The 72089-nt window shown below is 43.4% G+C and overlaps 2 protein-coding genes and 1 long non-coding RNA gene across 3 annotated transcripts; 2 read left to right on the forward strand and 1 right to left on the reverse strand.

Annotated features, from left to right (window-relative positions):
* The first annotated feature begins 10458 nt into the window (after nucleotides 1-10458).
* On the forward strand, nucleotides 10459-27038 carry LOC109483629. Its single transcript, XR_002141025.1, has 4 exons — nucleotides 10459-10850; nucleotides 11065-11146; nucleotides 18187-18294; nucleotides 26901-27038. It is a non-coding gene; the product is annotated as an uncharacterized LOC109483629 (long non-coding RNA).
* A 10-nt stretch (nucleotides 27039-27048) lies between these two features.
* Nucleotides 27049-38114, forward strand: LOC109483630 (hemicentin-2-like). Its single transcript, XM_019786669.1, has 4 exons — nucleotides 27049-27439; nucleotides 32792-33163; nucleotides 36124-36504; nucleotides 36940-38114. Exons 1-4 carry the CDS (start codon nucleotides 27049-27051, stop codon nucleotides 37290-37292), a joined length of 1497 nt encoding a protein of 498 aa, XP_019642228.1. The 3' UTR covers nucleotides 37293-38114.
* A 6573-nt stretch (nucleotides 38115-44687) lies between these two features.
* Nucleotides 44688-58211, reverse strand: LOC109483550 (hemicentin-2-like). The gene is made up of 4 exons (XM_019786585.1): nucleotides 57511-58211; nucleotides 49106-49441; nucleotides 45294-45653; nucleotides 44688-45022 (listed from the first exon to the last, which is right to left on the reverse strand). The coding sequence occupies exons 1-4, from the start codon at nucleotides 58082-58084 to the stop codon at nucleotides 44766-44768; spliced, it is 1527 nt and encodes a 508-aa protein (XP_019642144.1). The 5' UTR covers nucleotides 58085-58211; the 3' UTR covers nucleotides 44688-44765.
* Nucleotides 58212-72089: the final 13878 nt, after the last annotated feature.

Below are 72089 nucleotides of genomic sequence, written 5' to 3' on the forward strand. Positions count from 1 at the left end.
AACTCTATGCCTGGCGAAGGCCAAACATGAACCCCTGGAGGCATATGTTTTCCGCTGATACGTACTGAAATGGCACTTGAAAGAGTAAAAAAAACCTAACCTATCGGAAGATTTGGAAAAATAAATTGCCCATAGATACAGAGGGTCGATCTGTGCTTCATTACAGGCCTTTGTAATGAAGCATCAGGTCAAATCAATTGAAACTCAGGGTGTGGTTTCATTTTGTCCATTTAGGTATTTGGTACATGTAAATGTTTCGCTACCCATGGCCAGCGGACTATTGACAACATTTTTTCTTACTCATGACTCCCCAATAGCATTGCTTTATGTCAAAAGGGTGTTACTTCGAATGACTCAACGTAGGTAGTGTGGTGTAATATCGTAGAAATCTAGTCAGTAGTTTGCAACTCCAGAACTGCAGTCCTGTGACTCTTTCATTATGTGTGTCACGCCTTAACTTGCAACCATATGAAGCGTTCTTTGCAAACGACCTTGGCACCTCTCCCACTATTGCCCTTATATCATGACTCAGCCGGATGCTTGTGGCCGAACCCATCATCAGATCCAGGGTCTCCTCGTGCCTTTGATGGGGTCAAATCACCTCTAGAAAACCATGTGGGAGGGCGGCTCGCAAAATTATCTTTTCTCCTTGTCTGCCTAGAAACCCTTAAGCCCACCGAAGCACGGTAGACGCCGTGGGAGACAACTCCCTGTCCATTTCAGACGACCTAACATGCACTTAGCCGACTTAATCACATTCTCTTGGCGAAGCAGAGAACAGAGTAATCGAATCAGCCGGCGAAGGTAGCGTCCAAGTAGCTCAGCTCGGGTGTAGTCGCCTGAAACGACCCTCACTGTCTAGTTTGAACTGCCGATTGATAGGCTGTCTCTGTGCTGATCTTATTCTTGCCCATAATGCATCAGCGACACGGAGTCTTAAAACGTAGACTACTTTCTTAATGAGGCCTTCAAGGCATCTTAAATTGCAGAATTACTGTAACGCTTCATCGATTCAGCTTGTGGAAGATGACTTGAATTTTCTTAGCTGGATTAGTTTTTCTTTTAATGACGCTTAGCCTTGTTGATTAAATAAGTATTCCACCACACGTTGCAATGAGAAAGCTGAATCAGGCAATCATGATTGTTCATTTCTCCGTTAAGTCTAGTAGCATGAAGACTCATGAAATGCACGGATGGGTATGATCCCCCAGCTTTTATTGTATACCGTTCGTTTCAGGCGACTGGATTACCCAATCATTAAGCCCTGATACATCGCTCTGGGGAGGTACAGCAGTTTTAACCATCTGCACGCCTCTTTACGACGCCTAATCAAATGGCATATGGCTTACTAGCACTTTCCTTGACGTAACTTTTTCGAACGACCAGCGTTTAAAGTAAGTTATAAAGGTTCATATTATTTGTCTATTGTCTGCCTTCTTAAGACCGGACTGTAAGGTTTGGTCCACTCAAACCGGGAAGGACCCCTACTCTTATCCTGTAGGTGTGGTGGGCCCTTTAACATGCTCAAGGTGTGTCTCTCCTCAGACACATGGCCTCCGGATTTACGTCCCATCCGAGAGGACGTCCCTAACCGAAACTGTGAAAAACTTGCGATTGCACATTGCAGGTGCTAAGTTGTTTTATGTGCAGTTTGACGCCTCATCCCACTCCATCCCACGCACTAGCCCATCTACTTAACATACGTCCCCATCCGAAAGGACGAATGCAACCCCTTAGATACAACCGTGCCCGAGCGAGGCTCGAAGCACATGTGGTAATGTGGTATGTGTTCTTTATACTCACGTAGCATGTCTTTTGCCTGCAGGTTTGCTTTAAGCGGCAAGTAGGATGGTTTGCCCGGGTTATCTAAAACATATTCCCAGCTCATTCCGAACATCGTGCTATCTAAGACACTAGGATGCGTTATTTATCATCCGGAACACTCTCCAAGACACGACCTCCTTATCAGTACTCCTGCAACTGATAGTCTGCCTGCAGATGTATGGCTTTCAAAATCAATCATAACAAGGAAACCACAGAAGTCAAGGAGAAAACCTTGCTCTCTGCACCCCACCAGACTAATATTTGGTTTTCATATTATAGTTTTTTTCTACATGTGTGGAATAGATTGTACTAGTTTTGTACGAGTCTTCTATCCGAAAAAGTTCACTCGTGTAACCATAATCGTGTTTAGAATAAGAGAAAAGTTTGAGATAAGTTGAAGCATAGAAATGAGAACATTTACTTAGGATGCATCTTAACTATAAGGATACTCTGGTTCAGTTTTATGCTTTTTTGTGTTAAGGAACAATAAACAGACTTCGCTGCCATAGGAAATACATGTACATGCGATGCTTTCAGACTCGTTGCTACGTTATGTACATGTATGAACTAGAAAGGGCCACTAACCTCCTCAAAACTGTAACACCGCAACCAGAGTATATGTCAGGATTTAGAACTCTATTAAGCAGATTTAAGTAGGATTAAGAACGCCCTTTTATTCCACAGGCACTGGTAACAAAACTTTATACTTGGCAGGTTCACATGAGGAATATATTCTGTACACGATTCAGTCAGCCCGTTCGTAAATCCACAGGCGAGGTGCAGAATAAGACAAACTCCAGTAAGTGGTTTGTTTGAGTTGATGTAACCGTAGGGAAGATGACTCACCCAGAACGTGGTGTAAAATAAAATGAAATCTTCAGATGATGCAATCCAAGAGTACGATTCTGGCATAATACGTGCGGTGGAATAACAAGAACTGTTGCGCCGTGCAATCTAAGAGGAAATATGCCCTATAGGCTTACTGTGGATTTACAATTCATAAGAGTACGTTGTGACCCTTCGGTGATACGGCAATAATTGGATTGCATTGGTGTCTTTGTTTCAAAGCTTCTACAGTACATACCACGCCAGAGGCACATTAAATCTGAATATATCAGTCTAGCGATATTTCAATGAGATAATATCAAAGACTCCATCTTGAATTGAGGGTTTATTACCGATAGCAGGTGCGCAGAGACTATTTATTGCACCTGTCATATAAGATTAAGTACAGAAGCGTTCTATCCGTAATTAGTTTGACTGTCTATCGGGTAAGACATGGCAATACATTAGCTTTAGTCTGTAACGATAATAATTGCTTTCCTCCTATAGTCGGAATAAGATTATTTTTCAAAAATAGCATCTCTCCCCCTCTGTCTCTCTCTCTCTCTCTCTGTAAATAAGTGTGTGTGTGTAAATATGTATGTATATGTGTGTGCGTATGTGTGTGTATTTAGTACATTTAACGTATACTTTACGTATCTTTGTTTTCATTCCCTTATTTATGATGACACGTAACAGAACCTGCATAATGCTTAGGTCACATTTCCAAACCTGGGCCCGGCCGGGCTGTTTGTACGAAAGAAAAATTGACTATTCATATCAAAAATATACAGAAATAGAGCTCATGATTGTTATTAAGAACTTTTCTGTGTTTTGTTGTCTTTTGTATCGTAGTTTTCGTTCCCAAAAGCTGCCCGGCCGGGCCCCGTGTGGGAATTGTGACCTCAGCATAAGACAAGCGAAAGACCGTGAAGACTGTTACCGATGTCGTCAGACTACATAACAAGTAAGACGCATCAGTAAACCGCCCACGTTTTACACAAGGCAAATACGTCCATTTACAAACGCAACCGCATGCCGCGCGCGATCCTCCTGAGACGAATCAAACACAAAGTTTGCCTTAGCGGGAAAAAGTACCGCACTTCCACATCTGCGCTGCTGCCCTCTGAGTGCAATTACCATTCAAGGCGCGAGTCATCATCGATATAAAGCCTTTAAGTCACTGCCGCCTGGGACCAGCGCTGTTCTTTAGTAACTCTTTTATTGCTGACAGTCCTGCACATTGTGGCCATCGACCGCGAATAGCACCTGATCCCATCTTAAACGTTTGACATCAATTTTACGTGTTTACAATCTCTCTCCGAAGTTTCTCCGTCGGTGCAGCAAGTGTCAAAAGTTGTCTGGCAACTTTCATTCATTCGCGTTCGGCGAAGGGATGGTTGATAGGCCTCATGCTCAGGGCCTGCGGTCAAAGTCTGTGGAACATTTTTGGAGCGTTGCCAGGATCTAAGACCTCTAAGATAGATACACCGTAGCTATTTCTAAGATAATCCTTGTCGACATTCACGGAGTGCTTCGTGGATTATCACGTGCAAGTCCCATTTAAATGACAAGCAGCCAGCTAATATCTCTCCAACAACTCCTTAGGTGCTCAGACATCGCATCTGATCCGCCAGGCGCCCCGCATTTCCCGGTATCAGTATCTGCTGGTCTCGTCTGAGTTGTGAATTGATAGCGTACTTGATTTTGACCAAGATAAAGGCAGCAAACTTTGTCATTAAGAAGCAATTTTCTGCACGCCTCCAAGCTGTTGAGCAGATATCAACGAACCGTTCGCTCCCCCATAATTCAGTGTCAGATAACAAATAACTGATTCTCCTGACCTTCCTTATCTGCCACTGAAGTATTGGTGCCAGCTGCTGTGTAGCAAAGGTTTTAATTCCCACTAGATGAAGTCATGTTCCGAGCCATGTAGGGTTTGGGCACATGACAAGTACATAGTACTTCATTTCAAGATTTCAATACACGACTTCGAGACGGCATCCCCTTCCGCGGATTTTCGTCGGATTATCGGTTATTTCCCAAGCCAATTAAAGTGCTTGGAAAACGTGGAACAACCTTCTGACATTTCCGGTGAAAATACATATTACATCTAGACCCGAGAGATCCATACATAATTCCTTGGCCCTTCAAAAAAGTCAGAGCCTGACTTTTTGTTACATCACACTATGTCATGCAGATTACATTCATCAAAAGCGTTCTTTGGGTAGGCTTACGGATCCTTTTTCGGATGAAAGATAGCAGGCATCGTTGGTGACCTGATTACAAGGAAACTAAAATTGGAAGATTAAAGCTGCACAAACGCAGCCAGTCGTTGATTAATCCTCATAATCAGATTATAAAACAGCAGAGAGAGATACCTTCACAGCGGAAGCAATATTTTCACGGAGTCACATCCACAATTCCATCAAAAGTTGCCTGAGGCTGAATGACACCGACTGGTGAAAGATGAATGGCAAAGTGTCATTGCCGCCAGGCATGGAGGCCATCTGTGTAGCGTCAAGGAAATAAAGACAGCGTGCAGCCTGACAAGGACAGGAATGGGATGCCACCGAAGCTACATCCATTCTCACCACATACTAAGTAGTGAATAATATATTTGATCCAGCTATGGCAAAATTTACAGTATTGCCCGACGCTTGCGTTCAATCTCTGATAGGTTTGGAACATCTTTAATATTGGGAACCGGGCTTGATGTGCAGAATCTACTAGTGGTAGGTAGGGAAATTACCTTAAAAACATGACATGCTTGCCTCAACTCTCCTACTACCTAGCATTTGGACTCGCACTGAAGTTTTAGCATCTACTGGTCACATGCTTTCTTTTTGACAAAACATTTGCGATTGCTTTATGAGACTCGCGATCATATATCCATTGGCTCCATGTGGAATCTTCTATCTTTTATCAACATGACAAGGGTAAATCTTCATATGGGCAGCGCCTTATCTATTTAATTAAGATGACTCACGTTGCATATGTAGAGACCCGACGCCAGGCACAGTGTCTTCCTCAAGTTGCAGCATCTTTGCCATGAGGCGATAGTTTATCACGTTTCAGGACACAGAGGTCATCCACCATAATCAGATTTTGAAAAAGGCGAATGTAGAGGTACATCATTTATGCTGATAGCAGCGTGCAGATATTGGTTCTATTGATTTCTTTTATATAAGCGTATTTTCAAGACGATCCCCCTGAGGACATCTTAGGAAGGATAAAGATCGATGATGAACTTAGGGCCTGATAATTTCTCTGCATTAATGGCTATGTTTATGACATTGTACCTACCCATCCAGTCGATACGACCAGGGCGTTAAGTTCGTTGATGTGGAGGTAATAGTCCGTATAATGACCCAACTGGATGTCCATTCGATTGCAACGACAATCAACCTTAACTGTTTGCCATTGATAAAAAAAGCACTGCGGTCAAATCGCATCCAGTTATCGATCAGTCACCATACGTCTTTAGCAGAGTCCAATACGAGACGATTTCATTACGCAAGAGATTCAAACGGCAAGATCATAAGAAATTGTAGATTTCAGGATTTCGAGAAGTATTCAATGCTTAGCTTCCTGAATTCCCCCATGTCGACCACTGAATCCTGCTGGCTTCAGGCCAGATTCTGAGGCCTCCACGCCCCCCCCCCCATTTACTGAATCTGACCTTTTGGCCTCCTGCTGTGCATGCGATGCTGCCTGTCAAGCTTCCATCACCCTCGTGTTGTCAACGCATTGGACAGAAAGATGCACAACCCTCACAGCTCAGCCAAAACAATACTTCCGGTTGTAACAGTCAAGAATTTAGCACCATGGACGTCAACATAGTACTGATACGAAGATACAGACTTTTACATAATGATGTTTACGTGCTAAACGTGGAACATGAAATTTCGCTTTTAATGCACTGTCAATCCTGCAACCCCCTCACGGTGACTGTTACTCAGATAATGTTAGTAATTTCCAACCTGCTTCCTGTCGTTAGCGCAGAGAACTGGTTATGAATGCGTTGACGCACTCCCACGTAAGAGGTAGTTATAAACATTAAGTGCTACTTAGTACCCTGCATCTAAAATAGTTCTCTTCCACTAAGCTATAAACATAAAATAGTTCTTCCTGGTGAAAATAGTTAACTTTAAAACGTTTGCGTACGTGAAGGTGCATATGCAGAAGCAATAACAAACGTTCTATCTTTTTCCTTGGCAAAAGCACAAATCGCCTTTGGTTAACGATCTTAGAAGTGCATCCCTATGTGTGGGTTTTATTGGCAGAGTGTCTCACAATCCACCCCTGGCGTTAGACTATAATCTGTAAGATCATTTACCCTAGGCCTCGGTGAGAAAATAAAGCCAGAGTTCAAGCCTTCTGGCAACAGGTGACGCAACAAGGGAGATTATTTCCCCGCACTTCTGACGACTGGAAACTTCCCGGAGGCAAGGATTCTCCATTTAGTACCTGAAAACTACATAACTGCGCAGTAAAAATAACATTATACCTCCGCACTGCGTATTTTATACTTTGTTTACGATGTTTTCCAGGCAGATGATAGCGACGCAAATCCATATAGCTCCCTGATTCATGAATCGTAATCAAAATCAAAACAAGTCGCTCATTAGTCCCCGCGACATTTTCCCACTAATACGGTTATCTTCAGATTCATTAGACAATATGCATATTCATGAGTGTTTGTGTTATTTTGCACGGATTCGTGATTGCTGCTCCCTATTCATCGATTCCACAGGGGTTCAATGACTCATTAACCGGCTGTGAGATAACATTAGCGTCCTCCTCGGGAAGGCTGTCAGCATGCAGAGGAGCTCGCAAACTACCGTGTTATGCAAAGAAGGGTATTTACGTGGTTGTCTGGGGGTTAGACTTGCGTTACTTCAGCTTCTTTTGAATAATGTGATTGGCATCCCGCTGTGTGCCCTGAATGTCAAGCAGCTGCCGCGATCTCTCTCAGGACCTGCAGATCGAGAGATGAGCGTATTGTTAAGATAGATGTCAGAGTTCTGGTAATGAGAATCGGGACCCGCGACAGATGTGTCAGAGCCGGCACAAAAGGTGATGCCTTCGGAAAAATATAGATCGCGTCGCTCTTTGACAATTAGAAGTCAGACTGCATTCAATCTTTAGCTGCTGGAAGACAAAAGAACAGACAGGTCGATCCATCTCCTACTAGGAGAAATAAAGGACAACAAGGAGGGTACATGCATACCCCGGAGGGATGCTGCTGTGTAGTGTTATTGATAAAGATTGAGGAGAATCTGCTCATATATCACAGTGATACGATAAATATAACTCTTACATATATATTTATAAGGGTTACATTTAGTCATACTTGAACATCTTATCTTGTCATACCTGAACATCTTAATGACTACTAAATGCCCGTAGATGATTCGCAAGTAATGATATGCCACGTTATCCATGTATTACCCAAAAAAAAATTATGAAATCAAAGCTGCCATGTTGATATCTCACCATATGGAGCTTAACTCTTCCCTTTGTCAATTCGGCATTGGTTTTTCAAAGACATACCATTGTCTACTATTGGTTTGACAGGTGATACTTATTTCTTTACATTCCAGACCGTCTTCTTATCGTAAAGAGCACATATAGCGGTAGAGGACAACGGATATTATTGAAGTATCAGAACAGAGATATTGCACTGGCCCGACAAGTCATTACACATTCGTGACCACACGTAGGAGTCAGGAAAGATCAGCACATTCATGCCGCGCAGGTGGATGATTCATGGGGCCGACTAAGAGTCGTGACACGATGTAAATAACGGACGCGTCTTGGAAGACGTTTGCCGAATATTTGCCGTCGTTTCAAGACAATCTTAATCAAATATCCCGAGATCTTGTAGTTGTATCTTTAACGTTAAGGACCTACGGATGTCATGTTGACTAAGACACATGGCACGATGTAAATAACGGACGCGTCTTGGAAGACGTTTCCATAACGTTTGCTGAATATTTGCCGTCGCTTAAAGACAATCTTAATCAAATAATATCTTGACATCTTGTAGTTGTCATCATGATATTCTTTAAGTACTTTTAAGAATATCATGATGACGACCAAGTGTCATGGCACGAGGTAAATAGCGGACGCGTCTTGGAAGACGTTTCAACAACGTTTGCTGAATATTTGCCGTCGTTTAAAGACCATCTCAAGATATATCATGACATCGTGTAGTTGTATCTTAATCACTTGAGAATGTCATGATGACGACCAAGTGTCATGATGGTACGATGTGAATAACGGACGCCTCTTGGCAGACATGTCCAAAACGTTTGTAGAATATTTGCCCGCGTTTTAAGCATAAAATGTGTGTTAATGTTAATTTGATAAGTCGTTAAGCATGTTTCACATAACTAAAGGTGTACCACAGGGAACCCTTCTTGGCCCATTTTACCCTTCATATCTGAAGTAACAGTGACAGTAAATTGGTAGAGTAAAAATTAAACATTCTGTTGCTTCTTTTGGGGTCATTTTGTATCATAAATTATTTTATCACCACCATATTGCATTGACTAACCAGACATAGCTTGCGGGCATGTCTGAAAGAATAAAACATTAGAGTGAACCACGACAGTTTGATTGAAACCCATTGGTAAATTGAGAGGGACTACAAGCACATATCTGCTCTTACTTGAATGGCATGCATATAAACTCATTATTCGACAAAGTTCTATCCCCAAAGTAGCATAACGGTAATCAATGTGCGCTGGCGGCGTACCGCAAAAATAATTGACAGTTCCCAATTAAAAGTCTGACATTGGCCGGCAGCAATTGATATAAACGGTTGTCGGTTTCAGTATTATGGACAGTAATTAGAATTGGCCAAAGGATCAGATGAATCGTATCGAAAAAAAGTCTAACGTTAAGACAGGCGGTTGGCATTAATCCAAATATCTGGTCATCAGATTAACAAAGTTGGACTTATTATACCAACAATAAACATAATGTCCAGTAGCCTGATACGTATACTGTGCTGGTCTAACTAATACTACTGTGGTATTAGAGACCGTTTTTCTTGGTGCATGATTCTGTTTTTGTAAATCTGTAAAATACAATGATTTGTACAAGACATCGCTCAAGTGACAGCCTCTAGTAGCCTTAGGAAAATAGATTTTTTTATTCGTCCCACCTTTTCTGTGTTTCCTACCTGGCCACCCTCAGGGGTTTCATTGATTGTGCTAATACTAGTGATGAATCCATGGCAGGCCAGGCTGCCGTCATATGGAGGACATTGACCCTCCTGACAGCTCATATGAAAGTCACTTAGGCGTGAGTAGTGCCACATGACGTCAGAACTAGGTTAACGGATGCAATTCCCTAATATGGATTAGGTTCGCTGTGAAAGGTCATCTAGCTAAGGGTAATGTTGTTCCTGCTGACGCATTCCGTAGATTGCAATAAACACATAGCTCTGCGTATACATGTAGGTTACGGGATTGTGTTTATATATAAATATTGAGTGTCAATATTCAGGTATTTTTTTTTACCTTGCCGGAGAACTAATACGAAAGTACGGCCGTTTTATAACGCCTGTGGTATGTCACAAGCCAGTTTTTTTAAAGTCATGAACAGATGATGGCATTCTTTCGTTCGTTGAGACAAAGGAAGGAGACAAAAGGCAACAAGTAACAGGCCAATGCACAATAACAGAAAATATATCTGTTTTTAAAATCTCTATCGTAGAAGATTCTTCTACGATAGAGATTTTAAAGATGATATGATTTTACATATGAGCGTCGCGTTAACAATCCCTGGACATTACTGCACTTCCCGCGCGTCCCACAGAAGGCGTGCTTCACTTCCAGGAATGTAACATTCCCGGAACCTTCCCGCTTTGACAAACCGCAGGAGAGAGCAGCTCGATTTAAGTAGCTCCTGGGAGCCGATCCATCTGTGTCTGCTGTACATAGCGCTAGTCATTGTGCCGAGCACAGTATACTAGCTGCAGTGTTGGCTGAGATACAAACAACAGGCGGAGATAATGCATCGCCCCGCGCGCCCGTCTTCACAACCAACCATCTCGCCGTACGTGACTGAAATGACAGCAACCAGCCGGTGGCCTCAGCGGTGGTAATCTGGAGATATCGACGGGAGGAGGGCTCGGCGTTTACCGAGGCTTATTGCTTCATCTCCGCCGGGGGAATTCCCGTGTCTTGAGGGTCAGTTTTCCGCCGCTAGATGTTAATCATACAGGCGTATCGTTGATTGCAAAATTCATCATTCGTAGAGAGATAAGGTGCGCTGGTGAAGATGTAGAAATAGGTCGGGGTGGCGGAGATCCTTTGTCCATATGTCAGACGTTGTGTGTATCAGAGTCGCCACCAGAAATCCTGGTGACGATCGCGTAATGCATAGATATAATTACTGTTTCAGGTGTCGCGAATCGGTCTGTGTTGGGAGCAATTTGGGAAGAGTTCGGCGGCTTCGACTTGCGGATGCACTACACAAAGGTGAGGTACGTATCTTCTTCTTGTTGCTCTCTTGCCGACCATTCGATCGGTTCAGGCTACATAGCGGTTTCAAATATCAACGGTCCCCGTCGTAAATAGTACGTACAGTAAGAATGATGGGCCCTGGTTTGGAGAAGCTTTGTATTTGATGTTCCCTTTGTACTGGAGTGATTGGAGCTTGAGTCGCCGACATGGCAAGCTCATTTACCACTCTGTCGGAGAAAAGACACTCTCCGATTTGTGTTTCGTCCAGCAAATTGGTAAAGCTCGCTTCAGCTGGCATTGCCATTTATTTGGGGATACACTGAATACACGCTTGGCAACTGCTACAGTTGTTTTCAAGTGCCCCCCACCCTCCCATCCTCTACTCCCTCCCCCTACAAGTATGAGTGATTGGGTACCACCACAGGTAACACTGCTGCATAAAACACAGTGCGTGGCAAAGTGGGTGTTGTATGATTGAGGGATATTTCACAGTGATATCGCCATCCACCATTCGCGCGCTCTCGCAAAATAACGTATTGTAAGTGTGGACTCTGGTTGACACCTACAATAGTGGGAGGGCTGGCAGCAGTTATTCTTCAACTTCGGCAAAAGCGTTCTTATTAACGTAGCGGGCAAACAGGCTGCCAAATTGGACGATTTTTTATAGCCCCATCGTAAAATGACGTTCATCAACAACAAAGCGCACTGACGAGATGGGCTCGAATTGGTAATAAGGCGTATAAGAAATAGTTTTTGGTAGATGTACCGAAAGAAAAGCGGATAAAAACAACAGCAGGACGAAATATTGAGCTGATAAATCAAGGCACAAATGATTTATCCCTCCACGTCCATTCCGGACAGTCCCCTACGGAGAATTCAATGTTTCCTTTGTGCACAACTACCGCAGCAACAGGGCAAACTGGCCGTGACTGGAAATGAATGACGCGTTGTCTTGACAGACCGGAGACGAACACAAAACTGCGTCTTCGCATGAGAGGATTCTTCCCGGGATGCCCTTCGGGAATGTCAAAGGTCAGAAACAAATTTGACCCATGGTCTCTACACCCCTATCAGTCATCATCATTCGCTCTTTGTGAATTGCACCCGTCAAATGTTCATTTTTCTATTTTACTTTGCCTTTTTATGCTAACTCCTGTACAAAAACCACATCCCTTTGTAGATTGCAAGTAATATTATATATATGTACTACTATGACTGCTAATTATAAACAGTACATAATGTAAGATGAAATTTAGACCATATACCAGTTGAAATTGGTAAACAATATCTTCATCGTTAAAGTTTTTATGTAGAAAATTCCTTACAGCAGATGGTACCTTTGGGCCTTTCTGGCAAATATTATCTTTCTCAAATATGAATGTAATAAATATTGTACTATTGTATTCATCTTATATATTGAAAATATTGAAAATCTACAGAACTACACACAGCATATGGCCCATTGGGGCCTTCTGTCCTATATTATTTTTACTAACGTAATAAATATTGCCGCATGAAACTATTCATATCGCATTTATATCATATTACATATCATGAAAAATATTGAAAATGAAAGAAAAGTCAATACAGCATGTGGCACATTTGGCTATTCTAGTCTCGTTCCATTTTATTGCAGTAATAAAAAACGTTGCATGGCCCTGTTTGTATTTATTGTTACCCCTTGAAAAATATTGAAAATGTAATAATCACCGTCCATCACAAGTGCCTTCTCTCTTTATTTTCACCAGGCCTGATAGATTTATGTCAAATGCATACGCGGTACCCTCAAATATAATGTTACATATATGGGTTATGGGAAAGTATCAACGTTTTCGTCAAGATATATGACACCGTGTAGATTCTTGTTAGAGTGAAAAAAGAACAACTTTCGCCGCCCCCACCCCCACAAAGAAATGGCCACAGAATTGCTGGAAACATGGCTTAACTGTATTGACCCGCATACCTCATAAACTACGACCATGCATGTGAATAAACCCTCCGAACCTGCGGCAATAACCCTAAAGCCGACCCGCTCCTGATATTGGCAATGACCGAGCACCGCTTCCCATATTGGCACGGCTGAATCCAGCAGTCCGTGACGGTATCACGTCCCAACAGCCTCCCCCGGCTTAGCGCTAAACAACGGGCCTCGCCACCGTGAATACGTAAAAGTCAGCGTTTTATATCCCTGTGCAGAAGAAATGGAGCGGCTCATGTTCAGTCAGCAGCTACTGTGCAGTAAAAGATCGCGACCTTGCGGTTGGTTAGACCTGTTCAGCGGTCGTGACCGTGGCTCTCTTATGCAACATTTGCATGATGTAATGGGACCTCCCCATGAATGCTAACGATGGACAGGACCATGGAGACAGCCATATTGTTTTGGGCGTGTTTGCTTGTGGTATTTAAATGCTACAGGTCGGCATGCACAGTTGGAATTTTGTAACCACAGATTGACCTGAAAGTCAAGTTGGTAGTGTAAATGGTCTTCTCATAGACTTGGATCTACATTGTCACTGAGGGTATACCCATATGGGGTTTGTCACAACAAGATTCCAAGCTGCAAAATTGATTAAATGTATCTTTAGTTAAAGAAGACATTGTGGAAGACTCTGTACTTTTGCTAATAACGCTATCTCTTTATTCACAAAAAGTTCTGTTTTCTCAACAAAACATTTGCTGAAGAGAACAGCGTGTCTCTGATAGATCCACAGTGCAACGCATGAGCTATACATTGTTCTGAATCACCGTGTTAACGACCTATCGGACAGGACATGTTGTTTGTCTATTCCCGTCGCACAACAGTACAACAGGGCCATTGGCAATTTGATTCCCTCGGCAGCCATAGTTCTAAAAATACCATCTTAGGGCGGGAAGACGCGTTTGTCTTGATGGAGACGAATAAGCTCGGAAATTGGACGACGCCTGGGGGAAAAAGTTGAGTCGTGGAGTCAATTATTGCCAGAGCCACGATCTCATTTTTGCCTCAGCGAGCAAAATACGTGCGCATATGATGACATTTGTTGCTCTTGTATCAGCCTTACTGATATGAAAGTACCAATATCTGCTCTTTGTCAGTAAAGATGTATTTGTTCTCGGTGCCTTTGTGTGGCAGTAACTAGAAATCGAGTCCATACACATACAGGTGGTAGAATTGTAACCGCAGCCTCGATAGTGACAGAGTTGAGTCGGTAGAGGCGGTAGAATGAGTTGTATGGTACCATATCTCTTCAAGCCTCACAATGATGATGCTCTCCTTCGTTGTGCCCAAAAGTCACTGATATCACTATACGGAATACCGGAAATTAAGTTCAATCTCTCGAGCTCTTAACTGTCCGATTTATTATGAGTATTCAAAAAGTATGGTAAGTATTTGCGAGGTATTCTGCGAGGGACAAGCGCTAAATGCACATCCAGGACATCCTATAGTTAAAGATGGATATATTGTGTTTTTCTGTTGATCCTAAAACTCTTGGCTGACATTTGAGTAATGTACCCCCTTTGTACGAACACAGCGTAATGCTGATCCGCTAATTGTGGGTAAGCTTCCTAGAGATTAGTTTTAATGGAGTCTTCCAGGCGCTTCTTGTGTTTTTCCCAGACGGTCCCGGCATATCTCAGCCGCACAGCCGCGCAAGTACGGGCGGTATTGCCTCGACTATCTCTACCTAAATACTTGTTGACAAGCTATTCTCATGGAGAATAAAAGAAGCTGCTTTGTATGTATAAAAGAGAGCCACATACATGTATTACCGGTTTATTGTTGACGCTCCTGGCCAAGCTTGTGGTGGGTTTGCTGAAAAAGAAAGCGCAGCAGGATGCGGATTTTCTCAAATTATGTCCCCTAAGCTTGTAATGGTTTCAGACGCCTGCAGTCATTACCTGCATAACGCTGTCTTTCCTGTGTGTTATCCCGCACACCCACATATCATCTTTAAAGTCGTCCTTCCTTTAGTCCGTTTTCTCCATAAAAAGTTTCCAAATTGTTGTTTTTGGAAACTTAAATGATTTCTGTCTCGTGTCTTCTGAAGATACTTTAACGCAACCTCAGAGGCTCGTTTTGTGTTGCAGCCCTACGATAGTTATTTACTTGTTTTCTTCTTTTTTCCATATCTTTACTGCGCAGCCGTCTAGCTTTCAACGTTGACGGTATTGCTTCTGATATTGGCTTCCACTACATCCAACATAATTCTCCTCGATACCTTCTTTCTGCATTCATGACTCTGAACTGATACTGTTCGTGACCTCTTTTCTCCCACTATGTTTTTCATACACCCCCCCCCCCAAACAAAACTTGAAGATTTACGTAAATGTATTAAAACTGTGTTGCATGGTCGTCGCGACAAACCACTGAGTAAATTACACGGTAGAAAGAATTATCACCCAACGACATTCACTTATATTACATGTAGTTAATTACTAACTCCACTCAGTCTATTACATCATCCTTCGAACTGCGCCCATCCCATCAGCCGAACACACAAACCGAAACATTGCTGCCTAAAACAATAGTTCCTAAAGAAAGTAATGAAAAATCTGACGTAATTGTATATGAAAGTTTTGCTATGATTGTCTGCAAGTCACGTACATCGAGTATCTCGGGCTTTAGCATCTTGTTAAAATCATCCTTCCAACTGCGTCCATTCAAGCGAACACACCAGCCAAAATAATTGCCATCGCCACCGAAAACAATACCTTCCAGAAACCACCAAAATCGGACGTAATTGAGAAAGAAAAGTTTGCTACGAATGTCTGCAAGTTACGTACATGGAGTATCCCGTTCTTGAGCATCTTGTTAAAATCATCCTTCCAACTGCGTCCATTCAACCAAGGGCATTATACACAGTGTATAATGTCCCTGATTCAGCCAAACACACCAGCCAAAACACTTGCCATCGCCACCGAAAACAATACGTCCGGAAACCACCAAAATCGGACGTAATTGAGAAAGAAAAGTTTGCTATGAACGTCTGCAAGTCACGTACACGGAGTATCCCGGGCTTTGGAACGTTGTTAACGGCAGAGATGGGCCAGGGATCGTGTGATCTCAGCGGTTCGGACGGATCTCTCCCCCCGTACTAACGAGGATCCGTACGGGTAATCCTCAGTAATGATTTCCATCCGCTGTCGACGCGTGCGGTTAATGGAATGATGAATAATTTAGCGTTCCGTACAGAAAGCCAATAGCGAGGTTCGTGATGCACTGTCCAACCGAATCACGTCTTTTCTTCTCCGTGTTAACAGCATTAGGAGAGAAGCTTGTTGCTCTTTCTGCCGTCTGGATAATGCATTATTTCAGTTCATTGCCCTTTTCTTGTTCGATTGATTGTGAACTTGATAGGATAGTGCCTTGGCTATGTGAAGGTCACACATTTCCAAACCAGGGCGTGGCTGGGCTGTTTGCGTGAATGAAAAATTCACAATTCAAATCAAGAACAGAGGTCATGATTATTTTTTTCATCTTTTATATGTGGTGTTTTATATTATACATTTCGTTCCCGCAAGAGTTACGAATTGTGACATTAGCATTGAATACGTCTATATGTATAGCCGGGAATTCGTTGTATTTTTTCGTCGAAAAAGGCGAATAAATAAGTGGTAGCTTTGCTCTATTATGTAGAAAAGTAAGATAAATTGTTCTGCACAGTGTCATATTTATGTTCCCGTATTCCATGGTGTCCTAGGTCACAGTAAATGCACGACAATATCAGCCACTGCTGCTATGTTATGCAAACAGCTTGGAGGTGAGCGGCGTGTCTTATTCGTCTCTCGTCCCGGGAGCCGGGAACCATCTCCCAAAAGTCACATCGCAAGCCGTTCATCTGAGCCTGATCCCGCGCGCGACAATACCGAGCCACTCAAAACATCGCCGCGGGCCGCCGACGGTGGAGCTATTTATCATGCCCCATCACTGTGGATAATCTTGTTCAAGTGTGCCGGTTTCTTGTCTGCTATGTCCATTTGTCATACGTTATATCCTCCATAAGTGAACATACCCCCCCCCCCAAGCCCCTATACCATACTTCGGGAGACGGCTGGAAAGAGTAGAATTGGCCAAATAGAGAGATAACATGCCAGGAGAGTTGGTTAGCTATAGAGAGTACAGTTTGCCGCACCCGAAAATCTAGGTATGCGGCAAACTGCACTGTCTAGCTCACCAACTCCCCTGGGATGTTATTTCTCAATTTGCCAAATTCTACTCTTTCCTGTCGCTTCTGAGGCCTGGTAGACCCCCCCCCCCCTGAAACCACCTAAAGTATACATACCATTAAAGATGATAAAAATGCGATAAAATTGCAGTAGAGATGAAGAAAGGGGCCCGCGGTTTGATCTTGTATTCTGAATATGGTATTGTGCCTTTGGGTATCCATGTGTTTGAAAGGATTCGCGTCCCATGACACATGCTGCATACTTAGTTCAAATGTAGAGGACATCTTTGAAGTGCTTCACTGATTGCATCGCTAGGTGCCCTTCCGCAAACCTATGGTGCGCTCGTGCAAATGCAACGTCAACGCGGAGGGGGTGATTTGCACTGGTCAACGTTATAACATCAACAGGGAACGCTCGTTTTGCACAAATACAGAATCATTGAACGTGCGTTTTGCACCAATAGAAAGAACATCATGCAACAAGGAATATGCGTTCTGCGCAAAATTGGATCTGTTGACTGTAATCAATGTATCAAAGTCATTTTTGGGTATACCCAAGTTTACAACCCTTTGCGAAAGGTCTTAAAGAGCCTTAATTAGAAGTGCAATCATGATAAACTAAAATTATGTAGTAGTACAGACGTGTTAATTTTACGTACCGCTGGCTATTTGGTCAAGTGTTGTTCTCACTGTCTGGCCACAGTTGTCCATGCGCCAGGCAGTCTGGGTAATAAGCTTGTGGTATAATAAGCTACCAAGGGAGGGTTTCACGTGCTGGAATTTCATCACCAAATAAAGATGCTTTCACCAAGGAATAAAATATCAATTTTGAGTATTTCCCCTTTTACGTTACAGTACTTTTGCAATGTCCAGTTTAACAAAGCATATAAACAACAATTTTCGCTTACTTGCAGAAGTGCCGACTTGCAGACGGGTCCGAAGTGATTTCGTCTGTAGACGTCTTTAGAAGTCTTGACAACATCCCTCACGACACGCGGCGCGCACAGCTATAATTGAATGAAGTATGTGGAATGTTTTCTATATGCCATATGATCTCTTAGCGTTCCTGGCAAATTGTCAAAGAACATACTGTCATTAAAGACTCTCACAAGTATTGACCGTAAAATTGTGTAGCAAAAAGTGGGGAATAGCTTATATTTTACCACATTTTAAAGCGCTGGCTGCGAAATTGAAATCCATGAAAGCAGAGACTTACCGACTTTTATTTCTTCCCTAGCCTGCACTAGTCTTTGATCCGATTAAATAGTATAAAATCAATAAATTTTAAAAGCGCTGGCTGCGAAATTGAAATCCATGAAACCAGAGACCTGGCGACTTTTATGTCTTCCCTAGCCTACACCACTCTTTGATACGATTAAATATTAGTATAAAATGAAAAAGAATGGGGAAGCGGCGAATACGGCGTGACCCTATCCGGGTAATATTGGCGATGTCGCAGAGCCAACTATAAATTAAGCCCTAAATTTAGAACACAGCGATCGGCGATTTCCTCTGTGCGTTTGACGAATATGCCTGTGTTTGGTGAGGTTGGATTGCATTTCAGATACAGACACCTGATGCCCCCCTCCCCTCTTTGAGGCCAGTATATTTACAACCTGTATGTTGTCCCCAGTATTGGGTCACGCCTGGAACCAGAAGAAACCAATTTTCCATCAAGATGAAGATGGCGATTTCAGCCGCCTGGCGTGGAAAAATTAGCTCTTGCTGTGATGGACTGCGGAACGGAAGGGATGTTTCCTTTCAGTATTGGCAGTTGGTTGACTGGGGGTTGCGCCTGGGATGGGGGATTATATTACAGAAGCTCTTCATAACAAGGAGAGGACAGACTTGATGCGCAGTGTCAGGCAGGATCGTGACTTGGCAGCAACATTAATATCGAACCCCAGAACGAGAAACCGTTACTTAATTTTCTAACAGATAGTCAGATGTCAGCCTTAAGATTAGACTGTCAATAGCGGAGCTAGACGTCCGTAGGTTAATAGAACGCGGTATGGATTTTTGGCATGATGAATGAGAGTTCAGCTGCATAGGGGATATACTTGGTACACAAGGCGTGGGTTTAAGACTGATGGGGCAGATGAAAGTGTAATAGCGACGGCGTTCCGAGCCACAGACGTGACAACCGATCACGGCTTACAACAAATGAAGTTCTCCTCATTCAAATTGCGTTTCGCTGGATGGCGGGAAGGCCGTGATCTAGCTACAATCGATTGGACTCTGTCTGAAACGTCTTGGAAGTCCAGGCGGGCACCTTTTTCAACTACAGACCAAAAGTGAAAAAATGCCCTTCAGGACTCGTATAACGCCCAATTGGCCTTAAATGCAGCTCGCCAAACGAGTCTGCGGGCTCTAATGAGGACTCATTCTCGGCAGCGATACAACCGGTCACTGCGAGATCAGCCTCTGATCACAGGTCACCAATCCACGTCCAACGTGATAGGGTAGGTTTTGATTTTGATGTGTGAATGTGAATGTGTGTGTGTGTGTGTGTGTGTGTGTGTGTGTGTGTGTGTGTGTGTGTGTGTGTGTGTGTGTGTGTGCGTGCGTGTGTGTGTGTGCGCGTGTGTGTGCGTGTGTGTGTGCATGTGTGTGTGTGTAGTGTGTGAGTGTGTGTGTTTGTGTATGTGTGTCTATGCGTGTGTGTGTGTGAATGTGAATGTGTGTGTGTGTGTGTGTGTGTGTGTGTGTGTGTGTGTGTGTGTGTGTGTGTGTGTGTGTGTGTGTGTGCGCGTGTGTGTGCGTGTGTGTGTGCATGTGTGTGTGTGTAGTGTGTGAGTGTGTGTGTTTGTGTATGTGTGTCCATGCGTGTGTGTGTGTGGATGTGTGTGTGTGTGACTGTGTGTGTGTGTGTGTGTGTGTGTGTGTGTGTGTGTGTGTGTGTGTGTGTGTGTGTGTGTGTGTGTGTGTGTGTGTGTGTGTGTCTGAATGTGTGTGTGTTTGTGTGTGTGTTTGTGTATGTGTGTCTATGCGTGTGTGTGTGTGGATGTGTGTGTGTGTGACTGTGTGTGTGTGTGTGTGTGTGTGTGTCTATGTGTGTGTGTGTGTGTGTGTGTGTGTGTGTGTGTGTGTGTGTGTGTGTGTGTGTGTGTGTGTGTGTCTATGTGTGTGTGTGTGTGTGTGTGTTTGTGTATGTGTGTGTTTGTGTGTGTCTGAATGTGTGTGTGTTTGTGTGTGTGTTTGTGAATGTATGTGAGCGTGTGTGTGTGCATGTCTCTCTGTGTCCTTGTGTGTGTTTATTGGGTATCCGAGTCCCTCCGTCTCCAATAACACAACCATAAATACCCTCCAAACATCGTTGCCAATTACCGTAAACAGATAATCCATATCCAGCTGCTTTCGCCGCCATCTTACCTGGCTCGAACTAAGACCCAATCCTGGAAACCCACCATTGGAATAATTGATACAACGTTCAAACATCGATCGCGACTGGAACGGTCGGCATTTCTTCTCAGCGCGACACGCGGCCTATTTCAGCTTCCCATGGGTGGTAATTAAGTTACGATGGCTGTGGAGCTTCAACGCTTCGCGAGAAGGACAGGTAAATGCCCCGCTATGTCCGGAGATAAGAGTGAGGCTAGCGGGATTAATGTCCGACTGCGCGCGGTGAAAATCATCAACGACATCCTTTAGCAAATGTTGGCGCAGACCTAGAGAGACATGTCTCACTTTTGGATGAAATTTCAAAGACCCTATTGCCGTTTATTAATGCGGGTGATCCGGTCGGTTGCGTTTTTTTTTGTTTCGCTTGTTCTTTTTGAATGTGGTATGGCTTCAGCTGGTGCTAAGAAATGCAACAATCTGATAATTACTACGATTTCTGGTGTAAAATAAATTTCAATTAACCAGGAACAAGTTCATACATAATTTTGTGCTTCAAACTCAATTTTCATCAAATACTTATAAGGAGAGGGACGGAATATTCTTGTTGAAATCCAGGCTTTTAATTTCCTCAGGTGTTCTCCAGGGGTACATAATAGGACCACTTCAACTAACTTCATATTAACTTCCCTAAGATGCTTAGATTATGTCTGTAATTGAATTCAACAGTGTAAGATATCTTCAACTATTTCATTCTAGATTAATCATCAATAAGCTTGATATGTAGTTCTTTTATACTTTCTTCTTTAAATCCCACCACAAGAACAAATCATTCTAAATTAGTAGTTACTCCTGCTATCATTGCTAACAATGTGTTAAACGAAGAGGCTTCGATGAATCCCATATTCACGCATCTGTATCAAACAGGACCGGCCTCTTCTCAACTAGAAAACCACGATAAGACCCCCTTCGGGACACCGGCCATTTTTCTCTCCATTTCCAGAAGTTCAAAAGCACTTTGCTTATCTCCTGGATGACAGGCTTTCGCTCCGTGTGGACCAGACGGAGTTTATGTACACATTATCATTTTTTACTGGCAAATTGATCGCTGTAGCCCGAGCAAAAATCGCTATATCTATAGAAAGGTTCTGTTTTCACCTCTTACGTTTCTAGAATACACACCAGGCCTTCGGATACTGGAGGTATTGCGCAACAGGAGTTATTTTGTATCATATTATGTATTTATCATATCATAATGATGGTGATGATTTTGTATGATAAGTTTCCTAGAATGTCTCAAAAAAGTCTGCTGTATAATTATTCACGAATCAGCGAGATAGAAGATAAATTTTAGATAGTCCTGCATCCAGATTGAATTCTAGGTTAAGTCCCAAAGTTTGTCATATCTCTTTGCTTATACAATCCTGTCGAGAAAAGATATGGAAATCCATTCATAGCCATCCTGTACACAGACATCAAGAAATTACACATTCGCGCGACTGAAAACATTAACCTCTTTGCCGGAGGAAACAACACGAACTCGACAAAATCAATGGCCGTATTACAAACAGACGACAGGCTGTCATATTGATATACTGGTACATAGACGCGATACAGAAACCGGGTCACTTGGCTATTCCACTAATGAATGCTGAAGGCTGCTTTTAGGTACTCGTATTCAATCTTGGTGAAAAGTCAGACGGTTGAATGACTGGCCCTATATTAGTCTTGGTGATGCATCAAGTATCAAAGAATCAGTCTCCGCATTGCTGACTAGGGTTTTCCATTTACCAAACAAAACTTGAGTAGACCCCAAGACACTCAATTCCTTCGTTAACACGCTTCGGTAAAACAATGATATACGACGTGGCTAGTAAGATATATATACAATATATTACCCTGGCATCTCTTCTCCAGGGTAACAGGACAATTGGACATTTTTCTTTATCTTGATTAGCAGCAAGAGCTTAATTGTTGCAACCCCTGGTTCGATTACATTTAGATGCGCTGATTGATGTACTGAGACCGTGTTGTAGGAAGTATTGATTGGGCGACCAATTGCCCCCCCCCCCTCGCAATGGCAATCCGTTTCAACCAGTTTGATCTTTTACGCCACTTATGATTTCTTGATGAAGGCTGTAGATAAAGGCTGTACATAACTTGTTTGTGTCCATGTATGTGTGTTAGTGAGTGAGTGTGTGTGTGTGCGTACTTTGCACTGTATGTGAAGGTTGAAACGTTTGTGGCATTTGTTTACAAGTTAGAAAACAGCACCCTATCCCTTAGGATAATGGCATTTGTCCAAAGCACTTTACTCCGAGCTTTCTAACTCTTAGCGTATCCCTCCTAAATCCTTTGTAGAGCTTTGGGTGTCGTTAGCGACGTGCCTACCAGACCGTTAATACACCGGTCGCACACTTTCATAAGAACACAGAAGACATCACTATTCCTTCATTGTGGAAAGTTTTTGTCAAGAGAGACTTTTTTACTCCCAGCGTATTCTTATTAAATCCTTCATAGAGCTTTGGGAGTCGCTAGCGTCGTGTCTATTAGACCGTTGGTACATTGGGCACACACTTCCATAAGAAAATAGAATACATCACTCTATCCCTTCATTGTGATGAAGTAGATGGAAAGTTTTTTGTCAAGAGAGACCTTCTTACTCCCAGCTTATTCCTCCAAATCCTTGGCAACTTGGGGATCGCTAACGTCGTGGCTAGCAGACCGTTAATGCACGGGTCACACATCTCCATAAGAATATAGAAGACATCACTCTATCCCTTCTTTTGATAAACTGGATGACAGACCTATGTCCAAAGGACTCGTTATTCCCAGCGTAATCTTCCTAAATCCTTGGCGATTTGGGAGCTACTAGCGTGGTGACTAGCAGACCGTTAATTCACTGGTCAGACACTTCCACAAGAATACACATGAGCTTTCCATTGTTCGGAGAGATTACAATCCAGTGTTTCCTCGAAGTCTACCTAGAGTACCCCCAAAGTCAGAAAATCCTACATAAACCCAGTGCCGAGGCAAATAGGGTCCCTAAAGCTCGAACCAAAATGCCTTCCTGCTCAGTGATGCAAAAGCCCATCTCCCTACATTATGGTTTCAAAAGCGTTATCAAAACGCCATGTTTTCATAAGGCTTTGACTTTGCTCATAAACCCCAGAGTGCATCCTTTTATTGAACGAACGAAGCATGTATAGATACACAATACTGGGTAGATTAATTATAATCGAAACAGCGTCCACATGAAAGCAATCTTGATGACCCGGGGTCAGTCATTCAGACATTGCGTTTGGGATAACAGTCACTGCATTCGGGTTAACCGGCGTGTACATTGATGATATGATCTCCCACAACAGGAACCATAACTCCCTGAACAACTTTCTTTGAAAGGGAATTTAGAATACCATACGCTCTGATAGATCAGAGAGTGGCGCACTCTACAGACGTCTAAAATGGTTTATACTCGGACAATGGTGCTAGATGAGTGATGGTCAACTCAGCGCCATCATGAAAACTATCTTGATGAACCCAGGTCAATCATTTTAGCGGTTGCGTCTGGCGAAACTCCATTGGTCTACCGCTTGATAAAATCAACCACTGCGTAAGGTCTAACTCCCTCCGGCGACTTTGCTGAAAGGGAATTCAAAATTCCATACACTCTGATAAAGCTGAAAGCATAACGCAGAAGAAAGTATATATGGGCAATGTTAGGTAGATGAATCAAAACATGCCCCCGATGAAAGCAATCTTTGATGAACAGAGGTCAACCATCAATAATTTCATACGGTACACAAACTTGCACATTACCAAAAGGATCATCCTGAACACAAAATAACAAATTTGTTGGGAAGCGATACAAAATTCTGTATACTCTGATTTTTTTAGCATAGGCACGGTTGTACATATAGGACCGTTTGATGCATTTGTTTCCTAATACGACCCAATGACTACTGGCCTTCGTCAAAACGTGATTTGACCTGGTTGACAGTACGACGTTGTCGCTGTTTCAGGAGCTGACAGCAATGGGAGCTACTGGACACAGCGATGGCAGCAGCTGTCTCCTGTACAGACCGATTCATTGTGCTGCCTACTTCCGCCCTAAATGAAAATGCAAATATTTGACGGCCATGCAGCCACTCTCTCATTGGTCGAACCACTAATTGCCATCCTATCATTGGTTAAAACGATAATTGTGATGGGGAGTCAGAAGCGGTCCTATCCTCTCACAGAAAGATTTGATTACCGAGAAGGTCTCTGGAAATCCTGTTGACACGGTTCATCAATAGCCGGTTAATGTGATGTCATCAAATCTCAATGGGGAAATGTACCGATAGTTCTTAGAAGCCCATACTGGTTTCTACTGCGTCAGCATTGCGCTGTAAAGCCATCTGTAAAGGAATCTACAAGGAATTTGCTTCTCCTAATGGCACTGTTGTTTTATATAATTGCCTATAATTTGTCAAGAAGGTGCCTTAGTATGTTAAACAATGAGTGTACTAGAGTTTGCTGTCGAACAGTATAACTGAAGAAGCTATGAATTGTGTGTTATAAAATTTGGTATTTTATTAGGTCTTGACCTGTCAAAAATGATTAGATTTTTTATCTTTCTGGTGGCATCCTTTGAAACTGCAGCAGAAATCCCTTTTTTGTACCTCGTTGATATTTACTTACATGTACTTGCAGATTAATGTATGTACCTTACAGTAGACCGCAGCGCCATTCAACCTCACAAACGACTCACGGAGGCAATGTTCATAAAGGCACGTGTCACTGGACATTTGGAGTGCCCGGAGTGAATCACGCCTAATGGCGCACAAGTCATCCTCCATGGCCTCTTACCTGCCACACTTGTCACTCTGAATCACCGGCAGTCTACGCAGATGGAAACCATAAATGCCTCCCCTTTCCAGAAAACGTAAAATGGTTTTGCAAGTTGAGTGACTCTCCATTTTCTACAGCACTCGAGGGACAGGAAGGCTAACATTGTAAAGTACCCATAGATTTGTGCTCTTGGCTAGATTACATTCTGTACCCAACACACGTGGGGTAAGAACCCAACCTATTTATGTATAGACAGGCCGGCTGGCAAGAATCCAGTCACATTAAGGTTTCACTATGCTTCTATTAGTGCTGCCAGAATATACAACGTACGGCAAAATACACATAGAGATATACACATACACGAATGGCATGTGAAGTTGCAAGTATGACTCCAAAAATTTTTCAGTTTGCTTAACACGATACTGTTATCTTGCTGTATGTGCTTTTATTGCTCATATTTTTCTTTATTGCATTTCACGCACCTTTGTTATTCCCTTGTGATCTCATTGGCTTGTTAGTTTATATGCAGGCCGTGTCACATGTCGTTCTGTCAGGTTCCCATGCGTTTAATTGTTCTGGTGGTCTGACTATAACACATGTAATAAATAATTATCACACTGAAGCTCACCTAATTTGTGCAGGGTGAACACATATAGATGACAGAAAACACTCCAATTCTTGATTAGAAGGCTGGCAAATTGAGACCTCCGATGGAGTAATTCAATCATCAACCATCGCAGGTCTCATTTCATGACAGCACTTGGTGCAGAATCTACAGTTTAGATTGAACTAGATAAGATACTAAGGAGAAAGCAAGGTCGTTGGTCAAATCTAATTTCTTTTGCCGTGTGCAGGGCGCGACCCCATCCCGACGTTGGGGCTAATATTAGTCGTTTTGCTGATGAATTTGCCCCATTCGATCCCGCCATTTCGAACTTTTGTAGCAGAGAGTCTGCTCGCTCAATGTCACATCAGACGAAGGACATTATATAGAGATGTCATTGATCAACTGCACACGTATATCTGAGCCTGTGTATCTGCAGTAATGCCGCGTTTGTTCATTTTCCGAAGAGCTAGATCTGATTCCGTACCGGCCATTTGTTGCCGAGAAGCCGCTGTGATATACTAAGGGGGTGTTCTGATTGCTTGGCGCAAGCCCGCAGGGTCCGCGTATTAACCTTGGTGTTGAACAGGTCAATTCATTAGATGTATCGCTGAGAGGTGTTGGTGAGACACCAGAACATGCTCATGTCACATTTATAGCCCATCGCGGGAGATTTACGGAAGGCAGGGCAGCTTAACGGGCAATTTGGCGGGGGGATCCATGGGTGGAGATAAACCTACAGAGTCTCATCTCAATGATCTGGTCATCGCCAACGCGCCCCATTTCTGCTGTACATGTGACAGTAAATGGGTCGTTCTAATGCGCCGCACATTCTCGTCTGTGTTTTCACAGGATCAGGTCAAGTTTATAAACACCCAGGCAACAAGTCGATGAAATCTGAGGGTCTGATGGGGGAGGATTGATCTCCTGACACACACAACAGATGCAGCAGCAGCAGGGCAGAAGAGATAACTATTGAGGATACGAACACAAGGGACGTATGATGGCGTACGCTGTTGTCCTGTCCGTCCTCTCCTGTGGCCTGGTGCAGGTCCTGGCCACGCTGACGCCCGAGCCAGACGTGGTGCACGGGAAGGTTGGATCGGACGTGACTCTAACGGTTCGCCCACAGGGAGACCACAGCGTCATCGCCCAGACCTGGAACAAGCTGTACGGCGGCGTCCACAGCATGCGGCTGGCGGTGTACATGTACTCCCCCACCACCGGCACGGCCATGTCCCTGGGCCCGCTGGAGGGCCGCGCGACGCTCGGGCAGCACGGCTCGCTCGTCATACACGCCGCCCAGAAGGACGACGAGGGGCTGTACGTCCTGACGAGTTTGGTGGATGTAGTAGGACAGGAGGAACAGTACTTTGACCTAAAAATGCACGGTAAGTATATTTACAAGTACATATTTATATATATTCTTCTTTAATTCAGGTCCTTGGCCCATATGCATACATACAAGAACAGATTAGCTGGTGTGTTGCGCCGAAGGGCGGTTATACCGGCTACACAGATGCAGATACTGATTAACAAAAGAGAGTGAAACATGGCAACAAGCACAACGAAAATCAATCTAAATGCTCATGATCAGTCTCAAATGCTATACCCAAATCTTTGGCAAAATTCCAGTAGAGCCATGATGCTGTATGAGTAATTCGCTCTTTGCCGCTTGAGTCAGAACACTATTCAGTACACTATCTACTCAATCATTTCATGACACAAGCCCATTGCTGTCCTTACCGTCACCTTGAGTGACCGCTAACGTAGCCATATTACTAAGCAGCGGAAATAGGATAAAAGCATAGGACACTTACTTATTCCAATGTAGTCCTATCTGAAATGTTGTCATCCACTTTGCCAAGTTTCTCGCTGGATATGAATAATGTATTCTAACATACACTTTCATATCACTCAGACTTTCTGTGTTAAATCAAAAGTCGGATATTAAACAAGATATTTGATGATCGAGCTCGCCCATATATTTATCCTTTGGTTTACGACCTCAATCGTATCCGCATAAAGTAACATTGACATACGCGTACGCGTATTGCAACGAATTCCATGGCTATATATCGTTTGTTTTGCAAGCTTCACTGTTGCGTTACTAACAATGGTATATATTCCTGGGCCTAGTGGCACTTTGCCTGGTGTACTCCCTCAGTCGTATCCATATAACTCATATTGACACGCGCGTATTGCTTTGAATTTCATGACGTTTTCTTCAAGCTTCACTGTTGCGCGGCTAACAATTGTATATATATCCCTGGGACTGATGGCGCTTCGCCTGTTCGATTTCGGCGGAAACGGAACCTTCAATCATGCAGCAGCAAGGTGGAAAGGTCGCGGAATGTCGGACAAAGGTCACCGTTTCAGTTGGGGAGATATTGGGGCGCCATAACGAACTGTCTGCCGTCAGCCGGCGGGACACGATGGCTCATACATGTGGGCGGATTCAGACGATATGCCGTGTCACTGCAAACAGGATCCCCTATGCAATATGGACTAGAAAGATCTTGCCTAGACGCGTATGCCATGATAGAGTGTTCGATTTTCCGTAGAAGATAAAGTTTATACACCTTAGCTTCTAACTCAACAGTGGAAAGAGAGATAGGTAGAAGTCACTTTGTCACTGCAAAGAGGATCTCCTATGCAATATGGACTAGAAAGATCTTGTCTAGACGCATATGTCATGATAGAGTGTTCGATTTTCCGTAGAAGATAAAGTTTATACACCTTAGCTTCTAACTCAACAGTGGAAAGAGAGATAGGTAGAAGTCACTTTGTCACTGCAAAGAGGATCTCCTACGAGGCAATATGGACTAAAAGATATTGTCTAGACGCGTATGTCATGATAGAGTGTTCGAATTTCCGTAGAAGATAAAGTTTATACACCTTAGCTTATAACCCAACAGTGGCAAGAGAGATAGGCGGCAGGTGATTTATAAAGGACGCGTTGCTCGTATATTCAGCAACAATGTTCCCAAATGGGAATTGAACCAGTAACGCTGGGCTCGCCTCCAAGAAAGGATGCACCGCGTTATTCTGAATAGTTAGGAAATACGTGGAATCTGGTCATCAAGGTGACTTCCCTACCGTGCAAAATAAATGCGAAACGTCAAAGTTGTTTCGAATGACCTTCTGTCAAGGCTAGACGTGATTTACTTTCATTAAAAACCACAGGATGTGAAACAAAGGGTGCGGTGTCAGCCCGGAGTGCGCCTTCCTGGCAGCCCGAATGTCACGTCTTCCCCGGGAAGTAATATTCGTGTGGTGATTTGGCTGGCATTTCATAAAAATATGACTTAACCTTGTCATAGCCAATAACTTGCACCATATCTAACGTGCTTACGCCGCCTCCTCCAACATGGGACTAAGATATAGCCATGACAAGAAAGCTATTATGCCATCAAAAGAGAAATGGATTGTTTTATTAACCCAATAAAATGACGCAAATATTTCATCCCCGCGGCGCAGAAATAAAGACACCAGAGCCTTTACAGTTTTCTTTGATATCGGAAATCGAATTTTACATTCAATATTTAACCCTGCGCTCGTATCATTTACGACATTGTTCTGACATTATTCATCATTACAGAGGATGAATACCGATACTGATCATCTACATGCAGAGGGTGATAGCAAAGCTGCCGTTTAATTGAATAAGATGTTTTCACACTGGAGATCTTTGTAGATTGGGGAAAGATATTCGTACCCGTCAAACTCGTTGGAAGCCTTAATTTTACGGTGGGCACTTCAAGAATCTTATTCCATAATTCATGAAGACAAGCCGTTTAAGACTCATTTTCGCCTTAAACGTTTTGCAAATGTATCAGGCTCTTCGTCTAACTGCAATAAGTTTCACAAATGGGACCATCTAGCAACTTGATTGATGCTTTCAGCGCAGAATTCATTGCTGAACTCAAATTGCCGGAATAAATCTTCGACTGCAGAAATATTGCATCCCGTCAGAAAATTGCCTAAAAACTACCCATTTAATTATGGCGAAATGCTTTTGGCGATGCAAAGTATGATGAACGAAACAATATTAACTACTTTGCGGTGTCTTATATTAAGCTGGCGTGCGTGTGCCTTGAGCAATATTTCGCAATTTTCCAAATTGTGCTATATTTCCATGTACAGTATCTGAGAGGTACGTGGGTACCCCGTGATGTATATGCACGCTTAAAGTACCCACTTTGGCAAAGTAATTGAAAGTAGATCAACGGTATTCCACGTGATGGATAGCGGCTTTGAGTAGCGGGGCCGCGGCGATGGCACGATGTTGACGAATTGCAAACAAAAATCCTGCAGCAAACAGGCCGGCCGCACGGGTAGTGACTCGCTCGTAAGGCCATGTTGATTTGATTATATGGATGACATCCTCTGGGAACCCCAAAATTATGCGAACTTGCGAATAAAAAAAATAGCAACAAAATAAACCCTGATCATGAAGATTGAAGAAATGACTAGAACAGAGTGTAGTATGGCGAATAATACACTTTCCATTTCTTCACATTTTCCTCCTTTCCTTTGTACTTGGTTTTCACATTCTAAGACATTAGTATCGCTTCCCAAATTTTGTTGCAATTTACGGCATCTATTTGATTATTTTTCAACTGCTTTGCTACGCGTTTTTTTTTCTAGAGTAGGAAAAGAAGATCCACGGAGAGCTGGTAACAAAGATTGATGCAGAGTAGAGCATCTAGATTAGAATAAATCTAAACATTAGGTTACCATATAGGTTTGCATCAGATACGTCACTCAGTATGTCACCGCAAAGCGGTTCAATTGGCTGGACCTAACCAAATTCCATTTTATCAGAAAATTGAATCCTTACGGAGCCAACCGGCATTAAGCCTTATCTGGTCCAAAGTTTTCCAGTAGCTGCTCTTGTCGTCGACCCCGAAGTTATGAGTTGCCACTGACCATTGACGGCCGCGCGTTTAGGATCGTGGAAGACTTTGCCTGAAACTTCATACACATGGATTACTGGCATTAAAATGCGATATTACTGTAGACTATACTTCAGACTACAATGATATAAAACACCACATGTTAATGCACTTTTAAAGTATTCATGCATCCTTACATGAACCTTAAGTTTGGCATTCAGCCGAACGTCGAGTTATAATTTGATACACCAACTATAATTCAGTTGGTTGTGCAACAAAGTAAAGGCAATTGAAAACGCAAATGGCCTCAACCTATATTCCAGAAATTCGCTTCAGGCCACTAGAAATTCATGGGTCAGTCTACAAGGTGATACAACCTTTGACACTGTGTGAAATTGGCCGCGCGCGGTGGAAAGTACAATATTAAGGGATTATTCACAAGACTGGCGCAACTTAATCCCCATATTTATGTAGCCGTCCGACAGAAAGTGGACCATTATTGTTAGCAACCCGTGAAATTGGGGTGATGTACACCACATGCACGGGCCGCTTGTCAAACGTGAATCGCTTTCAGAATAAGAAATACAATTTTTTTTACTTCATACATGCAGATTCACATCCTAATGAAAGTCACTGTTGCAGCTAGATTGATCTATAGTCTGACTTAAGATACTGTAGATATGCAATTGCAAATTACTTAATGACAAAAACCGTCTTTGTTCAATTCTACGTTCTGTATTGCATTGTCTTGTCAGCAGGGCAAGCCCTTTGTAATATCCATTGTCTACTTAGGCAGCCGCTGGCTGCATCTCATTAAGGAGATTATAGTGAAATAAGCTATGAGCTCCTTGATCTCATTAACAGCTGAACCAAAGATAGATGAAAGTATGCTGCAAGTACAAGAGACGATATATAGAATGTAATTAAGTTAAAAGTTTACTCTTAACTTCCTAGGATCCTGCAGTGCCGAATGGTAGTCCTTGGTTGCTCTGCTCGAAGTCAACAAGTTTATCCAAGATTTCTCTGCCGCTCTATTTTATCAAGGGAGTTTCGACAAGTACTTTCAACATTTGCACATTCAACACCAACACAAAAACATCACAAATTGAACCGTAGCAAACTAATTACCAAGCGGAAATTATGAATTAGACTCATTTCGTTGGTAGCTACGCGCCCCAAATGTAAAATCCTACCACCCCAAGAGACAAGTTGTGCTGATTTGGCACCTTGATAACGATGTAGACACGGCAAATTAAAGGTAATAGCGCCATAGTGGCTTCCCTATCTACCTCAATGAAAGGTAATCAGTCAATCAGTGCTAGTGGTGTGCGATAAAACAGAATCAATTTGATCTCAGCACCCTACAAATTAGTCCTTTCTATCTCTGTATATTGCTGTTGTCACTGATTAGGTTAGGATCTCATTTGTCACGGAAAATTAGTCCTAATGGATAAGAGTCTTAGAATACTGCTGCAATATAATGTGCAATACATTTAGCCTAAGGATATCTTGTTATGCAATATACACTATTTCTTTCATCTTAAGATGCTATGGATTTCAATATTTGAAGTTGTTTATTTCCCATCAAGCATAAGCTAAGAAAGTACTGTGCTATGCTTGGGTCTTTTGAAAAACTTTGTTGTATCCAGAACCACCGCCTATCTAGGTCTATGCCTGAATGGTTTGGGTTAGGATCAGGCACGGTTCTGCATAGTCTCGGCGTATGCAAGAACGTGGATTTGCCTCAGATACGGTTCTGGATACGCGTGGACTATCCAGAACTTTAATTGAACACGGTTATGGATACGGCAGGCGTCTAATTCAATTGTTCTATTTTGCCCGCAGTTCCCCCGCAGATCTCGTTCGGTGAACAGAGCCCCCTCCACGTGGTGCAACACTCCCAGGTCTACCTGAACTGCACCGTGAGGAACGCCAAGTCCTCCACGGCGCACGACATCCAGTGGAGGAAGGACGGCTCACGACTCTGGGGACGAGTCACCATCATCGGCAGGGATACCCAGGGAATGAGATTCACCAACTACCATCGCGAGGGTAACGGACGGAGGATGGAAGTGGAAACCGCCCGAGAGAGCGATGACCTCTGGACGTCTGTCCTGACGTTTCAGTCCGTACGGAAAGAAGATACAGGCAACTACAGCTGCCACGCCCAGCATAAGGACGGCGCCGTGTCCGCTAGTCTGTACCTAGAAGTCTATTGTAAGTATAACTAGAAAGGTAACATTTGCAAAGCAAATGCATAATGTTGACCTTCGCATATGGTCTCTGCTCTGTTAATTCTTACTCAAACACATTCACATATATGGTGACGGGAGTCAAAATCCCTCCTACTATAAAATTGCAACATTATGTAACCCAACACCAGTTACCAGGGTGAGAGGCACACCAGTCTGGTTCAGGTCATTGACCAGGTCAGAGGTGAGTGTTTGGAACGGAAGAAGAGGAAACAGAGCAAAAACAATGATGTTTTCCTTCGGTAAATATAATAAACCCTCTTTGCTTATGCCTCACTCAATGTAAGCATTGCAAGTAAACTATCATCAAATCACCAAGCCGCGTTCTTACACCCAATAGGATATACCTGTCTGTAGCATCAAACTACTATCATGAGAGTCATAAAGTAATACTTTGTGACCTAAATCCATATTTGGATAAGTTCAAATCTACCAGTGTCGATCGATATCTTCTGAGCAATAGCTATCTTATCTGTGCTCCCTTGTTAGCTCAAGGCTGCCGACTGGATTTGAGATGGTTTGTTACGGAGATAAAAGATTTAATGCATTATTCCCTTTGATCTTTGGAAAAACAAGCCAGGCCTTTTATCACATGCACATTAAAGCAGCAAGTTCCTGGGAAAGAGATACCGATAAACACATTACCTGAAGTCATATTGTAAAGGGTGCACTGGAGGACTTTTGAATATGGCGTGACACCACGTGATGCTAGATAACCAATCCGAAGATAGCGTGCCAACATCAGAACGTCATTGATTAATTCAAGGAGGTTAAAAATCAAACCTTATTTAATTTAAGTCCCTCTGTTCCTGAAAAAATCATAAATCGTAATGATAATTATATCATAATCATTTTCAACGTGTACTACCGTAGACTACGACATCGCTAGCATAAGCTATAGGATTTTTTCACCAAACTGACAAGGATTTTACAGGCCATCTCCTGACATTTGGGTCGTTTTCTTGACATCTTAACTCCCAACAATACAACGTCATGTCAGAGAGTAATGTCATTGCTACTTATTACACTTCCATATATGCCTTTCATCGCCGGCATATTTCAGTCTTTTATCACCCCTTTATAGTTTACGACATACGCGGAGAGGAATTACGGATCGAATTTTTATTACCCGACGAGTCGGCATCTATTTCTGGAGCAGATTTACCGTAGGGTCTAATCCTAGTTTCGTCATACCACCTGATCCCCTTGTTATAATCCACATCATGCGAGAATAACACTAATCTTCTAAATCCTGTCGCAGGGAATTTCTATTCAAGTCTTCAAAATGAAGGCAGAGGTTTTTTTCGAGTTGGAAATAAAAATGGGAGAAAATTATTACCGACGTCGCATCGACTATCCGCGTGAATTTTATGAGGGATGAATCAGGCGGATGCAGTGAAAGGGAGAGTGATGAAACACCGTTACGTTACGAGACGCATCGTAAAAGTGAAAGTAAATCACATCAGAGACGAAGCATACGGACGCACGTTGTTAATGTCACAACCAACCAAAATAGAAAGAAATGAATAAAGGGTAATAATTCCTTTTATCGGCCAATCTATGTAGATCCCATGCTACGGTATAGGCCTTATCATCTAATATATCTTTAGGATGAAAAGCAACGTAATAAGTTCCTCTTTATGGTATAGGACATAACAATTGCGTTGTTATACTATAATACATAACTATGGCATCATTATAAAAGGGAAAATATAATAATAGTCAGGGAAGCTACGGTGATACGACATTTAACGAGGAACAGTTTGACGACAATTCGAACAATTTGCAATATTCAGAGACGACAATTTCAACAATTTGTAATATTTAGACCGCAATTTCTTTCAACATTGGAAAACTCGTCGTATAAATTTGTCGCAAATCGTCTGGAGTGCCATTTTTCGCAACACAATTTGAAAAAGACCAATGTTTCCTAGAATGAAAATAGCATAGGAATTTGAGCTCGGTAACTTACTTACGACGTGGACTGTTGCGTAAGAGAATACGATTAGCCCAAATTTACATCCAAATTAGTGTTAGCAATTTGTAATCCTCGTTTAAACCAACGGTTTACGGTCATCTATCAAATTTGCGTTACGGGTTTTGCAGTCGCCTGGAACTTTTTAACAGCCATCTTAACGCGAGTTGCTGAACGCCGTGGCAGTCTTACTTATCACGATAGCAAGCCATGGGCGCCACTCGAGACATTTCACCAATTACCGCGCCAAATTGCTACCGACGCGATAGGACATCCAACAATCCAAGCTTAGCATTCATCCCTCGCCGTAAGATCCCGTCACAAAAAAACACCATTAGCAGAACAAAGCGACCGTTCCTGCATAAAACACTATCGTTATCTCGCGCTTTACGTCGGCGTAATTTCTAGTTTAAATGTAATGACCAGTTTTGGCAGGCGAAGATTGGTGATGAAATCTCGAGAGCGCACATCTCGCGAGAATTGATGGATCCATGAACACGCCCTCCATTAAGCAACAATTAATGGTGCGTGTAGAATGGACGGAATGAAAATGAGAGACAAGTGTTGAAAATGGGCCATACATTTCCCTTAAACAGCAGGCTAATGTCCGTTAATGGTACCTTCAGACAACCCATAACTTTGACGCCAGAAAAATCGGTTTCTTCCGCTCAATTTATAGTCCACACTTACTGTAAAAGGGGCCGATGTTTTCGAGACAATCTGGAATCAGCAATGTATACGCTTTGCATTGCAAGTCATTTTCATAACAACTTCGCCTCAATAGTTCGCATTCATGCATATAAATGTCAATTTAATTACTTCGTATGAGAGGTTACAAGACGCATAGTTGAATCAATGATAGTGTGCCCATCATACCGCAAGAATCACTACGCTTTTTTGTAAGACACACATTTTGTTCACAAATATTTTGTCCATCGCTGCCGCTGCAGATGCTGCAAAGATCACCAACATCTCGGACTCGCCACAGGTGGTTTCCGCCGGAAGTAACGTCACGCTGGAATGTGTCGCCCAGGGCAACCCTCCACCAATCCTCGCCTGGCACAAAGACGACGACCCCCAGCCCCTCACGTCCACTTTCTCAGACGCCAACGGCGAAACGGGGCGCTTGAACTTGACTTTGATGAAACTTGACGAGAACGCCAGCGGAAACTACACGTGCGTTGCTACCAATGGAGTCCCTATGGGCAAGAACGATCAGAGAACTGTGCAGATTTACGTGTTGAAGGCTGCGGGCACGTATCCTCCCTCTCCAGTCATGATGATCAGCTCCCCCAGACCAAAGACAGAGCCAAACACCATCACAACTACAGGTACTCAAGGCGATTACTCATTACGCCTATGTTCCTCATGTAAGCCTTACTAGGACGATATATTGCTCATTGCATGCATCTGGTTCGCTTACTTTATTCTATCCACGATCCAGTTACTGTTTCGCTAGATTTTTCAAAGGTCAAGGCAGCGTTGTTAGTCTCCAGCAGACACCTTTGCAGCTGAATAAATAATCGAATTCGTCCTAGAAAGTGATATATAGCTGGCTAATTTGTCCTACTATGGCCGGCTGGCTTTGTATAATTGTCTAATTGAACGTAAGTGCCAGTTTGAATTGGCTGTATGGTCACTTCGCTCACTCGGTGGTTTATTCAGTGGTATAGGTCACTGACCATGCGTTATGTCATTGTAAGCATTTAGGGGACAGTGGGTCGTTACCTTTAATGTTAACCTTAATGTCTTCTTCAATGATTTAGTTGCTGTCCAGATTCCAACAATAGAAGAGAAGGAGTCCTTACCTCCAGTCCAAGAGGCTAAGCCACCCCCAATCCAGGAGGTTCAACCCCCCGCGGTGGAGGTTAGACCCCCCGTCCATGAAGTGGAACCTCCCGACGGGAACCTGGAAGCAGACGACCCGTTCTACGCCACGTTCGTGACGGTGGGGATCGTGACCGTGACCGCCTTCTCCCTCCTCCTGCTCATGATCGTCGCCGCGCTGCTCTGCCGAAGGACAAGTTCATCCACCAAGGTCATGCGGACCCACATCAGCGGTGACGTCATCAGACACAGACCGCTGAACCCTGACGTATACGCAAATGTTTACCGATAATGAAATTGGCAATTGATTTGCGAAAAGACTTTGTAGAAAAAGGATAAAACAATAAAAAAATAAAGAATAAGGAAAAGGGCGAACGGACCAAATCTCGGACAAAGACAAGCAAATAGGATGGTGTGACTACATCATTAGGCAGTGGAGTCTGATTTATGTTGTTGCTTATGGTTATATCGTTGTGTTTCTGAAGTTGCCGTAAAGTTATCGTGGTCTAGTAACAGGGAAAACTCTTGTGTTTTTTGGAAGCCGTCACATTCGTCGTAAGTCGCCGTTCGACTTTCATGTCGTAGGAGCCGTGACATGCAGGCCATGATAGAATGCTAGGCGATGACAGAGATCTAAGACTGCATTTTCGATAACAAGACAGCGCTGAATGTTGTAATGTCCATGCAGATCATAAGGTGGCCAGGCAGTATCCAGTGGCCAGAGAAGTGTCCATTAGCCACCGTATGATCTGCTAGGAGATTAAATGTTCTATTAACCAAGGGATGCCCTCAATTTGCGATCGCACAATGATAATACGACGAATGTGCCTAGGCCCTAAAGAAGAATCTGTAATATTGGCATACCGTATGTAGCAAAGTGACTGTTTGATGCTGTGGTTTTGTGGTATCCCAACTGTCGCGCGCAAACGTAACAGAAATGTTTTTGCAAGCATACTCAAGTAACTTTGCACTCACTTAATCCACAGGACGATAAATGTACACTTACAATCATTCAGAGACTATATTTGGATTCTGTCTGTTAGATCATGGATCATAGGATAACAACAGCCTATGGTTGTTGTGTGGATGTACAGATGAAATATAACATGTTTTGTGAGCCTATAGGCTACTGTCTTCAGGTGGCTGATTATGATATATAATGTCTAGCTCTAATTTCCCATGATGGAAAACAGTGGCCAACGGTCCAAACATTTGAAAGAACGTTGCATTACGGGAAGATGCGTATGGTTAATCTGCTAAGTGATGGTGGTTCCGTTTGTACACATTTGGCCAGACCGAACTACAGAGAAATACGTCTATAAATTTTTCCCAGTGCCCTTTATCAAATGTCAGGGAGTCCTCCTGAACTCTGCTGCAGAGTCCCAGGGGGCTGGCTGAACTTTTCAGGGGGTTAAGAGTGGCATACAGTCTGTTATGTGCAGGTCGCACCAGGATTTATTATGGCTGAAGCTCATTGTGTTGATTGAATCTGCTTAGCAGCCTGTGTGTATCGATGACATCTTACGGATACGTACTCCTGGAATGAATGGGGAAGCCTGGGAGGGAAATGGTGGTCTATAGAATAGACTGATTATAAGTAAGTCTTTCGCGTGTGTTTTGCTTTTATCTCATACAAGGGAATAACACCGATGTTTCGACCGTGACCATCGACCTTCGTCAGGAATTTGACCCACTAACCTGGCGCGCACTGACCAATGGGATGTGTGACGTCAGGAGGGGGGGTCAAAGGTGCCTGGAGGTCAACATGTATACCTGCCGCCGTCTCGGTTCAACCTAAGTTCTGGGGCTCTGGCGTAATGGTTGGAGGAATTTTCTGTTGTGGCATTAGCATTGTAAGACTTTTATCAGTTGCAACCATTAGAACAAACGAATTTGTAGGTCGTAATTTGCGATTGCAATGCCCCCCTCCCCACCAAGAAGGTGGATGTCAATGTTGATGGCATACACGAACGGGACAGCACATTAGCGAACAATCATATCAATTAGGAGTTCATATTACATTCGGAGCTGTGGATAAATGCCACAATCGTTCAGCTGTCACATCAAAAGAGAAGTGAGTTAAAGAGCCCGGCGCTGTGATAGCGGCGCCAATTATGTAGCTGTCAGTCTGAGCACGCAAACGATAAACATCCCTTTCTGCTGAACTAATGAACACGTTCATAGGCAGTAACCATTCATCTTGCCAGCCGTGACGGGCCTTCTTCCGCCTTAATGGCCGAGTCTTTTGTGCGCGGAGCTAGGCGGGATTACGGGGGAGAGATTTTGAAGAGAACTCATTTTGGCAAAGATATGAATCCGGTTAATCAAGCGAAGAAACAGTCGGAATAGCTCTTCGTTTGGGCTTTTCGGAACTGGGATGTGAAATTATTAATCAGCGCTGCCTGGACTAAGATATGACTGTAGCTCAATAGCTCCATTCAGGAAAGTCATCACAATGACACATCAATCCAACTTGGTCTAGCGATTTCGAAACGTTCATTTGGCGAGGTTTATATTAGCTATAAACTATAAAATCCAGCCCAACAAGAGTGGAAACTACATAATGCAAGTGCACCCCATCTTGCCAAATACGGCTGTATTAGTATGTTGACGGTATCTTGCTTGAGGCATTCTAGTCTAACTAACATTAATGAAATAAAAAAGTTTTTCTTCTATAAACAAGTCACGTTTCAAAATGTCGATGGAAATAACTTTCTTAAGTCCCTCCGTGATCAGCGTCGCATATCAGATAGGTTTGGAAATGCCACGGCAATAAAATGTGGCCAATAAACTTTTTTCTACAGCCTGCACATAATATCGCTTTTAATTAGTCCACTCTTGCTGTTATCTATGCAATTTTCCAATATAGCGACTTAATAAATGGATGGATGAATGAATAAATGAGGGAGTGGGTGAGTGAGTTAGTGAGTGAGTGAGTGAATTGTCTTTATGGCATATTCACTGTTGCAAAAGAGTCTAAAGGCAATGTTCGTGTGTTGATAGCAAACATTGACACACACACACACATCCATACCGAATTTCAGATCGTTTGGGTTTAATACTACAGCTTCAGACCTCCAAATATACATTGTTGTCCCTGAGAATAGAGCATGTGTTGAGTGTCGTCAGTGGCTTATATAAGGATAATAACATCTACTTGGAGAACAAACCCGTAATGATGGACGCGGCCCTACATTACCTCCCCGGTGCAGAGGTGGTATTGGATGATGTGATTTATCTCCCTACACACCTTTGCAGGCTGCCACCCGGTCCAGACCTGACCTGACATTCCATCTCAGGAGGGACATTGAACTTTTCAAAAGAGCGCCATGATTTACCGCTGCAGCCGGGATCACCTTTGGGTTACAAAAACACATTTTCTTCAACCGCCTGCACACTGTCAATAGCAGACAAAGGAAAACAAGAAAGAGCTTCAATGTTAGCGTTATACGTCTGTTTAAACAGATTAAAATTAATTCAGGTCTTAAACTTGTCACATGAAGACCCGGGGGTATCACCTTTGGTTTATAAAACACATTTTCTTAGGCACTAGCAGACAAAGGAAAACAAGAGAGCGCTTCAATGTTAGCGTTATTCGTCTGTTTCAACCGATGAAACTTCACTCAGGTCTTTAACTTGTCACATGAAGACCCGAGGGGAATATACTTTTGCAATAATCACCTGCCCTGAGGTTAGAAATCCGCATTAAGCCCCGTTTATTGCTAATAATTAACCTGTCAGGATCTTAGTACGGCCTACTGTTTGTGGAATAATGCTCCCAGCATGGGCAATCACACAGAGTAATTACATGTGACAATAAAAACTCGTACGCCCGTGGGTCTACGACTATACAAACTACGTGCGTTTGTTTATTCCATAGGAATTGTTAGCGTCGGGGCCCAACAGAAGTGTATACATTTCAGAACTATCGATATCTCTGTGTCTCGGATATGGGATTTGTAGAGCAGAAAAATGACAATGAAAACTCTCCAATCGTCATCTAAAACTCCTTGCACGTCTATTTCTAGATTCCTTCTTCAACTCGACCAATTTCATCTCCCTCTCTGTCTATTATTTCTCCATCTATATGAAGCAAAATGTCCCAAACAAGTCACGTGAAACCCTAACATGTTCTATCCCAGCCCTACCAGGCTTAGTTGCCGCACCGTAAAAGTTGTACTTGGGTAATGAAGTAACATACAAGCCTATTACCCGCCAAAGATCAATCTTAGGCGGCAAGTTCGCAGCCTCTTTTACAACGGCCGTCGGTTCGATCGTATCTCCGCTTTCAACTCTCTAATGGAAAGCGACGCTTCCCTGCGGCTCAGAAGATGGTGTGCGCATTGCAACAACCGAGAGGCAAGTCATCACGACTGTACAGTGTGTGCTGATGCGGGCCCGCACTATTAGGCCACACCGACTTAATTTTATGGATGACATCCGCGCGCGCATTGATTTTCGCCTGTTCTAAAAAAAATAATGATCACGTCCTCCGAGGCTCTGGCCTGCCTCTAGAGCTGGGTAGTGCATGGTAGTTAGCGACAATACGGAGCCCGGCACCCAGGCTACCGAAGCTCCACGACTCAAGAAATCAGTACATTCGTACAGTCCCGATTCATAAACTCCGCAAAAAGCCAGCATGTGCCGGCTTGTCATATACGTCGCTATGTACCGATGCAAATTCACCATAATACCAGAATACCATACCAAAATAATACCAAAATACCAGCTTTGTATTCCTTTGGTTTAGTAGCATTTTTATTTTTGGCCGAAATTTTTTTTATTCGCCCGCGCGCACTAGTTTGGGGGTCTTCAGAGGATGTCATCCATAAATTAAGTCGGTGTGGCCTTACCTTTGAGACACGTTGTGAAACACGTTGTTCATTACGTGCGGCTGATGTAAGCCGTACGCGCGGAGTCTAATGAGTTCGCTTGTCACGACATAAAGTGCTCGTAATGATCATAGACGTCAAACTCAAGTAACATTTAATACGTGCACATAGATACGAATGCCGCATGCTAATTGACTATATCTGCTCCAGTCGTTTTCAAAGGGAATGTTTAATCCCGGTTTCATTGTATCCATCAATATTTGTATAATATCTGAAACATCTGCTTTGAATAATGTGGATATCCTTTGCCTATTCGTTGTGACCGCACAGCTAAACACGTTTGTCTATCTGCACAAATAATGAAAGAAATGCATCACCATAGATAGATATGTGTTTGCACTGCTCTATGATTACTTTCCAGAGATAGCTGTGGAATAAGTATACTTTGTCCTGAAAATCCTGAATAGGCCGGCGTCTTTCAGTGACGACATTCGGCGTATTGGAATATGGATGATGGACTCTAAGAGCTGGATGTGTGTGTATAGGCGAACAATGTTGAGAAATAGCTTCCGGCTAGCGGAGGTTGTAGTTCAACAATGACTGAGCATTAGGGTTTCTGGTTATAGAAGACGCATGTGTGGACCCATTACTCGCCTAGCCGCTCATAAAAACACAGGAAGAACATAGTTAGGAAGCCCATAATGGCGCTGCTCCGGCCTGGCTTTGATCTGCTTATGTAAAGAATGATAGCACTTTACTGGTAATGATGTCCATAAGAAAAAGGCGCATGTTTTCTGTCATTTCCTGTTACATTACGGGATCTGGTTACGTCCCATATATAATGCAGCCTGACTACATCATGACTCTGGCAGACCTTCCACTGGCCAGGCCCATAGACTGACTACATCACGCTTCTGGCAGCCCTTCCACTGGCCAGGCTCATAATGGCTTGATGGCCAACTCTTCTGATTCCGGAGAATCGGGTACATCTTAATCCTGTTGATCTATATATACATACTAACATGGACCGATTATTGTACTCGTAAGACTGTCTGTTACCATAGAGTTGGAGATTATGATTACTGGTTTCCACGGTGACAGAGAATCCTGAGCTTGTATTGGTAGTTCTGGGGATAGGAATAGTTTCTTTTGTTGCCATCTACCCACATACTAACTATCATGACAATCCATCCATACCTTGTTGAGTTATGCTGTAAAACAAACAAAGCCAATCACGGACGTTACCAAAACATAACCTTGTTGGCGAAGGTTAGTCTCCGCCAGACTCCTTTACAGGCTGAATAAATAGTAGAAAATTACATCGGCCCCAAAAGAATGTAGCTGACATAGATGCAGGCAAACTGGACCCTCTATGGCCGGCCAAATCACCTGGCCAGCTACAATCTTTTTAGGCGATTTCTACCATTTATTCTGCCTGCAAAGGAGTCTGGTGGAGATTAGGCGAAGGTAACTAAACGAATCAGGGTCAAGGAGTTGAAAACGTGTTGCTCTTTTATATTCAAATTCACGCAAAATTTTGCATATAGGTACTTTGTACGTCGTACAGGTCAGCCGTCTTCCATCTTGAAATGGAAAGGACTTCTATATTGACTGGGAGAAACGAGGAGGAGACTTCAGTAGCCCGCGGTGTGACGTCTAAAGTGACAGTAGAGTGGAGCATCCATCACGAGCCGGCTGGGGAATCGGCGAGAGATCCGGCTGTCGCCTCGACATGGCGCCGGGTACAATTGGCACAGCGTCTGGTGCGGTACAACAGCACATTTGTTACCACGTCTGTTCTAATGGGAATCAGCAGGCAAAGGTAGGTTATAGTTCTGTGGTGTGATCATGTGAGTGAGTGAGTGAGTGAGTGAGTGAGTGAGTGAGTGAGTGAGTGAGTGAGTGAGTGAGTGAGTGAGTGAGTGAGTGAGTGAGTGAGTGAGATGTCTAATGATTAGACACCTCACTCACTAACTCACTCACTAACTCACTCACTCACTCACTTACTCACTCACAGTGTATTGCTGTTGTGCTGTGTTTGCCATGTCTTTTCACCAAAAGCTCTTGTTCTTAGGTCTACTAGTGATGTGTTCTTATCATTGTTTACGTTAGCTATACGATTGTATGGATTGCTTAACTTAATTAAGTTCATAGATAAATTAGAAATGTTCAAATCTTATATCATAATGAATATTTATTAGCTTCCATCAAGTGTCATCAAAATCGTCAACGATCCTGTATTAGACGGATATGGAACAGACCTTCAACGAAGCACAATATCTGACGAACAAGGAATGCATCCAAACGCATCTTCACAAACACAGCATTGAAATACCAACGCCACCACAGAATGCTCAGCATTAATAATTATTTTCCCCTTGCAATCGACAATGACTACAACTGTGAGAACAAAGCTAGAAGGTAGTCCACACCCTCAAAGAAACAGAGGGGGTTGGTTGAAGATTGCAAGTTGACTGAGAGTGATATAGCAAGACACCGCAACTAACAAGGCACAATTGCAACCCTTGCTCACAGAGTTTTTTGTTCATCAAAGACACTTCGAAAAAAGTGCGCAAAAAAATAAAGGACAATGCTCTCGAGTGTCCGGTTCTGTATTACGACTATTCGTAATTAGTCGTATGTCGTAGTCTCTTTGTCTTGGGGCATTCTTCGCCTCTCCGAAAATATCACCTCTTGACTGTGTTGATGTTGTTTCCGCGGGATTTGGTCCAGCAGTATAAGCCAGTTCACAGTTCCAAGTGCGCATTTGCAGTGTGATGCATTGTGGTCTGAGGTGAACGTTCAAGGCTCTTAGCATATAGATAAAGAATAACCAGGGGCCTTAAACTTTGACCCTAGACCACAATGCACCATACAATGAGGTGGCTTATTGTTGAGAACGTTCCTTTTGGCACCGCAGTAAAGAAAAGCGGTCACCGATAAACTTCAACCTCTCTGCTTTGCCCCAAATGTCTGTGTCTGACGACGTCTCGTCTGATGTTTGTCTTCAGGATTTTTGTCCCGACGGCTTTCTTCCTCCGACACAAGAGAAAACCCACAGCGAGAAGTAAGAGCAGAGAGAGCGCGGTCACTGTGACGATCCCAACAGTCACCAAGGTACTGTAGAAGTCATTGTCTATTTCTCCACCTTGTTGGTACACGTCGTTTGGCGTGGAGGGGTCTCTCTCAACTGTACAGGTAAGAAAGGGAATGTATTTAAAGCTTTGATTGTCACTACCTGACAGCCATAAATTAAGACCAATTCTTCTGGAACAAAGGAAACAAACAAAGCAATAATAAAAGTTACAAAATTCCCTTACAAGACTAAACGTTACATAGATATCAATGGCACCTGTTGTTAGGGCGCCCCAAACTAAACTGAAATAGTGTTCCTGTAATAATGTGTCCTTTTACAACAATTTATGAAATTTTGCTCCTACAAAAGAGGCCTTAAATCTTACCGATTATTGCATTTTCGGCTTCCGTCTCCGGCCCTGGTGCCGTGATCGCCTTGACCTGCATCATAGCGACAAGCACACTCTTGTTGTCCTTCCTGCCGCTCGGCACGCCGTTGGTCGCCTCGCACGTGTAGACGCCGCTATCCCCCTCCCGGAACCTCAGCAGGGTCAGGTTCAGGCGCCCGACGCGCTCCCTGTGCCAGCCGGCGTCCGAGAAGGTGGATTTGAGGGAGGAGTAGTCGCCATCTTTGTGCCATGACAGGATGGGAGGGGGGTTTCCTTCAGCTACACAGTCTAGCGTCACGTTCGCGTTCTCTAACACAAGCTGCGGGGATTCCGAGATGTTGATAATCTTGGCAGAATCTGTGAAAATTCACAAGAAGCAATAAGACTGTCAGCCTTAAAATACACCCTGAGAGAAAACTGAGGAATCGAATATCATGGTAGATATGACTGGGGAGCTTGGCAACTCTTGCCTGCAGTTATTGTCAACATCATACATCTTCAAGGTAGATGCAGGAAAAGCAGGATGCAATCTCTATTGAGATACATAAAGTTAGGATTAGTTATCAACCGCTGATGCATTGGTAATACACCGTACAAGGTATCAAACCTGAAAGTTCTGCTACAGTGCAATAGAAAGTCGCTAGGAGACCCATAATCGAATGCGCACTTTGTTTTGCGAGCACCTACCCGCATACCAAACATTATAACGATCCTCGACCGCTCTTCTGAGCTGATATTATGCTGCTCACAAAAACACGCACGCAGACTCAATAGTTGAGCGAAGCCAAAGCAAATCGGAAGTTACAGCTATCCTCAGCTAACCTACAAAATATGTGATGAGTCAATTAAGCTATGTAAACCTTTGAGTGAACGTGGATCGATCACTTAGTGAGTCAACGAGCTCCTAACTATCCTTTCATCTGTGACAAGAGCCAGACATAGAGTTATGGATGACTCATATTATATATACGATTGAACGCGAGTAAAATAACGTGATACCAAAGGTGGTCTTTAGGTCACAAGTCATAACCCCTCAACAGTAATAAAATGTTGGAAAAAAACAAGACCGTCAAAATGCTGATAAAAGAATAGTGCCTGTAAAACACAACTGTATGCTTGTATTTCCCAAACAGTCTCTTTTACTACGATGTACATTTTACAACAGATTCTGCCCGCATCATCGCATAGCTTCATAGGGAGGCAATTGGCCGGAAGGTAGCTTTCAATAACACCTAATAAAACGTTTAACCGACGGCATAATGAACGGTTATTTACTCCATAGCTTCCCGGGGAAATGTTATGCCGGGGTCTATTATCTAGCGACGATAGGAAAACCGTAGCCCATCTTCAATAGATGTTGTCTCCGTGGACACCATCAATTCTCCACGGTTTCGCCTTTGTATGCCGCCGTGATTTCATCTCCATTAACGGACGACCCACTGTCTCCGAAAGAGACGATTAGTCCTCCTCGTCCTTACCCTTTGAGAGATTACAATCAAAGCTGGGAGCCGGGGTCGTCATCCTGATTTTCGGCAGCCGAGCTTTGTTCTGTAAATGGCGGGGGTTTTGCGCGGGGGATGATAAAGTAGTTCGGCGGATGAATAAGAAGTCGGAGTCGTTGCACACACGCGCCTTTATCGACTGGGAGGCAATTTGGACAGGTAATTGCCGTCAGTCGAACACGGCAACCGCTCTAATCCCCGGTAATCCGAGAAGAACATTCGATTCGTGATGAAGTCTCAAGGGTGACACGCAGCCAATAATCAACAGTTTCAAAACTACCTCTAAGACAAAACGATTCACGACCCTACATTACTTCTGTGCTACCCATTTGTAAGAAAGTAAGTCTCAATGATATTTTTTGATCATCGATTGGTATTCAAGATATATATCATAAATGATCAAAGACATATGTTTCTGGATATATAGAGAGAATCCACATCAAGCAATAGTCTTGGAGTGTACCTGACAAAAACTAATAAAACATGACACAAACTAATATGAAATATCAAGGAAACTATATAATGTCCCTGCAACTATGTATATCATTATCACTGTTGAGAGCGACTATCTTGTACTTTAGTCTATATCCGTTTTCTACCCCTAGCGGGCTCCAATGGCCTATTTTTAGAAAACTGTAGGCCACTTGAGGCCATTGACCTGCTTGTGTGATGGAGGAGCTGACAGATTCTCGGAAAGACAAATTAGGCATGTATGATTGATGCTATTATGGGATTAGCTTTCTTAATGAGGTTATCAGGGCGACCACTGATTGGGTGTTACGGGCGGGGCGTTTGAATCTAGACGTCCAACGACTCCTTCGTGTGCTGGAAGTAAAATGAAGTGCAGTTTTAAATTGCATTACAGACGTAAAGTAATGAAAGTATAATCTTACTACAACTTTATAGCTGCACTAAACTTGCAGGAAAGTTATGTTCATGTTTACCATTAGGTACATGAAGAACATGGAGCTATATTTCTTTTTATTATAACTGATGAGTGGGTTCATTTTGCATATGTAGTATATTTCATCACAGCAAAGTTTTCCTCTAAGTAGTCTAGACTATGACAACACACAATATATATAAACCTTATACCGAAACGACACAACCCGCTGGTTAACGGGCAATGATATAAATAACTTATTATTGCAAATGGCATTCACTTTACCTTTGCATTAACCCTTAAGGATGCGGGATGGTAGTAAAACTGTCAACGTTACGACGTCTGATGCTAATATATGATAATAAACACGGCAGGAGCCGCCAGGGTCATGGAATGTGTCAGAATGAAGTTAGCTAGGAGGAGATGGGTCAAGAGCAGGCCCTGTGGGAGGGGGGCGTTAGGGTAATGAGATATTCTGTCTGTCATCACTGTACGGATTGAATGTCACTATCCTAATCACTAATCATGAGAACCGTGCCTATCTAGTAAATTCTGCCTATCTTCAACTGAGGTGAAGCATTATGCAATGCGGCTTAGCAACAGCTCGCGTTTATAGCGAAGCACACCAGGCCACCCCACTCATCTCGATAAATGTGCTAGGTTCTTTTACGTGGTAAGGTTTCGACCTTAAGGCTAACGCATGGACCTCTAAAAAGATGTACTTTCTGCAAAAACAACCGCGTAAGGTACTTAGACTGAGCTGGATCTGCTTGGAGATTATGGCACCATGCACAAATCAACAGTTTCTCTGACTAACTTATCTTTGTTACGTTGGATCAAAGCCAAATCACGTTACATAATGTTGCACACGATATTGATCAATTTTTGTACCAGTCTTGCGTCCCATCTACACTACGCAAAGATGCCCTCGAGACAACCCACGGCGGCCTAAAAATAGAACTGCATAAAATGTCAAATCAGTCAGAACTACGTAGCCAGAGCCATAAAACGTTAAAATACGTTCAACGCTATTTTAAGGCACCAGATCTACTAAAGTGCAATAAACGCTCTTACTCTCGACTGTATTCTATCCGTCGCCATTTAATCAATTTCGACATTATCATTACAATCAATATAACGTTTATGATGTTTGCATGAGGGCCTTTATGACTATATATGTCATTCCCTTTGTTTCGTTATTACATTTGGCAGATATGTTTATTGTTCATTAAGTTTGTTACACGTGTACAGGAAAGTCCATATTTCAAAGAAGTTTACTTCAGAATCATTGAAATGAGAGACATATCTTTACAGCTTAGTGGTAAAAAAATTGATATAATGTAAAGAGTTAAATTTCAGGGTTCTAAGATTGTTCCTGCAGAGTAAAAGTAAGAATATTTTATTTATAACAAAGAGATACTTACAGAATACTTCAAGAAATAAACTTGCGACAACAATCCCTCCTCTGTGGTGCGCATGACAAGTGTAGTTGCCGCTGTCTTCCCTCTTCACCGCCTGAAACGTCAGCACCGACGTCAGTACGTCATCACTTTCTGTGTACGTCATGACATCCATCCATTGGCCGTTGCCATGGTGTTGTTGATTTGCCGTCCGTCGTTCCCAGAGTTGTGAGCCGTCCTTTTTCCACTGGACGTCTTGTAGCAGGACGCTGGAGTGTCTCACGGTGCAGTTTAGCGTGACCAGGCTGTTCTGCATGGCGTGGAGAGGGCTGGGCTCACTAAAGTCAACCTGAGGGGGGACTGGAGAGTATGACAGAGAGTATGTTGTCAGTTTTAAGTCACACACTGACACAGGTTCGATATGGAGACGTTTGCAAAGCATAACAAACTACTGCTCTGTCTTGAACTTACATACATTTAGTCCTACTTTAATACTAGTCTTACTACAATCCTTGAACATGGTATAATGGTACCCCCCCCAACTCTCTCCTGACACTTGCCAAATAGTGTTACCCAACACCACATGGTGTCTTCTGCAGCACCAATTACCATGGTGACAGCCGTTTGGTCCAGGTCATTGACCTTATTTGTTTGGAACGGAAGAAGACAAGGAAAACGGGGCAAAACCAATATGTTTAAAGGTAAACATGATGTACTGGAGCTACATGTACGATGTCAACATCATGACTTGCGTCAGCAGTCTAGCCCCCTGCTGTAGTGATTGCACAGCTTCATGTCTCAAGCTAAGGGGAGATTTCTAGAGCTAAACAATTTGTGGTTTATAAAGATGAAAACACTGCCTTCATCATAATTCCAACCAAGGTTTGAATACCAAATAATAACGCAATGTAGCACTGAATTTATAGTGGCATTCGTCGCAGCACGTTCTGCTCTATTTCTCGTCGTGTGTGACAGTAATTGATACAGTGGACACAAACCATTACGTCTGACCAATGAGAGCGATGTCCTTCGTGATAAAGGTTATAGTTTCCCCCGTAGGATGATATCGACAACGATCTCCACACACTTGTAGGGCTTTTACCCGCTCAATCAAAGATATCATCACCGATTTCTCTCTATTCTGGGGACGCCCTGCGGGGTATATGGAGTGTAAATTGTAGGGGTTAGGTCCATCACTGCCTGGCGGAATGGTATTACCGCACTGGGGAGAGGGATCGATTCTTGCCGTGCCGCCCCGCTAGAGTTATGAGCCAGATGTACCGCGTCTTCTTTTAACTGTCATAGATTGAGTGTGTGTACGTCATATATGACGCTCCTGAGGCTGCGACAGAGCTATTCCCGTAATGACAGTGTTTTACAAAAGGCGGTGGTAGTGACGGTATTATTGGGAGGGGGCTGTGATTGTTTGATAGGTACAGGTGTCTAGACTGAATTCCCTGGAAATACGATCGTTTCCACTAGATACTCAAACACAAAGAATATTCTTTCATTCAAACTACCATTTTTATATCCTATCATCAATCCCAAAGGTCGCGAGCCCCTCAAAACCCTGTCATGAATTAAGGAAGTAAAACAAGTCTTTACGTTTTTAATCAGTACATTCTAAAACCTTTGCGCTCGAGGGTAAAACGCGTGTTGTTTTTCAAGTAGGCCATTACAAGGCAACTGTATCCGCACAAGGCCGCACGGTCAATACACGACCCGAGAAATCTATTCTTCCGATATCAGCAAGTATAACTCGACACTGAGGTGTGCATGTGTATCTCCGTGTGTCCCTGGTCGCCTGGTCAATAAAGGACCTTAGAAAACAGATCGAACACTATCGACTCTGTGTCGTCATGCAAAAAAGAGGGTAAGCCTCCTGGTACCAAAGGAATGCCCCCGACGTGCAGGGGCTTAAGCCTAATATCTGGGACACTATGCCATACATGATACGCCCCACATGTGTATATCTGTTTTCTATAATATCTGTATTGTACATAGCCTATATAACCGCTATTCGGAGTAACACGCCAGCTTTGCAGGGGCGCGGCAGTACCTGGTTATATATTACATCGCCGGACCGATACTGTATACAGCACCTGAGCTTTGCACATCTAACTCCAGGCGGTGTCTCAAAGTAATGATAGAATCCAATACTTGCAGTTCCACTGTACACTAGTTGTCAGAATGCTGTAGCTATCTTGTATATCCTGCGACAATTTGTTAACCTGGGCTGCAGCCAAAGATACACTTTTTACGCCTTGGTACATTCGTGATACTGGTGACCCAAGATGTGACCCGGAGCCTCCATGGCGGCGTCTATATTGGCGATCCCCCAAAAGCTCCCACTGCGCCCTTTTTTATTACATGCGCACCAAGCAGAACTGAATGAAACGTTGTTAAACTATACCTGCATTATATGGCGTCTGTCGCCGACAATGACAAACGAGCATCCGTGCATGCCTATCTACTGTACCGTCGTGCATGTTGGGACTTGCGTAAATCAGTTCATAAAACAACAGCCTGGTCGGGACAGCCCATATTCAAGGTCCCGGTCCAGACCCGGGTCAGTTCACAGCCACAATACCAGCGCTATTGTTAGCTATAGGTGACCTGGCAATGAACCCATTTGACTGGCATGCAAGATAAAACAAGGACGATGAAAATCAGACATACCATGAAAAACATAAAACAAATAACAAAATCCTTCTCAATATTCGGTTATTTGTTAGACGAGACGGCAATTTTATGTGATACTTTGGGAAAGGTTATATGTTCACTCCGGCTTATACTCAATACCGCACTCAAGCCATGTTGCTATAACGGTTTCCTATATATGGCATTTGTGACTATCTATTGCAAATGTCATAAATCCGTTAGACGGACGGGAAACGTGCCAACTGGTCTATTGATTGTCACAGGCAGGTAATTGAAATCCCTTTCATATTAGAGGTATAATAGGCTGCGGCGTCTTTGGTGAGAGATTGGTCACTGGAGGTTTAAAACAAAGGCGGGAAAATAAAGGCCATTCTTTCCATCCATGATGAGATTGAAGGGTACAAAATATTGCAGGGAAAAGAGTTGAACAAGTGATGCTATATTTTGATGAGCGCTAGCTAGTGCTTAGGGTTGTCTGGACTGAGAAGGTTGTAAACTAGATTTCATAGAACGTTTACGTCACAGACAGTCTTCCTCTCCATCAAAGTTAAATGCGTTAGTGTGCTATGCGGTTTAATGTATTAATTGGTCTACGTAATATTATCTATTTGTAATTTTTGTGACTCTAGGAAGAATAGTGCAGTATATGTATATACTCACTGATGGAGATCTATCAAATAAACAAGTTAAACGGTGGAATTTGGGTTATTTGGACCAGATATGTGTGGTAATGCCTAATATTTTGCAGTTGTGGGAAATGTCCTATCAGTCCTATCAGTTCTGGGTGTGAAATTAGACATTTGAAGGAGAAGCAGGTGGAGTGACCTGGGTGACCCAGGGGTCAAAGGTGGTATATCACCTGATTCAGCCTCGTCTAAAACTTTTCTGTAAACCAGCATATTTTGACCGAAACAGTTAGCTGAGCCGTATAGTCGGCAAGTTAACAAGTTAAGTGGTGGAATATTCGGAGCGTTTGTACCAGATATTTCCTGTGATATCTAATAGTTTGCAATTGTAGGAAATGTCCAAGTTCTATCAGTTCTGGGTGTGAAATTAGACATTTGAAGGAGAATCAGGTGGAGTGACCTCGGTGACCCAGGGGTCAAAGGTGGTATATCACCTGATTCAGCCTCGTCTAAAACTTTCTGTAAACCAGTATATTTTGACCGAAACAGTAGCTGAGCCGTATAGTTGGCCTTGTTCAAGCATGCTGCGGCTAGGTGAATTCGAGGTAAGTTACAGAGCTCGAGGTAAGTTTGCAACTACTTAAAATCAACATTTTCCATTTCAAAGGCACTTGATATCCAAACTGTAGCCGCCAAACTTGCTTATAATGAGAGCGAAAATGTCAATATTCACGTGATCATTTCTATGGTTACATCAAATGCCATGACAGTAAAACTAAAGGTCTGAAGTAACAATGGATGCTAGAAGCCCATGCTATGTGGGTGGTAAACTTAAAGTGTTCTCTGGCAAGTATAGCGAAACTTTTGACAAACGAAGTCCGTCAGCTAGAATTGCCCCCCTCCCCATGCACACCCGTGCAGAACCCATTAAAGAGCGAGGAATGCGCGCGAGTTCGCCCTCGCTATCGCCGTTTTGTAACTACCTTCCAGTCGCTGATGGAACCCATACATTTCTGCTGGCAATTTACAACCATTAGACCGCACTGTAGGAGGAGGAATATGCGCACACACTCGGCCAATTTGTACCTACTCTTACACCCCGCGCACGTCCCACTCATCAGGTGTTTGTTCGGGTAATTTCACGGTCTGGAACTAAATGATTCTCACGGAAATGCATCAAAAGCAGACAGTATGTTGGCGCTGCTAATGTATCTGCGGCTATTTCTTTAACAACGTTAGTAATTCCTTGGACAAGACACTCGGGCCGAAGACATTGTTTCAGGGGCCTGAAGTGTTGGTTTACCATAGGCAGCTTTGTCAATGCTGTAACCCAAGAAGACATCAAGTCCAATATATCGTGTTGTTTCTCTACGACTGCCTAGCTACTGCCGCCTTGATGAATAGAAATCAAAATTGACGAGGCTTTCCAATGATGTAAAGGGACCCAATCGTTTTAAGAGGCCATAGAGGACCTGGCAAGCATTGTGCAAATAGGAGCGGCATATCCGATAACATATGGTCCCTTTTGTTTGTGTTCGATGTAACATAAGTGGTTTATCTCCAGGGGACATTTTCCCGTAAGACTACTATTCAATTTTGATGTCGTAAAAGTCCTGTAACGAGAAAGGAGGGCTTTTCCTTTGTTAAAAACACATTCATTGTAAATTACAGTATCATGCTGCCGCCTAGAATGTTTTTGACAGAAATGGCAGGGCTTCAAAACATGTACTATGTTGGACCATGTTGGGGGATGGGTTTTTTTATAAAGGATAACAGAGCATCAGTGTACTTGTGATTTGACCATATGCCTCTACACTGTGTCGATAGATGTCCACTTACGAACTGAAGTAGAAGAACAGTCGTGACCACTTGTAGAAAAAGTGAGATCCTACATGTGACGTGAGGGCATGTTTCTCAATTGGCCACATCTGTGGAGTTGGCTTAAGTGCAGCTTGGGGACCGTACGTCTTTCAACCAATCGAATCAGTCAAACTTCGTGTGCTTTTCCAGGCGTTCCCCAAGCTAGCAGTGGTTTTTAATGGCTGAACTAGGTAGTATGCAAACTGAGCACTTATTTCCAACGTCCTGCTGACAAAAATTGCGATCATAGCAGCAATTTTAGTAGGGAGGGATCTAAACATCGTCAAGTCTTGTTATGCACACTGTTGCGCTACACCGTCAAATTATCATAATGGCCAGTATGGTTCTTCTTATAATGGGAACAAATAGCTGGGCATAAGTCGCTGATTGTTATTGCACTGGAATCGAGGGGTTTTGAGAATATGCAACCTTCTGCAGTCCAGAACTTATTATATCAGGTTTCATAATTATAGTTATAGAGTTCAAGGTTTTTTCCAGCGCAAGAAATGAACTCATCGTGAATTTTCAGTCGATCTCATCACAATTCATGGTGAGTTCCTTTCCTGTGTTGAAACAAAGCTTAAACTCTACAACTATGGGTTCTACCAACACAGACGAGCTTTCATTCGAATAGGTTTGATATCTGTATCCTGATCACTTCTTTCTCCCAGGGCAGAAGTCTATGTTTCCTCGGCATTGTCCCCGCCATGTTGGCCCTGGCCCTGGTGCCGAAGAGCTTGCCTAGCAACAGTCTAGATTCCTGGTTATATATTTGGCACATTCACAAACTTTTGAGATTCCAGTAGACGTTACGTGGGGGTACAAGTCATGAGGTCAGCGCTAAGAAAATCCATCTCTACCTGCTTGCGAAGTTATTTCTTGTGTCTCCGGTTCCTTAATGGACCCGACGTGTCACACACACGCACCAGGCCATGCGGGGATGTCAATGGATTCAATCTAACATCCCCTTGTCTGATTGGGTAGGGCACATAAACGAGCGAGTTTCCTATGATTAAAGTGAAGGTCGTTTTAGTAACGTGCTCTGGTGACGTGATCAGACAATCACGGCGTATCCACATGCACTAAACTTTGTAATAAGCGAGTTTCTCAAATATATAACTCGTATGTTGTTCGTAACTGCGCTGCCAAATTCGTAGGTCGTCGTACAATTTTGATGTAGAATTTTCAAGCAGATTATGACAGACCTAACCACCAATAATAACAAGAAAGCCTTTCCGTAACAAAACGGCTGAGTTTTGTACAACTCGTGCAGACTATCCGGAGAATACTGTGCTCTCCATCAGTTTTCGATCGCACGACAAATACGTCCAGAATATTTCAACACTAGTACAGCTCTATTGAAATGATGCTGTAACTTGTCGTGGTTTCATAGATTGTGCTATAGATGGAGAACCTTGCATTTCCCAAATGCTACGGTAGCATTAATTACATCAATTCTATCGAACCAATCAGGTTCATCGACTTATACCAAGTGCCAAGTTCCCATGTGTTGATCTTACACCTGTCTCGTTCCAAACGAACGATTTCATTGGATTCTATTTCCCCGCGAGATCGACTATACAGTATTTGCCGGCTATTATCGGGTAATGACATATATATGAATGTTGCTTCTATAAAGGTCGATAGTCGTTAGTCAAATAGAGTGGTCATAACCATATTGATTTTCAGGGATGATTGATGAAGGAGCAATCTGGGTGATAAAGACGTGAAGTGTCATGCGAGATTGGCCGGCAGCTGGCTGGCCAGGCCCCGTGTCCGATGCCTTTTTTGTGGCCATTGCCTGCTCAAAAGACGGGAAAGATGATAAGGCGCATTGGAATGGTCTAGACATGCATGGCTAGACTGGTGCGATGTGGAAAGTCTGCGCTATATTCCATTCTCTATTGTATGTTGATTCTGAACGCATAGAACTTTTGTTAACTGTGCAACTGATTTGGTCATAATATATATGTATAACCAAACCAGTAATGTATTTATCCGAGTGTGGAAGGCCAAAATAGACATTCAATATATGCTAGATGTATATGAACGCAGCGAACTTTTGTTAATTGTGCAACTGATTTGGTTATATTCACGGAAGATATACTGGATACTTTTTTTCTTTTTGTCTTTTGTTGTTCATCAGTGGATATATATATAGTGGATGATATATATACAGTGGGTGATATATATATATATACAGTGGATATGTACAAATATTGGTTTTTGGGTTGTTTGACTTGCATCATAATCATGTTTTAACGTTAACCTATCTAGGTATCGTTGTTTTTATAATTGATTGTACTGCCTCTTCAAATACCGATTCCAATCACACTTTTAGGGACAAGATTGATAGCATTTAACGACACATAAGCTGTACCCTTCCCGTCCTACAGGTATCGTTTAACGCTATCAATTTGTTTTTGAGATGTAGATAGCTGCAAGACGAGTCGTAATTTATGACCCATCTTTAGACACGAAACAGTGCAGAGTAATCGTAACCGCGGTCTTTTCCCAGAATCCAATACCCCCATTCTTCACCGGGCCTTTGATTGACAGCGGGCCGAGAAACGCAATCGAACACTTTGAGTCTCTATACCGTCGGGAAGATGGAGGGGGTTGGGAGGTGAATTCCGTAGCTGCCAGACGATCGACCGCTTCAAGAAGAGGAAGCTACTCGCGGGCACGTTAATGTTAATATCAAGATGTCGGCGGGACCGGGGCTAGATCCCCGTGCAGAGGTATTGGAAAGTACAGTGTGTGAAATTGAGCCTTGAGGTGGAGGATATTTGCGTACGGCAACAGGGTCAAACGAACGCTATGATGCATGGGCAGACCTTCTGGAGCAACAGGGGGACCTGGGTGATCCCTGTACAAAATTACACGTCAATCGTGCCTCTCTTCAACGGTGTCCTGAAGCGTTTTGATTAGGGTGATATAGTTACAAAGTAGCTTTAAGAATTCACTGCATTCATGACAGTCGATACTTAGATCCCCGGGGGATGCGGCAATATAACACCGTAGCCGTGTCAAATATTACCATTACTATTAAAGAGGTAGGATTTGACTCTGAGGGATTTTAAGGTCAATGGAGTACATCTCTGCCCGTGGCGGGGGTTCGAATTGAAATCTTGGCTGTATAATGGTCCAGATCGTATTATGATACGCGGATCATTGGACCGGACCATTCGGTCGCACTCTTACAACAATACCCTACCTTTCACCCATTATTTGAAGGGTTCAATCTACCGAGATATATCTTCCTAAGACAGATATAGTTACCGTGCATCTGCAGCGTCACGTAATGCTCCTTTTGTCCCACCACGTCCATCAGCACAGATAACACGTACATCCCCTCGTCGTCCGGGCCGGCCCGATGTATCCGGAGCGACCCGTCCGGCCCGAGCGATGCGCGGCCCTTCAGCGAGCCCAGCGACATCGCTGTTCCAGTGCTCGGGGAGTCCATGTACACGGCTTCCCTCATGCTGTGAACACCACCGTACAGCTTATTCCACGTCTGCGCGAAGACCTGGTGGTCCGTGCGAACGCGAACCGGTAGCGTCACGTCCTCCCCGACGTTCCCGTGCACCACGTCCACCACCGGAGTCTGCACGCTTGGGGCGGCGGCGGCTTCAACAAGTCCATAGCGGATCACTGACACAAGTAGTAAAACCGCCATGGTGATATGTAGGTGAGATCTACACTGCCGAAACAGCGTCCCTGTCCTTCTCTCGGGCTTGCAGCACATCTTGCACAAGTCTAGCCGATCGGCCCTCCCTCTTCCTCTTCTACCATCGCGGAGAAACCAGCCCAGCCTCTTCACTAACAGAGTATCCCGGCCCGCGCGTCGCCGCATTCCTGTAGCGAGAATAACACACACAAATACAGCAGTCAATACAGAACTACCACTAGAGCCCTTGTATGTCAAAGGAACATGACCTTTCCGCGGAAAAGAGCGGCCTTATCAGCTACCTATGGTCGCTGTAAACACTGTGAGGAGAAGTGGTGAAGGTGCAACACGTTACAGCATATGTCGGGATGGGCCGGCCCACACCCTGGGAGGGGTGGGCAGGGTTAATATCGTTATTATCGTCATCATCGCCTCCCGCCGTTTCTCGCAGTCAGCTAATGCAGGGCTCATTACAAGGCGAAGCGAATTCAGTTAGAAATTGGACGAGCCATTTCGAAAATTACCCCGAGTGGCTGCCCGACCGTGACTGCGAGATTAGAGCGGACAATCCGATTAGGCGGCATACACGCCACAAAGTGATGAATAGGAGCAACTGTCAGGGTCCAATTCGTCAGCCTCGGTCCTAGTGACCGTCATCAGGGATCCGGGGTGGCTCGCCAGGACCCGCGCAGGCTGGGAGAAATTACTTCCGTGCCCTTGGATTTCTCATTAATGCTCGGTGTGCGCCCGACTCGCGCTGTCGTGGGAGGCCATTAACCATTCTGTAATGACTGTTTGTTGTGTCGCGTCATTAATATACCATGGCTCCCCGATATACCCACTCATTACGGGAAAGACTAAACGGTTATATCGGCGATGTTCTGCGATGGTTTATATGTATCCGGTCCTCGACATACACTCAAATTACATCTTGAGGCGAATTTGAGTTGTTTCTGTCATAATTGGACATGTGATACAGATAGGCAACTCACGTCCAAATCAAATTAGATGGGTAGAATTCGCGGATGAAGCGAGAGGAGCACCAAATTTCGCAGGATCATTGGGAGAGGTTTATGCTCCTGTAAGAAGACCCGGCGATTGCACGACGGCCTTCGTCCTAACATGTCTCCCTAATGATTGGATCGAAAAGGAAGATGTCACAAATATTACTTCCTGGAAATGACGTTTGAAAGCAGTTACAGCGACGATATAAAAGTGATTTTGAATGACGACTGCAATATAAAAAAATCCAAGTCCTGCTTCAACTCGAAAGAACATAAGCCTCGGATGGCACAGATGTAAAAAATACTTTACACGTAGAAGTGTTATTTGTCTTCGCTTGTCAGAGTTGCAAGTCTCTTGGCGCCAATCCCACCTACAGCGTTTTTTCCATACATCGTACACACTGAACATGCAGAACGCGTAGAAGCTGTGTTGTTGTTAGACTGCACGACACCATAACTCAATTAACTCCACGGTTTGTAGGCAATAACTGTGACTTATGCAGTGTACACGTACGGAGAAAGGTGACATTGGAATGGAGGTAATATTGACAATGGTAATGATGTATGATTTTCGTGCTGACACTAATGAGGACCGGAGCAGGGATGGTGATGATATTAATGATCGTAACTGCACGATCTTGTTCTCTACTAATTAGTTTATACAGCTTGTTGCTTATAAGTTATGAAATCCCATTTCTTTTGACAGTCACTTCTAGCTACAACAACATATAATACCTCGCTTGGCTGACTTCTTCCAAGTCGTGTATGGTTAAACTTGTTTTATGAGCTACGAGAGTAGACAAGTAGGTAGAATCAGTAAGTGTTTATACTAGCGTCATAATGGAAAGAAAGTGAACTAATAATCTGAAGTGTCAGATGCAGGTAACTGACTTCCAAACAAAGTAAACACTTTCTTTGCACACGCAGGTTGTCTGCCACTTATGTTTATGTTTACGTATTCAAAGGTAACTTTGAATATGTTTTCTTTGTCCTGTCCATATGATGTTAAGAACCGTTTACAAAGACTTTTTTTTACTCCAAAACGACTACAAAGGCCTTAACGAAGTTTTCAAATCTTACAAGTTGATAATATTCTAATCCAAACCATCTTTCTTCTGGGATCAGAAGCGTCGTGAACTAATTGGAGGTCGGGACACAAATCAATGAAAACCGACGAAGATGAAAAACTGCTAGCATTAATCACTTGGCTTGCTACAAAAATCGATGACTCTTGATTAAAACCTGACGCCAATTATTTGCTGAAGTCGGCCAATTTTGCTTAACCAGTTATTTGGACGTGATGAAACTTGATGGTTTTTGCCTGTCTGTGGCAATCTACATGGCCTAAGATCAAGAAATTGCAAAGACCAACAAAAAATCAAAGACCTCGTGTCTCTGTGAAAACTTTTGTGAATGTCTTGTTTTATTCATCAATGCGAATTCCTCGCTCATTCTGTCTATGCGTTTTCCCACTGGATCTCATAAGGCAACAGACATGCATGATGCATATAGCAGAAATTAGATAACCTTTTCTGGGACACTTGACCTAACTTCCTGTAAGTGTATCCGACGTGCCTAACATGTGGAACTAACTCCGGAACCACAAGCAAAACCTCCTGACAATTTCTAAAGTAACTCACATAATGATTCCCTTTCAACCTAACAGAAGAAACCTTTTAAAAGATGCCTTTGTAGTCTAGGTCTTAAGATTCTGGTATCGTGAGCTTTCTCTATGGAAATTTTGACATCTTAGAGATCAATGTCGACCGTCTATTTGGGGACAAGTGCTGCCTTTAGCATCAATCATTCTGCCCGGGTTCCTTGTGCTCCGGTTGGCCCGTAAGCCATGTTGAACTAATCGGTATCGGACAGAATGATTCCCTTCTTTCTCATTACAGTACAGCGGGTCAGCCATCCAGGGGTTAGTAATGGTATAAAAGTGGAGATGAAATGTGCCCATTGAACGCAAGTTCGCTGACCGCTGACCGCAATGTTATGGGCAGGATCTAGACGGATATACTTCAACCTATAGGATCTTTTCCTTTTGTAACAGTGTTAGCGTACAGCAATGCCGCGCCAAAGTGTTCATATTATAGTTGTTTAGATTTTATTAATCTTACATAGGACAAAACATCACGAAGCTGCAATGTCGAAAGAGTGTCAATGGTTGGGAGTAGACATGGCCTTATAGCATGTTTTTTCTCCTCCAACTTTAACAATCCCCAATATGCAAATATACATAAGAAACGTAAACACCACCACCTACGCCTTCCATCTGCCATTCTGCAGAGAATAGCGTCAACGCAGTTGTTCTAAGGTTAGTAACCAGAATATCTCGCAGCACATTTCAGCATGGATGTGTCTAAACCTCTTTGTCACCCTTGACGACAGAGCTTTCATCATCAGAGAGGTGGCGACAAAGACCGATCAGTATAAAGCCAGAAGAATAAACCAGTGCTGTTCCCTTGTGACGAGAGGAGAGCCTATTAAAACCCGGGATCTCCAGCTCACGCTGGCAGCAGTAATGGACCCCCGGGCGTCTTCCCTCTGTACCTCGGATTGCTTTTCCTCGAGTCGTTGCACAATGTCATAATTCCTGAACCACCACGTCCACCGCAATCTGATCAGTTGAATCGCCATTTGGCTGTGTCACTGACACCGGGGCGTATAAACCAGTGCTATCTCCGCAATGACTAAATTATTGAATGAACTGTAGACTTTTAAAACGTGGTTACCGTAGCATATTTTATGTATTTTCTGTATGACAAAGGAACTGAATGAACTGTAAATATTCTATAATGTGTTAACATATTTTAAGCTGTGATAAGATTTGATCCATTTAATTGATCTTAAAATCCTGTATTGAACTATCTACATGACTGTGCAAGTGAGATGATAGTGGAAATAACTTCTGTAAAGTCTGACGCTAATTCAGTCTAATGACTGCTATGTCAGATTGTGTTGAGTTTCTCCCAATAAACCAATCATCATCATCACACCACTAGCTGTCTAGGTCCAGTGACAGACTCCACTGCAGGCTAGCCTTGGTGTAATTGGAATTTGCGGGAAGTTAACAGGCTAAAGGGATACAGCACTATTAAACAGAACCAATCTTCCTGTATACATCCAACTAGTACATGATCACTCCGGAGAAAATTGTAGTCCATTCCGCGTCAGTCGATGGACGTCTGTCCGACGGTTCGATCGATATAACCTACTTTCAATCTCCGCGTCTGGGCGAAAGTTTGTAAGACCGCGGTCCTGCAGGAATCGGCGGGTGCGAATTGCCGGGTTATGTGACTGGCAGGGAAGCAATAAGACCTCAGATGTGTGGGGAAATGTTTATTATTGTGTACTTAGGACCGCCTCCGGATGTGAGAAAGTGGACATGCAGAGCCGGATGGTAGTGCTTATATGGGCTTTATATGGGTCATACGCAGGTCAGTGAAGTTGCTTGTATGTGGAGTGACTTCCTAAGAAGCATGGTTTAATAGAAAAAAATATTGCCGTAGCCTTTTTGAGGACGTATGGGCAGTGGGTTGTTTATCCACGGTGTCTAGAGAACGGTATTAGAAGGCGGAGCCCATCCCTCTCCTTCAAATTCTATAATAAGCCTTTAATAAGCTCCCCATCCGACGTCAGGTACCGACTTTACACCTGGATGGAGTGAGAAAAGTCGTGTAATTGTTTTCTCAAGGACACGACGTCTAGCAAGGAATACAAGGAATCGAACCCGTGGCCTCTTCGATATGATCTTGTTGTCACTCGACCACTCTTTTATCCTGGAAATTTTTTGTCAAAAGGGTGAGAAAGTTTGATATGTTGTTCAGGTCTTTTGCTGTGCACAACAAGTTATGGGTGTTGAATTAGACATTTGAAGGAGAACCAGGCGCTCGAGTGACCTCGGTGACCCACAGGTTAAAGGTCAACGGATACCTGTGGATCCAAATCCCCCTCCCCCCAGTTTTAGATGCAAACTTGAACAACAAACATGAGCATAAAATATACTTGTGGCAAGGTAAGTTATAGGAAGGTGAGTCAAACATTTGTTCTAGATTTTACCTGTGTCTTCTCATCGAAATCTAGCCGTAGGCGACTCAACAATTGTTCAAGTATCGAATTAGCTGTAGACTTCTCTTCAGCAAGTTGAAGATTGTAATAACTTGCTATGCAAACATTGTGCGCATTTTACAATGGATACCTAGCCGTTGGCATGCACGCAAAGCGCCACAATGTAGTCATACCTAACTGGCAGAATACATTTTACACGATCATAACACCCAAGACTGTCAGAGGTTAAACATAAACATGGCGGGACAGGAGAACGCGCACGTATTTTGGGAAATTTTCGTGACCCAGGCTTGACAGGCTCTCCAAACGTGGCGTCACATTGATGCCTCTGAGCAACATTCCCCACCAGACTGTGACACCCGGCACTCTGAATCAATCTCAGCCGTAAGAAGAAACGATCTTTCACCGGAGCGCATGCACCAAGGTGTCATGGCCGCCCTCCCTGCTCCCACAAGCGTCAAAGGTCAACATTGCGCCCCTAGCCTCATAGCATACCAAAACTGTTTTGGGTTTTGGGGGTCTTCAGGGTCTTTGGGATCTTTTGTGTGCTATTTTCTGATTGCATATAGACAACATAGCCGGCCTGGTTGAATTACCCCCCGTTTTTAGAACTGGGCTAATCAGAAAACAGCCGAAGACTACCAAACCCCCAGTTCTATAAGCCTGATACGGAGGCTAGCGCCCCTCTCTACACTTGACGTGGCAAACTCCGGTCTAAGTCCTTCGGCAAGCCCTATAACATAGATGAAAGATTTATACGGCCATGGTAATTTCAGACGACTTACAAGTATACACGCGGCGCCCTTTTGAATGATTCATCGGTAACGTTGATAAATTCTTCCATGCCCGATTCATCACGGCTCTAAGCGTGTCGACATACCCAACTTCCCGGCGTCAACTTATGCAGCAGAGACTTACTTAGAGCGGTATTTTGGGACTTTTAGAGCTGCTGACGCTAACGTTATACATTTTCAGGCTCTGCTTAGAATCAATACACTCTGCAAGCGCCCGCAGCCGAAGCAATCACACAAAGATCTAGTATTCTGTGATTTATATATACGGAGAACGATTCTCAAGTAAGTTCGTTTATATTCTTCTGTCTGAACACAATAAATGTAGCAAAAATACCTGAAGCTTCTTTGAAATGGGTTGCAAGTGATGATGGGGCATTACATCAGAGAGGACATTAAACATTTTCTAAGCCCGACCTCCAGCTTTGACGTGAAATTTATAGCACCAGCCGTTACGTAACAGATGGAAAAGTTGATAAATGGAATTTGAAATTCAGTTCTCGTTCTCCCCATAGGGGGAAGTACTAGGGTCAAACCTGATGCGCGTAAAATAACAGACATTTCCCTTTAAATTTAAAGTTTAGCAGTTGAGCTACAAGCGGTCGACTTTTGCACTGACTTTGTTCTCTGAGGATATAAAGCGAGTGTGCGTACTGGGTCACATCCGTCGTCGATCTGCGAGGTTAGGCCTAGGGAAAAAATGTTGTGTTTCTTGTTTCCCGACCGACCCTATAAAAACTGCCGACCCTAGACTTTTTTTTCTGTGTGGTTCCCTGCAAAGAACATGAATTTTTCGAGCTGATAGCTCCATGATCTGACACCTGAGTGACGGAACATTGTACAATCGGGTTTCCAACGTTGATATTGAAACTATAAGTGTCCTCATGCAAATTTAACTTTGTTAAACTGTATTGTATAAGTTAAAAACTGTACGGAGATCGCCAAAGTGTAAAAAAAAATGAAAGACAAAAAAATCCCTACCTACAGACCCTAATTTTTACAGGACTGAAACATGAAACACAACATTTTTTCCTAAGCCTGAGCGCCGTTCATTTTCGCGGCCCCGTGCGGTCTGTCTTGTTCTCGGAGCCCGTGGCCCCACTGTAAGGTCAGCCGTCAGGAGCCCGCGCGGGAGAGAACGTTACTTTATCAAGGCCGCTATCGGAGTCCTGCGAGAACACGCCGCTACTCAAGACGACATCACCTGCGGGCGATGCGTCGCTCCCGGAAGGTAGAATATATTTCACCTGCCCTTTTGATGGTGATCTATGGGGGGAGGCGGTGGTGACAAATTGGCCACGCGTGCGTCCTATCCAAACTTACGTGGGGGATCGTGGCAAACGTTGTACACATTTTCAAACATAATAGGGTTGGTGAAGAGAACATATTCTTCAGCACCAAGGACAGGGTCAGGACAGGACAGAGCCTTGTCGGTTATGTGATGGTGTTGACAGGTCCTGTATTTCACGTATTTGCGTCCTATCCAAACTTACGCAAGGGACCATGGCAAACGTTGTACATGTGTTTCACATATTGGGGTTCGGAAAGAGAACATATTCTTCAGCACCAAGGACAGAGCCAAAGATCATATGTCGTAAGAAACAGAAGTAGCTCGGTGATGTGATACGTCTAGTATTTCACGTATTTGCGTCCTATCCACTAGTACCGTGGCAAACGTTGAACACGTTTTTTCAAACATAAAGGTTTGTGAAGAGAACATATACTTCAGCACTAAGGACAGAGCCAAAGATCCTGTGTCAGAAGAAACAAAACTACCTATCATTTATGTGAGGGTGTTGACAGGTCCCGTATTTCACGTATTTGCGTCCTATCGTTAGGGATTGTGGCAAACCTTGCACACGTTTTTAAAACACAATAGGATTTGAAATGAGAACATCTTCAGCACTAAGGACAGGGCCAACGATCCTATGTCAGAAGAAACAAAAGTTGCCGTCGGTTATGTGATGGTGTGATGTGATACGTCCAGTATTTCACGTATTTGCGTCCTATCCACTAGTACCGTGGCAAACGTTGAACACGTTTTTTCAAACATAAAGGTTTGTGAAGAGAGTATATTCTTCAGCACTAAGGACTGTGCCAAATAAAAGATTCTATGTCAGAAGAAACAAGAATACCTGTCAGTTATGTGATGGTGTTGATACGTCCCGTATTTCACGTATTTGCGTCCTATCCAAACTTACGTACCGTGGCAAGCGTTGTACACGTTTTTCAAACATAATGGGGTTTGTGAAGAGCACATATTCTTCAGCACTAAGGACAGAGCCAAATAAAAGATCCTATGTCAGAAGAAACAAGAATATCTGTCAATTATGTGATGCTGTTGACACGTACCGTATTTCACGCCTTTTAAAGACTTATCTATGAATAGACAGGCTGAAGGGAGCTTTCACCCAACACCCCACGTTACACCGCTCTGGCTTTTATCGATGAAAATCGATAAAACCCGGTCATTTTCCACTACTGCCCGCCAAATAATTGATACTACACCTGTTAAAACTAGAACAGGATTGGCCCTACGCTGCTACAATTACACGTCCAAAAATGTTATAATTTTACACAGATGTCTTTGTATCAGTTATTATTTGTTTATCGGTAGGAAGAGGTGGGAATACGGTTTCTTATAAAATCGCAGATGAACATTTGAGACGGACCCTGGGGCGCCTTGACAGGTAACTTTTCAGCGTCTTTTCCCAGAAGACCGGAAGGTCAGTAGATGGAGATGTAGGCAGTGTTAATATGACACACAACCGATATGAAACTCGATCACATGCATGTATTCCTTTGTGCGGTGCCCATCGTCTGCCAAACTGACTCATTACGCACGTATACGCTGCCTTTCAGAGGAGCACAGTTACATAAAAAGGGCTGGCGAAATCTAAGATCTGTACTATAATATAGATACACATCTAAATGTTTTATAGTGTACTATTCATGCTGTGCTGACGTTGCATTGTGAATATAGTATATGCGTCGATGAAGGTTAGACATCCAGGTAATACGATACGCCAAAAAGCAGTTACTCAAGCAACTGGATATGATTTTCCAAAATCATATCCAGTTGGTTCTTGAAAAACTGCTTTTTGAGGTAATATAGTATATGGTATAGGGGATTCATTCCTCAAGCTAACCGACATCTCGCACACGTAGTCGTCCCTCAGTATACACTGAAAAGCACTGTGAAGTTTCCCCGCCTCTAGAAGAATAGCTTGCTGAAGGCAAGCTAAGTGTGGATCAAAATGAACTGAAAGTCAGCATAGACATAGACATAAAGGACTAGACATGTACCAAAAGGACATACTGAACTGATGAAAAACACGGACTCGCCATCTATAAATAGCTCTTCCTAATTCAAGTGTGCTGAGATCACATCGATAGGGGGACCTTAAAGTGTGATATTTATGGTGATGTCGCAGCCATTTCCATCCGCCTGCACCAAACAGCACTTAAAGTTAGGTTCCGTAACAAATCACCGACTCCATCCGGCTCCCCTGGCGCGAGACAGCCCGGCTGTCACAAGTGCGCCCCCTAATGGCGGTCATATATTACACGGTAACAGCGCGTCGAGCTGACGTATTGCTGGGTCACGCACCGGGGTACGTCCTTTGTCATTCCATAAACTTCGGCCCAGTATCATACCAAGATATGCTAACCGTGAATGGTTTCATCAGGCTGGTACGTTACTGAGTAAAGAGACTCTTTTTATACAACCAAGTGTTTTATTCACAGCCGACGTTTCGGTGACCGTCTGACACTTTCCTAAGGGCGATTCTGACTCGTTCACATTGCATTGCAGCACTTGTGTCGCTGCTATAGATGCAACCACGATACGCTAACCGTTTTCAACTGAAGTTTTGAAAGACATCATATAGTATCGACTACCATAAACCATAGCCCAACTGAAGTTTTGAAAGACATCAAATAGTACCGACTACCATAATCTGCAGCCCAATATAAAGCACGGTACGCTAACCGTCTTCAACTGAAGTTGTGAAAGACATCAAATTGTACCGACTATACCATAAACTATAGGCCAACTGAAGTTTTGAAAGACATCAAATGGTACCGACTACCATAAACTATAGCCCAATATCAACCAAGATATGCTAGTAACCGTTTTCAACTGAAGTTTTCAAAGACATCAAACAGTAACGACTCTCTTAAACTATAGCCCAAAATCTATGCTAACCGTTTCAACTGAAGTTTTGAAAGACATCAAATAGTACCGACTGTAAAGGAAAACACCCCCACTTCTGTTACTGTAATAACCTAAATCAGGCTGAACTTGGCCTGAGGCATGAGATCCTGTGTTTGTCCGATATGTACAAATTGTGCCCGCCTTTTGCTCGTAACGGCGTCTGGATACGGTACAGTCTTTGCGAACCCATTCCGGGAGGTGTTTTAATGTGCTGGCGAGATTTGGGACTATGAAAATGCACACTTTGGTAGAGTTAGCGTTGAGTAAGTATGTTGTATATGTCAAATGTTGGATAAATCTAACACGTTTCACAGCCAATCAGCGACAATGAAAAAGCCTATAACAAACTACTGGCATTTTCGGACTTGCAGTGGGTATTTTTTCGCCTAAACCGCAGAAAGCTAACACCATTTAGAACCTCGTCGCGTAAGACATTTAAAGAATGATGTTCCTCTTAGCTTTCCTCCACCATCATCGGCGCTATTACGGCAAGGCTGGGAAAAATGTACTGTATCAGTCATTCCGCCAGCAAAGCTAATCTAGTGTAACTTTGGTGCTCTTTCATTGGCCGAGAGAACTTTTCTACTAATTCGCTCGGCGATATCGAGGGGGCGGTGGTACTCAAACCATTGACATTTAGAATAGATGATATGTCTTGAATTTATCGGTTGTCTTCAGTCTTCAGGAGGCCGAATAGCTTATGGCAACATGCTGGAAGAGTGTTGAGGGTCCCTTGCATTGTATTGCATTACTACGATTGTTTCAACCGCAAACATGAAATAAAACACCAAGTTAATAAATAAACAATAAAACACCTACCATGCCACCGATTTTGTGCCCGTGGGAAAGGCAATTCACACGACTTTCCATACTTAAATCAAGTAAAAATGAGTATTGTCTATTTCACTCTGCGTTGGAGGCGGCATAAAATAAGTTGATTGCGCCGTCACTATGTCTTGTGTTAAATGTTCGAAGAAAACAAACACCGAGAATCTTTTTCACTATAACGCGGAGGAAACTTGTACTTTATGTGAACTAAGCTTAGCCCCTGGGTCCCTCCCTCTGTGTGTGTTGGACGGCCGGCCAAACAGGCGGCACCATACGTAACTGTCATGAACTGGCGCGGGCTAACAAGAAAATCGTTGCCTTGGCAATGGTGCCTCTCATTCCTCACTATTTCTGGGTGTTTCCGTCCAATTTTGCGCTTGATTTGTCTCCATTAAAAGACAGACAGCCGCATTTGTCACGACCGCGGTCTCAGAGGCCGAGTGTCAATAATTTTCATTACATCACTTCATGGCAGTTTGTCCGACCCACTGGCGACGATGACCCGGCCGGCGAGTCCGTGCGGGGACTACACATCCGACGCCGCCGCGCCAGACTTTCATCTCGTCCGCTGCCGCGAACCGTCGCTACCGCCGCGACCTCTGCGACCCCCGGGATATCCCGAGCTTGACTTTGCGCATGAACCGAGTCACCTTGATGAAAAGAGGGTGGAGGAGAGGTGGCAATCTCATTCACTGATTTCCGGCGAGGGAATTGATACCCGGCCGGGAGAAGACGTGAGGATGGAACGGATCAACGACTTCCCATTGGTCCACCACTGGCTGCCTCAGGACGATAATATTAAACGTCTTCATCACACAATGGGCCGATTCTGACACGTTTTCAATTCAATTAGCCATCAACATGTGAAGACTACTGGCAGGAACTAAAGGACTTTGTTCAGCTAGCGAAAGTATCGGAATCGTTTGGACAGGCGTGGAAATAAATGCATGGCCCTGTGGCTGCGTGGGAACGTACCAAAAGTGCAAATCCAGTATCTTCCGTTTTTGCACACTGACAAGTAGGAAAATATGAAAACAGACAACACATTACTTTGCTAAAATGTACACAAATTCATACAGTATACACTCCACCCATTGTTTGTTTGTCAGCAACGTTAAAACTGAATGCAGCTGAAATACACAATCGGTTATCTTAAGACTGATCGCAACTGAGCTGTTTCAAAGGAGTAAATGTGTTGCAGTTTTATTTCTAAAAGAAGAAACAAGCTATTCAAGATTACCTTCCAACAAATATTCATAACACTCTTATATCTCTTTTATGATCCTTTATGGAAAGTAGGAAGAATCCTTGGGCGATAGCAGGTGATGTTTGCTATGGATAGCTATACTACTCGAGTGTTAATCGATGAAACTACGACATGGTTTGCAGATATCTAGTGCAGATATCATGGTTTGCAGGTATCTATCTATCTATCTATATATATATATATATATATATATATATATATATATATATATATATATATATGGACTCTCGTAAGTGTACATCCTACCTAACCTCTTCAACTTCTTCGGAGGAGAATAGATCTACACAGATTCCCTAACGTACCTGGTTATCACTGTAAGTTCTTAACAAAGCTGTGCTTCCTGACTGCCGGGACGATAAGAGACAATTGTCCGCCCTTACATTGCGCCCTCGATCGCTATCAAGGCGATAGAAGAGCCAGGCCTCACTCACCTATACGTCTGCAACACGTACCACAGATGGCCGGGACGCTACCGACTTGTCCATCAGGTCTGACATCTCGCTGGCCGGCTATTGTCGAAGCTGCGGATCGCCTGAACGCGAAGCAGACTCAGTTCCTCCGCGTGCGCTGATGCTATCTGCGCCGCGGACACGACAATGTTTACTCGATTCAAAGTGCGGTCCACTGATAAGAGACTTAGCTGTCTGGTGGATGGATGGAGGGATGAGACTGTGACCTCAGGCTCCAGGAGCGTGGATGACAATGTAAGCCTCGGCAAATTGCGGACCCTCCTCCCCTTGACATCGGGCCACCACTAACCGTTGATCCTATCTGTTCTGGCCATTTCAGTCACGTCTCGCTACGGAAGAATGGCCGCGAAGACATCGAGAGAACGTTCCATTATTCATGGTTTGCCGGCCTCCATCACAGAGAGTCCCTCAGTCCTTGCAGTCTGCAAGCTTGGAGACTTAGACAAATGCGGCCTGGCAACAGTTGCTGAAGGCTGCCCGCAGGGGACAGTGTGGTGGTTTGAATGGAGTGTGATCGCTTTAACGGAACTTTCCACCCTGTTCCACCCCCAGCCTCGCAAGAGGGTTTGTGATTTATGGTTTGAAAAAGAGGACTAATGTGTTTTTCATTCACATGTCGCTTGCGTTGAATTTCAACGTTTGGGCGTTGTCGCACATATATGGCACAACTGCTTTGAATTATAGTGATAGCGTTGGGGAAAACTCTTGAAAGACTTTCAGAAGCTCCTCTATTAGTATTCTTGACAGCGTACTATTCATTACAAGACTAGTGTAATATTGTGAGGAAATAAACTATATTACAGCGTTTTAAAGATAGTCATTAGCTTCACCCGATAGATGTGCTTTTTATTCACCGCTAGCAATGGGTAAGCATGAAATGAAGCACACAATTGGAATGCAATTTACTATCACTTGTTGGCTATCTTCGCTTTTGGGCAGAAACTAATGTATACTCTTCGAGTGATGTATTGATTCTATTTTTAGACGAATCAATCATACAGCTACACGCATGCTTAGAAACTACCACGTGAAGCGTCTTGAGAATTTGTTGTAGACGGGGGGATTCCAGTTCTTGGAAGCGGCGCGCGGTTTACAAGAAGTCCTTACCGCCAGCCTCGCCGGCGATGCCCAGAAGTCATCGTTAACTTTCCTCCAAAGTGCCGTTTCTCAGTCGAGAGAGTTCAGTAGTACTGATTGCTGGCCGTTAGACGATGGTCAACAAACCATGTCTGCCTTTCATTGGGGAAACCAAGCCGAGCGTTGGGGAGCCGGAATAATCGATAAAATGGTTTGCAGGGAGCCGGAGTCTGGACTGCACAGCGCTGGCGATGATTGGCCTCCCGCAACATTTCGACAATTAGATTTAGTCCAAGGCTCATGTTGAGGTACACCGTAATGTGTCTTTTGTATCGGTCGTGGGCTGAATAGGCAATGCCTTAAAGGAATTAGATGGAGAATAATACATGTAAGTCCTCCATGTCACGTAATCAAGGACTTGCAAGCGCCCGCGAGGCCTTAATCCGATGCATTTATAAGTTGCCATG

The sequence above is a fragment of the Branchiostoma belcheri genome, unplaced genomic scaffold, assembly GCF_001625305.1.
Source record: "Branchiostoma belcheri isolate BF01 breed outbred unplaced genomic scaffold, Haploidv18h27 scaffold65, whole genome shotgun sequence".
NCBI lineage: Eukaryota > Metazoa > Chordata > Leptocardii > Amphioxiformes > Branchiostomatidae > Branchiostoma > Branchiostoma belcheri.

What these genes read in the sequence shown, in the direction of transcription:
- LOC109483630 (XM_019786669.1), top strand. Translation starts at nt 27,049, where the DNA reads ATGATGGCGTACGCTGTTGTCCTGTCCGTCCTCTCCTGTGGCCTGGTG. An exon ending in CTTTGACCTAAAAATGCACG is followed by an intron (nt 27,440 to 32,791) that starts GTAAGTATATTT and finishes TTTTGCCCGCAG; the next exon opens with TTCCCCCGCAGATCTCGTTC. An exon ending in AAACACCATCACAACTACAG is followed by an intron (nt 36,505 to 36,939) that starts GTACTCAAGGCG and finishes TCAATGATTTAG; the next exon opens with TTGCTGTCCAGATTCCAACA.
- LOC109483550 (XM_019786585.1), bottom strand. Translation starts at nt 58,084, where the DNA reads ATGCGGCGACGCGCGGGCCGGGATACTCTGTTAGTGAAGAGGCTGGGC. An exon ending in CGTGACGCTGCAGATGCACG is followed by an intron (nt 49,442 to 57,510) that starts GTAACTATATCT and finishes CATACTCTCCAG; the next exon opens with TCCCCCCTCAGGTTGACTTT. An exon ending in TTTATTTCTTGAAGTATTCT is followed by an intron (nt 45,654 to 49,105) that starts GTAAGTATCTCT and finishes GAATTTTCACAG; the next exon opens with ATTCTGCCAAGATTATCAAC.